The 60948-nt window shown below is 33.2% G+C and overlaps 3 protein-coding genes and 4 pseudogenes across 6 annotated transcripts; 1 reads left to right on the top strand and 6 right to left on the bottom strand.

Annotated features, from left to right (window-relative positions):
• Positions 1-2159: 2159 nt before the first annotated feature.
• On the bottom strand, positions 2160-3797 carry LOC145564079 (UDP-glucosyl transferase 79T1 pseudogene; annotated as a pseudogene).
• A 2754-nt stretch (positions 3798-6551) lies between these two features.
• Positions 6552-7952, bottom strand: LOC145565377 (UDP-glucosyl transferase 79T1 pseudogene; annotated as a pseudogene).
• Positions 7953-19647: 11695 nt separating this feature from the next.
• LOC145564078 (uncharacterized) lies at positions 19648-20768 on the bottom strand. The gene is made up of 2 exons (XM_081624428.1): positions 20235-20768; positions 19648-20105 (listed from the first exon to the last, which is right to left on the bottom strand). The coding sequence occupies exons 1-2, from the start codon at positions 20380-20382 to the stop codon at positions 19744-19746; spliced, it is 510 nt and encodes a 169-aa protein (XP_081480554.1). The 5' UTR covers positions 20383-20768; the 3' UTR covers positions 19648-19743.
• Positions 20769-27079: 6311 nt separating this feature from the next.
• Positions 27080-28485, bottom strand: LOC145564077 (UDP-glucosyl transferase 79T1 pseudogene; annotated as a pseudogene).
• Positions 28486-30644: 2159 nt separating this feature from the next.
• On the bottom strand, positions 30645-31546 carry LOC145564076 (germin-like protein subfamily 1 member 1 pseudogene; annotated as a pseudogene).
• A 7110-nt stretch (positions 31547-38656) lies between these two features.
• LOC145562519 (uncharacterized) lies at positions 38657-44949 on the top strand. 4 transcript variants are annotated; one of them, XM_081622821.1, is made up of 10 exons: positions 38657-38870; positions 39455-39527; positions 39832-40905; positions 41002-41550; positions 41695-41759; positions 41925-41999; positions 42697-42790; positions 42910-42981; positions 43349-43459; positions 44496-44949. In XM_081622821.1, exons 2-10 carry the CDS (start codon positions 39486-39488, stop codon positions 44511-44513), a joined length of 2100 nt encoding a protein of 699 aa, XP_081478947.1. In that variant the 5' UTR covers positions 38657-38870; positions 39455-39485; the 3' UTR covers positions 44514-44949. The 4 variants fall into 4 exon arrangements, with proteins under 4 accessions (XP_081478947.1, XP_081478948.1, XP_081478945.1 ...); XM_081622822.1 differs by having other exon boundaries at positions 38658-38870; positions 41005-41550; XM_081622819.1 differs by having other exon boundaries at positions 38658-38870; positions 40987-41550.
• Positions 44950-46478: 1529 nt separating this feature from the next.
• Positions 46479-50621, bottom strand: LOC145564075 (uncharacterized protein At4g14342). The gene is made up of 4 exons (XM_081624426.1): positions 50602-50621; positions 47974-48059; positions 47237-47360; positions 46479-46788 (listed from the first exon to the last, which is right to left on the bottom strand). The coding sequence occupies exons 1-4, from the start codon at positions 50605-50607 to the stop codon at positions 46741-46743; spliced, it is 264 nt and encodes an 87-aa protein (XP_081480552.1). The 5' UTR covers positions 50608-50621; the 3' UTR covers positions 46479-46740.
• Positions 50622-60948: the final 10327 nt, after the last annotated feature.

The following is a 60948-nucleotide window of genomic DNA, read 5'->3' as shown; positions in this document are numbered from 1 at the left end:
TTTACATGCGGCCCAATGATCTAGGGGAGGGCCCAATGTTAATTATTATTCCTAAAGTTATTAGAATTAATTATAGTTTTCTAGAATTCTCTAGAAGGTTCTCTTTAATCCTAATAAGATTAGAATTAATAATTAGATTTTGATATGTTTTATTTGGAATAAAATATTATTTTATGAAAAATACGATTTCGATTTCCATACGGACTTTATGAATCAATTTTGATTCATAAGTGGACTCCGTGTTTGAAAGCGCGTAGGAATCCAGGCTGTCGCCAAACGACAGGCCTGTCGCCACGTGACAAGCCTTGTCGCCACGCGACAGAACTTGTTGCCAAACGACAGGATTGTCGCCACGCGACAGAGCTTGTCGCCAAGCGACAAGGTTGGTTTTGCAGCGACAGAGCGGAGTTTTATTACTTATCAAATTCTACCTATTTTCGGACTGTTTTCTTATAAATTGGGTCCTAAACCTCCGTTTTTATTCATCGACAATCAATCAATTCTCATCATCTACAATCAACAATCATCAATTCACAATCTCTTTTTCTCTCTAAATCTAGAAGCTTTCTCTCTCTATTCTTTTTCTAAACCTTCCCTCTTACAAAATTCCACATTCACGAGATCTAGAAACACCTAACCAAGTTCGAAGTTGCCTTCGCCCTAGACGTGAAAGGTTATAATTTCTGAGGGTTTGGTCTCTAATCTCTCTTTCAATTATTTGATTTGATTGTTTGATTTTATATTTTCCTTGAAGTTACTAACGCGTGTATTTTGTTACTAGAAAGAGATACGAGGCATCAAAGTATGTAATCTTATTGCTCTATTCTTGCAGAAAGCATGTTTAAATTTGTTTAATTCCTAGTATCATGTTAGGATGTTATTATTGCTTTCTAGTTTAGGGAAAAGGTTATAATATCAAATATGCTTATTATGATTCCTGCTATGCTTCCTATTCTCTTTTCTAATGGCATGTTAGTATCATGTTAGGGCTAAAGCTTTGATTTTTATTGCTTAGTGACATGCTATGGCTTGTTATTAATCTTGTTAGTATCATGCCTAGGATCTTGCTATTAATATTATGCTTTAACATGATTATGATAATTATGATGATTGTTATCATGTTGCTTGATACTTATTTATTGTTATTGCTTGATCACGCCCTCTCTTGCAGGTTTAAAGGGAATTTGTACTTGTAATCACGCTTAATAAGATAATTAGTAATCTTGTTTAGGGATAATATGATTATAATTCAAGTGATCGCCAATAATAGTTTTATTTGTGCATTAAATTCAACCAACATAGATAAACAGGTTTAGGGTTAACCTATTGTTTGCATGTTAGTCAGAAAGCGTACATGAATGCGAGAAGAATAAAGTAGAGGCCTATTTAGGGCAGGTTCAATCTCTTTTAGGTTAGATTTGTACCTTCATCCCCGAACCCTATTTGGTTCAAGACCTTTTGGAGTTGACGATCTCCTGGATCGTTAAGGGGTGTAATCTTCACCTTATGAACGATTCACAAGTTCCTAAAACTTGTTGGCGATTCTTTTGCTCTAGCTTCCTTCCCTTTGGACGCCACCATGCTTAAGTGTATGATCACAGTGGGGTTCAAGTTTGGGGTAATGCTTGAAATATTCCCTACACTTGTTATAACAGGTCGTTGACTTGGTGTTGACCGGTTGGGACTATTAGAGGCAAACACATAGCATAGTTGGGATTATTAGATAATAAATCTTAGTTGGGATTATTAGAAGTAAATCGCCCATATTTGAGATTATTAAAGTATATTTTTCCTAAAGTTAAAGTGATTTTCTTTCTAAAAAAAAGTAAAAAAAGAAAATTAGAGTGATTAGAACGAAATCAGTGTAGCAGGCAGAATGGAGGTGGTAGCTGGTAGTAGGGTTTTTTTTTTTTTGTTTTCCCTTTTTTGTTTTGTTTTGTGTGTTAACTATAATTGTAATTATTATTTTTAACACTATGCCTAATGATTTCATGGGGTTCATATGTCTGAAAATATCGTGGAGGACATTGTCTAGCCTTTTCTGAAAGGATTTTTGGATGAACATAACATAGCTGGGAAAATTGAATCCATTTTAACCATTTTAATAGCAAAAACAAGCATGGAATATGAATATACATTAAACATATAAGACTGCCTAATAGTCTAAATAACCTTAACTCTTTGATAAAAAGGAAACATAACAATGTCGTCCAGTACACATAATTAATTACGTACATATCAACGAATTCAACCGGAAGACAAAAAAACAAATGGCAAAGGAGACACTAAACAAGATTAGACAACATTATTACTAACGAGTGCTTGCAAATCCTTGACAAATTTGTCAAAGTAACCACTCATTAATCCAGGTTGAGCTAATTTTTGTCTCCAAATATCATGGTTTTTCTTAACCAAACCACTAATCTCACTATTTTCATCCATCACAGATTTAATTGCTTTACACAAACTCTCCCTTGACACCCAATGTCCATCCTCTCCTCGGTCTACTTCAACAGCCACTTTCAACTCTGTCGTAAATATTTTTGAGAATATTACTTGATCTTGTAATTGTGGTATCAAAACTATTTGATTTTTACTCAACATTGCCTCCCATATACTCCCTGATCCACAATGGCTCACAAAGCATCCGACCGATGTGTGTGCTAGTATTTGTTGCTGCTGTACCCACTCTCCCGTTACCACTCCTCGATCACCGATCCTATCTAAAAACCCCTCGGGGAATGCTTCCTCCACGGTTGTGCAACCCATGGGGGGCTTGAACGCGACTAAGAAGGGTAATTTTGTCATTTCAAACCCGAGTAGGAGCTCTTTAAATTGTGCCACGTCGAGTACAACTTGACTTCCAAAGACACAAAAAACCACTGATCCGGGTTTGAATTGGCTTAGCCAATTTTCCCAACGTGTTTCTAGCTCTGCCTCTTGAGGTTCGGGAAGGTCTAGTCCCGAGAGGAGGATAGGTTTGTTATCGTATTGCTTAGACAAGTAGTCACAATACTTACCTTCTATCTCTCGACATGTCTTGATGGCAATGACATGACTACTCTTGAGCGAGGCGGTGATCCGCTCGTAGAAGGTCACCCCCTCGCCGAATGGCATGTACAAGCCAAGCATCCTTTTTGGCTCTAAGATGACTGTTGACGAAGGGTAGCCTGGTGGAGCACAAGCGACACACACATCCTCCTCTACCACGGCCCTGTCTTTTGGAGGGTCCCGAGATGGGACCATCCTAAAGGCCATGGTCGCGGTAGAGACTATATTGTAAGCCACGCACTTGGCTTGGGACCCAGAGGCAAGCACTGCCTCGGGGACCCAATAGGTGAAGTCGTAAAAGACAAGGTCGGGTTGAAATCTAACAAAAATAGACTCAAACTCAACGCGAGTGAGGTCTAGCGCGGTGGCGAGGTGGGTTTGGAGGTGGAAGGGAATATCCGAGCAGGTTTCCGTACCCGGAGGGACTGGATGAACTTGAGGGATGGTGATTGTATGTAATGTTATAAAGGATGGATGAAAGTTTTTAGATTGTAACAATTGTTTGGCCTTGTTTGGTAGCAAAAGAGTGACGATGTGACCTTTTTCGGCAAGTTTGTTAGCAAGGTGAAGATATGGAATTATATGACCCATGGCTAACCATGGATACATCAATACCTTCAATTGATTTCCTCCCATTTTATTTTATTTTCTTTTCTTTTCTTTTAATTGGGTAGATGGTTATTTTGTGTTGTGGTATGGCTCTTTAGGTAACTCTATCGTAAGGGCATTTTTTTGTTTCTGATGAATAAATTACTCCGTACTCATTACAGGCTAGCGTTTTATCAACCTTTCATTCTTATATTGGGAAAAGTGATAATGTAGGGCCCTCCATAGTTATCATAATTAGGATTTATTCTAATTTACTGAAAATAACTGAATTAAACTGAATTGAACTAAATAGAGTTTAAATAAATCGTTTATAAGATAAAAAAAAATTAGAAACTGAATTAATTAGAGCTGAACTGAACTAGTTGGAGTTGAACTGAACTGAACAGAACAGAACCTTACTCGAATTATGTGCACTAAAAATGTGTTTGATTTGGAAGCTTACTGAAGCAATTAATCCCCTTCATTTTTTTTCCCAATCGTTACAATTTAATTGGACACTTTTTTTTATTTTTTTGCTAAATGTAAAAAATATACTCATTGATATCTTTACATTTTATTTAATTATAAATCATATGATATTGTAACAAATTCAAACAATCATCAATAACATAATACTAAAACACACTCCAAGAATGACACGTGTTATTTCTTTGTGTTGTCATTTTTCCTCCAAAACCATCTTTCATCTTCTCTTGCCAAAAATGCTTTAGAGAATATTTATATAATATGATAATATGATTTGTTATTGGTTCTCTTATATCTTCTATGTATACACAATTAACTAAAATTTTATTCTAAATAACATAATACTAAGGGTCTATTCATATTTACTGAATTGAGCTGAACTGAACTGAACTGATTGGAGCTGAACTGAACTAAACTAAACTGAACTGATTGGAACTGAACTGAATTGAGCTGAAATGAATATTTTATGTGAGAGGGAAATTAAGAGCTGAACTGAACTGAACTGATTGGAACTGAACTGAACTGATTGGAACTGAACTGAACTGAAATTAAGTAAATGTGAACCGGCCCTAAAACACACACCAAGAATGACACGTGTCATTTCTTGGTGCTGTCATTTTCCCTTCAAAACCATCTTTCATCTTCTCTTGCCAAAAATGCTTTAGAGAATATTTATATAATATGATAATATGATTTGTTATCGATTTTCTTATATCTTCTATGTATACACAATTAACTAAAATTTTATTCTAAATATTATAATTCGTATATTTTCTTGCCAAAATCTTTTAAAATAATATTTGTATAATATAATCGATTTCCTATTTGGTTATTTTTTTGGGAAATCATACTTTTTTATATAATGAGATGCATTTTATATTGTGTCGGGAAAAATAAACTAATGTGACTATTTTCTTTTCTCCAAAAAATTGCAAGATTACTTTGACTCTCAGCTAAACTCCATTTCCTCTATTTAATCCCATTTTACCATATCACATCCCTATTTTGTTTGTTTTTCTTTTTCACTTCAAACATTATTATTACTATTTCAATAATATACAACTTTAATTTATGCAAAATTAAATTTTTTTGGTTAAATCCGTGCATCACACGGGCACTAATCTAGTATATTGCAATACCATGACAAAAAAATTTGTATTAGTTAAAGATACAAGTCAAAGTCATCAAATTAACATATAGTAAGAAAACTCAAATTGTTACCCAAAAAATCAAAAAAGCAAAGGGAGTATTGCGTATTTTTGTTCAAGTGATTGACCAGGCTTCAATTCGTTTCAATTACTAGGACTAATTGATACTCTATTATAATCTTTTAACAACATATATAAGTATTCTACATAGCTATAATTTAAATAAAAGAGTTAAACACTTTATAAAGTTTTAGGGACTATTTCACTCGTCACATAAATTTTGAGATTAAACATTTTTGGTCTTGTGAGCTGAGGTGGACTCTTACGTACTTTTGTTGACGTGTGGCGTAAACCCATATACTCGATTCATTGTATTTAGTGGAGGTGAATAAAATTGAAATTTGAAAGAAAAAAAAAAGTTATAACTAACGTAAATTAGAGATTCCTTAAAACGCAGAGTGCTTGACATATAAATTGGAGTGATTAGAAATCAGTGTAGGCAGATTTAGGTGGTTGTAGTTTTTTTTTTTGGTTAACTATAATTGTAATTATTATTTTTAACATATGCCTAATGATTACATGGGGTGCATATGTTGGAAAATATCGTGAGGATATTTGTCTAGCCTTTTAAGAAAGGTTTTTTTGGGGGGGTTTGAGAGAGCAACAAGGCGGATGTTGAAAACCGATCTCAAATTCTTTTACAATTGAAAAGAATGTTCTAACCAGTTAAGTTATCACTCACTCTAGTTCTTTTATGAAATGATCTTTGGATGAACATAACATTGATCTTGGGCAAATATCTTGCAAAGACATTGTTTAGCATTTTCAGGGCAATTACTTGTATCATTTGTAGGAATTGAACATATTACTCCGCAGTCCGCAATAATAATTGTCTGGACTCTTGGCAGCATAAGAATTTAGCAATTTATAAACTTCAAATTCTTCCCATAATATATACTCCCGCCGCTCTAAATTAATATACTATATGACGTATGAAACATATTTTTACATTTTAATTTATTAAAAACATTGATACACTAATTTTCTTGCTAAAAAAAAGTGACTTGGTTGTTTCTTGCTCCTTCCAGGCATCCATTAATTATAAATTGCCCCATCTTTATTTTTCATTGTCAAAATAAAAATTAGCTACAGAGCTTGAAGACTAGAAAATAAATAAATAAATAAATAAATAACGTACTAAACAACGAATTCAACTTGAAGACACTAACCCAATGACAAAGGAGACAAATCTATGAGGAACAACTACCAACTTTCATATCAGACTACATTATTACTAACGAGTGCTTGCAAATCCTTAACAAATTTGTCTAAGTAACCCCTCATTGATCCAGGTTGAGCTAATTTTTGCCTCCAAATTTCATGATTTTTCTTGACCAAACCACTAATCTCACTATTTTCGTCCATCACAGATTTAATAGCTTTACACAAACTCTCCCTTGACACCCACATTCCATCCTCTCCTCGGTCTACTTCCACAGCCACTTTCAACTCCGTCGTAAATATTTTTGTAAATAAGAATTGTTCGTGTAATTGCGGCATTAACACTATCTGATTTTTACTCATCATACATTCCCATATACTCCCTGATCCACAATGGCTCACAAAGCATCCGACCGATGGGTGTGCTAGTATTTGTGGCTGTTGCACCCACTCGCCCGTCACCACCCCTCGATCACCTACCCTCTTTGCAAACCCCTCGGGGAATGCCTCCTCAACGGTTGCATAACCCGTGGGGGGCTTGAACACAACTAAAAAGGGTAAATTTGTCATTTCAAACCCGAGTAGGAGCTCTTGAAACTGGGCCACGTCGAGTGTAACTTGACTACCAAAAACACAAAAGACTACTGATCTTGGTGAGAATTGGCTTAGCCAATCTGCCCAATGGGCCTCTAGAAATGTTTCATTGGGCCCATTGGGCTTAGGAAGGTCTAGGCCCGAGAGGAGGATTGGCTTATTGAACTGCTTAGATAAGTAGTCACAATACTTGCCTTCTATCTCTCGGCATGTTTTGATAGCGATTGCGTCGCTACACCTAAGCGAGGTGGTGATCCGCTCGTAGAAAGTCACCCCCTTGCCAAATGGTACATGCAATGAACGAATCATCGTCTTTGGGTCTATGATGACTGTGGACGAAGGGTAGCCTGGTGGTGCATTTGCAACACAGGCATCCTCCTCGACCACGGCCTTGTCCTTTGGTGGGTCCCTAGATGGGACCATAGTAAAGGCCATGGCCACAGCAGAAACTATAGAGTAGGCCACACACTTGGCTTGGGACCCAGAGGCAGCTACTGCCTCTGGGACCCAATGGGAAAAGTCGTAAACGACAAGGTTAGGTCGAAAACTAACAAGTATAGACTCAAACTCAACTCGAATGAGGTCTAAAGCGGTGGCGAGGTGGGTTTGGAGGTGGAAGGGAATATCCGAGGCGGTTTCCGTGCCCGGAGGGAGTGGATGAACTTGGGAAATGGTGATTGTATGTAAGGTTATAAAGGATGGATGTAAATTTTTAGATTGTAACAAATTTTTGGCCTTGTTTGGGAGTAATAGAGTGACAATGTGGCCTATCTCGGCAAATTTGTTAGCAAGATGAAGATATGGAATAAAATGACCCATGGCTAACCATGGATGCATCAATACTTTCAATTGTTTTTCCTTCATATTTTTTTTTTTTAATTTGGTTTATACTCTGATGATGAATGCATAGCTTATATAGTTGTCGATGATGACAAAGTTATGATTCTTAAATTATGAAAAATATTACAGTAATATCTTAACACACGTAACAAGTTTTTCATGCAAATTCTTACAAGTGGTGCGTCACATCATTGACTGCATATGTTGAATTAATTATTGATGATGTGATAGTTTCAAATATGGTTTTTGACAATAATGCATACATATATTATATACGTAGTATATTCTTTCGACTTTTTGTTTTCTTATTTCCTTTTTGTCTTCTCATTAACTGAATTCAGCTGAACTGAACTTAACTGAACTGAACTGAACTGAAATGAACTGAACTTATTAATTCGTGATTTTTAACTACGAATTAGTGATCTTTGATTATTTATTATTATACATATGTGTATATACAAATATACATATTAAAATATTTTTAAAAAAATATACTATATAATTAAAATATTTATGAAAAATATATTAAAAACATGAAACCCCAAAACATTTTAAAAACATATACTATTTAATTAAAAAATAAAATATTATTATGACAAAAGAACACAAAACACTTTGTAAAACATTATCACAATTAAAAAAAAAAAAAAAAAAAAAAAAAACTGAAACGAAATTAAACAGAGCCAACCCCCCCCCCCCCAACTGTATACCACTCTCTTTATTATTCTAATTAATACAATGTTATTATTAATTATTATTATTAATTTATTATTATTGTTATTATTATTATTATTATTATTATTATTGTCGTTGTTGTAATAACAACTTAAAAGAATGAAATCTGGCTTTATATCATTAGCAATATCATTAGACATAAACTGAACTGAACTGATTAGAGCTGAACTGAACTGTAAATAAACGTATGAGAACAGGCCCTTAAACCATGTCATACAAGTATAAATTATAAAAAGTTGATTTTTGAAAGGTGTACATTAGTTAAGATGGTTTTAACGATTATATATCTAAATGACAATATATGTTTAATTTAATATATAAAGGACTAACATTGATCAAAATAGTGCATTAAATTTAAAAATAAAAATCATTAAAAAAATAAAAATAAAATAAAATAAAATACAACCCTTGTAAGAAAATAGAACTAGGAAGTCATTAAATTCGGTGCCTTTATCATCTGTCCACTGCAGACTACACATGTACATAGTCTTCTATAGTGCATGCATGGTATATGAACTATAGCTATGCAACAACAAAATGTTTTTTTTTTTTTATTTATTTTTTTTTTTTTAACAAATGACATGTTAAAAACTTTATAATTGTAGCTAGCCAGACATTTATTCAGATTTCTTTAAAATTTAGGGCTTATTCTGATTTACTGAACTGAATTAAACTGATTGAATTAAACTTAACTTAACTTAACTTAACTGAATACTTTATGAAAGAAGGAAATTAGGAACCGAATTGAACTGAAAATAAGATGAGGAGAATAGGCCCTTACTCTATTTGGAACAAAATATATACAATTAAATTATGACATTCTACCATGAGATAAGCAGATATGTCTATATCAGTGTATAAAGGGTACTAATCAGGCGAGTTGAGCCCGAACAATGGTCAGCTCGGTTCGTGTTTGTTTAAGTTTGTTCGAATTCGAGTTAAGCTTGAAACTTTATGAGACCAACTTTGGCCGAGCCGATCCGATCTTTGACCAAGTGTCGATCAAGTTGAAATCGAAGTGTTTACTAACTAGCTTGACTTACTATTATCTTTAGTTTACTTGTCTTTTTTTTTCATTGTTACATTTTTTTTTATTTTGCAATAAGTTTATTTTTGTATAATGAAAATACATACTAACTTATTATTGTGTAATATCTAGGATAAATATACAAAATTTATTTTCTATATAGGAAATTATCGAGCTTATTCACGTACAAACTTTTCGAGCCAAGCTTGACATTATTCAACTTGGCTCCACTCGTCAAGTCTCAAGCCAAACTCAAATCCAATCCATGCCACCACAAACCGAGCTTTAACTAAACTTTAGCTAAACCGAGCTCGAACAGTTCACGAAAAGACTTATTATCAACCCTTAGTGTATGATATGATGTGGAGTTGTGGCACAAAAAACATGCAATCAATATTGTTGTACGGTTGTACGTATTATTTCAAGGCAATTATTTTTGGTAGGAACATGTTTTTTTTTTTTAATGCAAGCAGGGATATTAATTTAGATTGCTAAAATAATAGTACAGACAGAGTATTTACTATTTAGGGAAGTTTATCCTCCAAAAGTACATCAAATAATTAGTAAGGAGATTCATGAAATGGATCCCAGATTTCCCTTAAAACACAATAATGAGTCCGGAATGATATTCCTCCTTGCTAGAGTCACCTTATGTGGTAGGAGGACAAGCCAAATGAAAAATCTGATTTTCGGCAGAGTTTTGATTTTCCAAATCCATGGTAAATCATAGTTATAACTAGAGTTTCCTCTAATTGCAACTAAAACTTTTTTGAAATTCAATCAAACTTTTTATTACAAGTAAAACTAGAAAAGATGAAATCATCACACCCCTAGTCACTGGAATATGAATAGGAACACTAAGGCCTGTTCTGATTGATTGAAATGAGCTTAAATGAATATTTTATGAGAGAAGGAAATTAAGAACTGAACTGAACTGAAAATAATCTAAAGAAAATAAGCCCTAAGACAAATACTTGAGTTATGAGTAAATATACAGTGATTTACCGAAAGATCCTCCTCCCCTCTATTCCACAAGCTTTTGAGACTTGAGCTACAAAGCTACTCCCTCTATTTTTTTTTTTTTATTTGCATCACTTTGGATTGTACAAAGTTTTAGGATAGTAATATAATATTGTGAGTGGGTGAATAAAGTATTATAGTAAAAGTAAGATGAGGAACATGAAAGAGAAAGTATGTGAGAGAGGATAGATATTTTATCATTTTAATGGGGACCATGGAAGAGAGAGAAATGATAAAATAAATTGAGTGAGGTTTAAAGTAAGAGAGAGATGATAAAATATACTCCCTTTGTTTTTAAATACTTGCTCCACTTTTCTTTTTCGACCGTTTTTAAATACTTGCTCCATTTCCTTATTTATAAAGTTTTTACAATATTTAATTAGTTTCTCTCACCTAGTGGACCCACCATGATCAGATTTTATTAATTTCATATTCTCTCTCCTCTAATTCTCTCTACTACTTTTGCTTTTTACCTTTTTTTTAAAACAATTTCCACCTACCCTACTACCTCCCTATTTTATTACTTTCTCCAATTTCTCCTAAAACTCCGCGCACAGAGACATTGAGCAAGTATTTAAAAACGGAGGTAGAGGTATTAAGTTACCAAATATAAAAGTGATGCATTTTAAAAAAAAAAAACACCCAAAAAGAAAAGTGATGTAAAAAAAAAAAAAAAAAAAAAAAGTATTTGTCTTGTCAAAGAATAACATTAAAAAGGTGTTAAAAGATAATATTGAGACAATAGTATCAAGTAATACTCGTGTAGCTTAGCGTATGTTAGTTAATGAGTTAGATTTAAAGCTCGCTATCTAGAAAAGTAACAACATTAGTGTATTGATATTTTAGATAAATTATTAATATTTAAAAATATGTCTCATAAGTCATAAATGGTCACATATTATAGAGTGGAGGGAGTAGGTTTCACAATGAAGATTATCTTTGAAAAATACAAAGATATTATCTCGATCTGATGACGGATGCTATCAAGACAATTATTGATGAAAAATTATTGATGTGAAATATATGGATGTTTCTACTATGGTCTCCTTTATTTGGACCATCATTATACTGAAATATCATTGGTCGATTTTTTTTTTTTTTACCTTGGTCAAACCTTAATTTTAGTATTTTCCTTTTTTAATCCTTTTTTTAGTTTCCAAAATTTAATTACTGATTTTCCAAAAATCATTTTATAATTTTCGAAAATCATTTATTAAAATTAGTATTTACTTAAATAAAAAAAAAATTAAATTAAAAAAATCAAAATCAAAAAATCGTTCATCATTGTTCTTCAAGTTTGTTAATTCATGGATGAGATTAACACCATTATGGTAATCTTTGTCCCGTATTTACACTCGCACGTCAACGAAAATTGAAAATATGCATCGATTTACATATTATATGTGAAGAGTTCATTCGAAATTTGGATTCATATTTGTATGAATCTGGGATTGTTTTTAATCCTAAAACAATATATGTTAATTGGATAATCGCAAACAAGGGATGCAAAATCAGTCATTATGTATGCGAAAATAAAAAAATTAACAATTTTTTGAAATCTGGGTTTGTGAGGCAAATTGGAGAAGACAACGATTTTTGTCTTGGAATACTTGTTTGATCCGAAAAAAAAAAAAGATATAGTTTTCAATTCTGTTTGCATATAAGGCATTAACCCAAATGCTAATAGGACATTACCTATAAAACGCAATATTATTGTTTATTTGGTCTACGACCATACTTTATTTTGGACATTGCTTAATTATTAGTTCATACTGTGCATGCATTAATATCCTAATATTTTTCTTAATTGATAGCAAATAGGATCGTGGTCCTCAATCCTCATTCACTAGCCAAGTCACAATATACATATACCGAGTTTGATATCAATTATCACTTATATATTAGCTATTGTGGTTTGATTTCTGTATGCATATTTCTCAAAATTAAATTAACTCTCAATCATACCACCTTTAGAGCTATTCTAATGGCAACCTAATTGTCAAATTAGATGATTATCTTCTTATCTATCGTGTGACCCAATGGTTGGATTACTTGGATACTAGTTTGTTATTAATTAAAATAATGAACCGTCTTTGGTTATTATTATAATTTTACAATAATTAAGGAGATTGAGACCAATTTTAAATATATGAGTAATGTCATATTCTAATATTGGACGAATCCCATATAATAACCAAATGAAAAAAAAATGTGGAGGTGAGCAATTACATGGCAAACTTTTTTTTTTTTTTTTTTTTGAAAGAATACAATGACAAATTGTTAAATATAGTAAATATATTTTTGTATTTATAAATTAGGAAAGCCAATATTCAACCCCTTATATTTAGGCTAAATGAATGCTACTATTGCTAGTTGTATTCCTTATAATTAGGACATATCATGCTTCTGTTTTGTATATACACGTATTCTAGTTATATTAATGAGAATTGAACATATACTTTTTCCTATTTGTCAAAAAAGCGTTACATGTTAAATGTAATTTTTTGTATCTAGTTTTTTACCTAATGGTTAGTACTACGACTCTACGAGTATTTTTTTGATTAGTTTAGTTTCATTTTTAATTTATAGTCTATATTTTATGTGTCATAAAATATAACTGATTAGAACACTATTATATATCATTGATTTATTTCCTAAATAGTACGTTAGATATTATATAATAGAATATTTGAAAAAGATTTGGACGACAATTTATATGGGATAACTTATGTATCATTTAGTAACAATATTTCCTAAAAATAAGCAATCAACAACCATCATATAGACAATATTCTTCAAATAGATCTTAAATCTAACACAATCCATTGTTAATCTAAATTTCCATTTTGATTGGTTGCTTTAAATACATGATTTTTTTTACCTTATAGAAAGATGGTTTGAATTTCAAATTACGCAAACCAAAAAACAAAATTTATTGTCCAAACCTATATAATGAGCAAATCGATCAAAGAAAAAAGACGCAATTTCAGGATACAAAGATATGTAATGAGCAAATCGATTAGAGGAAGAAGACGCAATTTTTTTTTTAATTTTCTTCTCATAAACCTTGTTTGATACGTAGAACACAAGTGTGAATTTTGTGATCTGTTTATAGCTCAGGAATTAACTTATGTGTACTTTGGTTATTACCTAAAAAAGAAAGTTTATTGAGTTTGACGAATGACCATATGTATTTTGGATATTGTAAAAATTCCAATTTTATGATTTTTTCGACGTGGAGTCGAGGGAAACAACATTTTGATTTTATTTTACAGTAAGCATGTCAAAAAAAAAAAATTTGAACGAATCTGATCTTATTTTATAAAAGAAAGACTTAAAGTATTTCCTTAAAAAAAATAAGATGGATTTAAAATCATAAACCTGTAGGGAATATTTCAAGCATTACGATAACCCCAAACTTGAACCCCACTGTGATCATACACTAAAGTACGGTGGCGTTCCAAAGGGAAAGACAAAGAGCAAAAAGAGTCGCCAACAAGTTTTAGGAACTTGTAAACCCAAAAGACAATCCAAAGGACCATCAACTACTCCATAAGGTCTTGAACCAAATAGGGTCCGGGGATGAAGGTATGAATCCAATCTACAAAAGAAAGGACCCGCCCTATAAAATAGGCCTCTACTTTGTTCTGCTCGTATTCATGTGCGCTTTCCGAATAACATACAAACATTATATTGAACCTACCCTGTTTAATCTACGTTGGTTGAAATTAATGCACAAATAATACTATTATTGGCGATCACTTGAATTAAAATCACATTAGCCTAAACCAAATTAATAATTATCTTATTAAGCGTGATTTCAAGTACAAATTCCCTTTAACAATCATAAAAGGTGTAATCAAGCAATAACAATAAATATCAAGCAACATAATAATAAAGAATAATATATAACAACGATGATAATAGCATGATAAGGCATAATAAAGCTTAAAAATAATAGCAAGATCCTAGGCATGATACTAACAAGATTAATAACAAACCCTAGCATGTCACTAAACAATAAAGATCAAAGCTTTAAACCTAACATGGTACTGACATGATATTAGAAAGAGTAAAGGCATCCTAACATGATATTAGAAAGCAATAAATAACACCCTAACATGATACTAGGAAGCATAAAACAATAATAAACAAATCTAAACATGCTTTCTACATTGAAAGAGAGTAATAAGATTACATACTTTGAAGCCTCGTACCTCTTTCTAATAACAAAATACACAAGTTAGTAAACTTCAATGAAAATAATAAAGAATTATTAAAGAATTAAAGAATATCAAATAAAATAAAGTTTTGACTAGTTTTGGACCAAACCCTCAGAAATTATCAACCTTGCACGTCTAGGGCGAAGGCAACTTCGAACTTGGCTAAGAGACTCTAAGTCTTGTGAATGCGGAATATTGTATGTAAAAAGCTAGTTTAGAAAGAGAGAGGGAAAGAAAGAATTGAGAAAATTAAAGAATAATTGAATGTGAATTGATCGTTTGTGAATTGAGAAAATTGAAGAATAATTGAATGTAAATTGATTGTTTTTGAATTGATGATTCTGAAAACAGGGAGTCGGACGCTATTTATAATGAAAATAGTCCGGAAAAATCATAGAATTTGATAAGGAATAAAACTCCACGCTGTCGCCAGGAATTAACTCTGTCGCGATGCGACAATGTCTGTCGCGAGGCGACAGGGTCTGTCGCGCAGCGACAGACTTGTCGTTTGGCGACAACCTGTATTAACGCGTTTTTCTTCACGCGAAATCCGATCTTTAATCAACTTGATCTACGGAATCCGTACAGAAGATAAAATATATATTTTTAAGATAACAAAATAATATTTTATTCCAAATAAAAATCTATTAAAGATAATTAATTATTAAATCTAATAATATTATAATTAAAAGGAACCTTCTAGAAACTTCTAGAAAACTATAATTAATCCTAATAATTTTAGGAATAATAATTAACATTGGGCCCTCCTCTAGATCATTGGGCCGTATTTAAAACAATTAACCAGACCCAGTTTAGTATTTTGGCCATAACTTCCTCAATATTCATCGGAATCGGGCTTATAATATATCGCTGGAAAGATCTCTTCGAGCCCCATCCATCTACACTATTATTGGACCTTAATTATGGACCAAACTAAACTGGTTCGGCTATTTTCCAATAAATAAAGTCATTTTCAAAAACAGAGAGAAAAGAATTTAATTAAAACTAAACCGCAACACTCGACTTCCAAACCACTTTCACCTAACTCGATAATAACACAACGTGAAAGGCATTCATCACTGGGTTTGGTTTTGGGGAGACACAATTTGGTGTCTACAAAACCTTAATTAAATTATGGTATTTTTCTAATTTTATCTTTTTTTGCGGGAAAATACGTAAGTTATTATCCTAAGATTTTTTTAATATTCAATTAACCAAATTGCGTGAAAAAATAACAAAATCTCAGGAAAATTTAAAATTTGAGGGAAAGTAAATCAGCTATTATCCTAAGATTTATTAATATTCTATTTACCAAATTTTATCCTCTTTTTAAATTCATTTTACACGATTGTTTATCAAACATTCCATGTTTATTGCATTATTAAAGATACATATTACCATAATTCTAGGCGTGATAAAAATCAATCATTTTCAAAATCATAGGATATGTCGACAAAACCAATAATATTGTTAAGACCATTATTCCACTTAAAATATTTTTTACAAATTTACAGATTTTAAAAGTGTGAATAATAACAGTTTTGAGACTACATAAACTACTACATAACCATTTGGTCACAAGATAGATACAAACTATTTAGACAACAAAGATAACAAGATATTAACAAATTATAATCTAAAAATTGGTAATGTCCACAACATTTTATGACCATATCCAACAATTAATTAATTTGTTTACGCAGGTATATCCCTTTTGGATGTTTGGTAAATTCCTTGTTCATAAATAAGGTTTAAATTTCAATCTAAGTTTTTTGGGATCAAACAATATAAAAAAAAAAAAAAATTTAGTTTCTCTAAAGTATTTAATCTAATAGTGAAGTATATGCATACATAAAGCAAGCCACAATAGTAATTATATATTAGTTACCATTTATACCAAACCCGGTTAACATGAACTGTGGTTGTCCAGTGAAGACCACATTCATATTTACTACCAATTGAGAAGATAACAAGATATTACTGAATTATAAATTAGTAATTGGTAATGTCCAAAAGAACTTAGTGTCATATGTTTTTAATCAACGAGTGAATTTAATAGGTAATGTCCTATTAGCATTTGGGTTAATACCTTATAGGCAAACAGAATTGAAAACTATATCTTTTTTTTTCCGGATCAAACAAGTATTCCAAGACAAAAATCGTTGTCTTCTCCAATTTGCCTCACAAACCCAGATTTCGAAAAATTGTTAATTTTTTTATTTTCGCATACATATAATGACTGATTTTGCATCCCTTGTTTGCGATTATCCAATTAACATATATTGTTTTAGGATTAAAAACAATCCCAAATTCATACAAATATATATGAATCCAAATTTCGAATGAACTCTTCACATATAATATGTAAATCGATGCATATTTTCAATTTTCGTTGATGTGCGAGTGTAAATACGGGACAAAGATTACCATAATGGTGGTTAATTTCATCCATGGATTAACAAACTTGAAACAACAATGATGAACATGAAGAACATTGATGAACGATTTTTTGATTTTTTTTAATTTAATCTTTTTTTTTTATTTAAGTAAACACTAATTTTAATAAATGATTTTCGAAAATTATAAAATGATTTTTGGAAAATCAGTAATTAAATTTTGGAAAATAAAAAAAGGATTAAAAAAGGAAATTACTAAAATTAAGGTTTGACCAAGGTAAAAAAATATAAAAAAATCAGCCAATGATATTTTAGTATAGTGATGGTCCAAATAAAGGGGACCATAGTAGAATTTTCGTGAAATATATACAATCTAATCTTTTTTTTTTTAAAACGGGATAAATATCATTAAATAATAGTCATAAGGCATTTACAATAATAAAGATATGTAAACCACTGATTCAGAGAAAACATCATAACTTTAACAATCAAAATCATAACTAATTTGCATATTTGGCATAACTCATACTCCATCGCTTCAAGCTTGACCCAAGCAATGATTTTCGATATCTTTGCATCTTTCCAAGTTGAGACCTTGCAATTTGCGCTAATATTTTGATCGACCGGTTGATGACAAATCCTAGACCCATAGGAATCCAAATCACCTTCCCAATTATTATAAGAACCCTAAAAATAAAATTCCTATTCATGGATGAGAATCAAAATTCCAAAAAATTGGGACTGACTCTCACAAATGGAGAGAACAAAACCAAACAAACAAGCCAAAAAAAAAAAAAAAAATAAAAAAAAAAAAAAAAAAAAACTACATTGAATTAAAGAAAAAGGGTCGGAAATAGTCTAATTTCCGAAGAAATAAACTATTTTAGACCTAAACGGCCAAGAAAACTAAAACTTTAGAAGAGAGAGGAGAGAGAAGAGAGAAAAAGAATCTAATCTAATATCAATCATATTATATCATATCACTAATATATAAAGCCGGTCTCGCAGTCAGACCACGAGACGACGAAACTTGACATTCCAGTTTTTCGTCAAGTGTCGCGCCACGTAGGCGACAAATAGATATTATTGTAATTAGATTAGATGCCACATTGGATTAGATTGGATAAATTTCATAAGATAAAAATATTGTATAGAGTTTTATTATCAATATACTTCTAATATTTGATTCATACAAAATTAATTATAACTTTTAAATAATATTCTATAACTCGATTCTATTTTCATCATAAAATTCGTTTTAAAAAGTTCAAAAAGAATAGAGAATCAGTAAAAAAAAATTAAAAAAAAAATAATCAATAAAAATAATTTTAGTTTGATAAAAAAAATATATTTGTTCACTTAAAAAAAAAATTAAGTTCAATAAAAATAATTTCAAGTCAATAATAACATAGATATCTTTACAAATAAACGAGGCTACAAAAAGTACACTGTTATATAAATAATTAAATAAGCGATATGACTGTATTTAATATTCAAGCCAAAAAAATTATCATAAAACTTTATCAACTAACTGGGCATCGCCCCGGCACAAAATCAGTAAAATAATTTTAATTAGTAAAACTAATTTTAGTTTGGTAAAAATTATTTCAGTTTAGTAAAAATAATTTAAGTTTAATAAAAATAATTTCATGTCAATAATAACATAGATATTTATTTACAAATAAACTATGCAAAGTACACTCCATATGATACGTATGAACGAATTATTTGACCGTGTTTAACATTTAAGTTAAAATGTCATCTTAAAATTTTATCAATCATCTTGGCAGCCCTGGCACAAAACTAGTCACTAATATATCAAGCTGGTCTCGCAGTCAGATCACAAGACATAGACACTTGGAATACCAGTTATTCACCAAATATCATGTCACTTAAGCGACAAATATGTATTATTGTGACAAATATAAGGCTAAGTAAGCAGTTTTTGAATAGATTTTTTAAGATAAAAATGTTGTATAAATTTTTATTATCACTATACTTCTTATACTCCCCCTATCCTTTTATTAGAGTCTCATTTCTAACATTTATTACTCACATAATAAAGATAAATGAGACTCTATTATAAGGGCGGAGGGAGAATTACAAATACTTCCTCCGTTCTTTTTTTATTGCACCATAAGGGATTTCATGCTTGCCAATGCATTACTTTAGCTAACAATATCTTCAATTATACCTTTTTTAAAAATTATAAATATTTGATATTTAAAAAGTAGAGTTCAATGCAAATCTATCTAGATCCCACATGACTATATTTTTCCTAATGTATAAATCACAAATGATGGTCAAAGAAAATTAAGTGAATAGTGTAAAAAGCCTAATGATGCAATAAAATAAAAACGGAAAAAGTATACAAAATTAATCATAACTTTTAATAATTATCCTATTACTCGGTTTTATTTCCATCCTAAAATTCGTTTCAAAAAATTCTTTAAATAAGATCCACTAGACCCCGAACCAGACCCTGACCCATGTTCATTACCCAACTCAGCACCCACCATCTCATCTTTGGGACCCACAGCCGGTAGGATTGCCTGAGTAACAACTGCAGAAGGGCCAACCGTGGCAGTAACAGCAGCAGCAGCCGATGCCGCCGCCTCCCCCTTCTTTGCCCTCTTTCCTGAACCACTGCCACCTGCTGATTGCGGTTTCCTGTCCTTTAACCTCCTATGACAGAACCACATCTGTAATTGCCGATCAGTTAACCCTAATTGAACAGCAAGCTCTGCCCTCAATGCTTCTGATGGGTATGTTGCAACTGCAGCAACAAATCAAAAAAAAAAATTAGAAAAAAATCAATCAAACAATGAATATTATCAGAAACACTTAAATATTTTTTTACATGATATATAAATAAAAACAAAATTGCAAGCAACAAAGAACAAACCTTGATAGGTTTTCTCAAGAACTTCAAGTTGAGAAGTCGTCTTCATCTTCCTCTTAGTTTTAGGCTCACCTCCACCACTACCTCCGCCGCCGCCACCACCAATTTCAGGCGGTTTCTTCTCTCCATTAGAACAACTCCCACCTTCCATTACCAAATTCCCCCAATTTCAACACCAGAACCCTAGAAATCGACGAAAACCGATCTAAAATTACCAAATAACAAAATCAACAACGACCCAGATGAGCAGATACTCCAAATCGATTTGGGTATTTGCGAATCAACGCAAAGAACAAAACTTGAATGAAAACAGAAGTTAGGTGTTTTGACAACGAATAAAAAAAGAGGTAGAAAGATAGAAAGAAAAAAAGAGAGGTATAAATTGCATTAATAATTTTCCAAAAAAAATCAGAAATAAGTGAGACCACACTTTCTCTCTCTGGAGTAATTAATAATTAATAATTTTTTTTCTGGAGTACGAGGAGTATTTTTTTTTTTTTTCACACAGTTCTACGCTTCCACCCATATTCTGTTTTGAGGATTTTTTTTTTTTTTTTTTTTTTTTTTTTGGGTTAAGGAAGATTTTTTTTTTTCAATCCTCTTCTATCATTTATTATTATTATTATTATTATTATCTCAAAAACAAAAGCCATACAACCTACAATAAATTAGTGGGAAGCCGAGATACAATCTGGGCCCCCACTCCTCTAGCTATTGCAAATCCTACCCTAGTGAAGATATGAGCTGCAACACGAGCCCCAATGTCTCCGCTTCAGTAACGCAACAGCCTCTTTCTCTAATTCCCCAAGAGAAGAAAAGGAGAAGGGAATGAAACCATATCCAATCGCCTGACATCGAGCTTCATACTTAACCCGCTTCCGATGAGCTGCATCAGCCACAACCCGCCCAGGAATGAAGTCAGATAGCCCTGACTGAGTCAAAGGAGAAGACCATGTCAAATCAACACAGACATCGCGACCACGATCCCATGAATAAAGTAACACATCCGCGGGTCTGAGGGCCTCGTCGTTCCCTCCGACCAACCCAATGTCAACCTCTTTTCTCGCTGAAATCCCAGAACGAAAGCAAACATCAACAAGGGTATCCCGAACAACATTATGCCGATGTTTAATACCCACAATACCAGCACAAGACACTGCGTGATCACCGAAAATATCTCCAGCAAAAACCCTCGAACAAGCAGAGCACAACGTCGAGATAGAGAACAATGGTACACCCAACCGATAGGACAACACACAGCGATAAGTCTTGGCGTTCATCGTCTGACCCAACCCTGAAATAGGAACCGCTCGAAGCCAATCAGAGGCGTGATCACCTTGCTGTGATTTCCATAATGCTGATTGTCGAGGAGTTAAAGAATAAGCAGATTCTGCAGAAGCGGTAACCTTTGTGAAATATATATCTGCCAATTTCTTCATGAGTTTAGGGGCAGCGACCTCACTAGGATTACTCAAAATGTCAGACTCCACTGTTCCATTAAACAGACTCAACGCATCCTCAAAGGCTCGTCCAAGACCAACAATGCCAGCATGCCGAAGAAGTTGTGTCTGCAACCCAGCAGACTGTAACCGAGAAGCAAGAAAAGCATAGTGACGAACATCACCTGCAGAATAAACACCAAGCCCTCCAAACGCAAATGGTAAGGTGGCAAGTCGCCACTGCCAATCACCAAACCCCGGCCCCGAAGCAGTAACAATACGCTCCATGGAAGATCGAAGAGCTGCATCAAAAGTGCGCTGAGCCACCTCAAAAGTACTAGGAGGACAAGTACGCAATGCAAAGTAGAGTTTTGAAACTCCAGTACATGCCCTAAGTAACAACAGCTCACACTGAGGATCATCGAGCATAGCGACCTTATCCATAAGGGCAATGGTCTTGGTCACCCTCTGCATCACAAGCTCACCACTAAAACCAGAATCGGAACTAGCAGGGCCTCCAAGCAACCTAACACCACGCAAAGGTCGAGCAATATTAGGTGGAAAGACACCCACCAGCCTGCTTCGAGGGTCTTCTGTAGGCCAGAAAACTTCAGTTTTTTCCACATTAAGACATAACCCAGAACGAGGTCCTTCCTCCATAATCAACTGCAGAACTTGCCCCACCACCAGAGTGTTATTATTATTATTATTATTATTATTAGATGTAAGCCCGTGCATGCACGGTTCTAGTAAATCATTTTATTTAATTTGAATTTTTGTAAATTTATGAAGATTATTCATTAAATATATGGATAAAATTCATAATATCATAAGATAATTTTTTAATTTTAACCCTAAAAGTTATCTTTTGTTGTTTTATTTATTTTATGTGATGCTTGAATTTAAAATCTCAAACCTTATTCACTAATTTTGCTTATGTGACAATTTAAACTTTTAATTCAAAAAAGAAATGATAAATCTCGTTTTTTTATTGATCAAAATAAGTCTTTTGCCTTTGCGTTTATTTAATATACTCGTTCTGTTTAAAATGTTAGTCTCTTTTATAATCATTTAACTATTAAAATTATGGGGAATTAGTCATATGAGATATAGTTTTATTCATCTCGATGAATACATTATTAAAATCAAACTTTTTTAATATTTGTTAGGGAGAGATTAAAGATATTTGCGATCAAAAATTTGCATCTATATATGTAAAAAAGATAATTATTACTTTTTTTTTAGAAGATAATTATTGGTTTTTAAAAATAATTTAAATTTTAATTATTCTCTATTTGTTGTTTTCACCTATATGTCAAAATTCTTAAATCGTATTCGTCACTTTTGCTTAGGTGGCGAGTAAATTTTTTAATTCTAAAATAAATTATTAATCTACTTTTTCATTGGACAAAATAATACATTTTCTTAAGTGGCGCGCCAAATGCTCCCGAAAAATGCCTACTTTATTTATATATATTAGATTTATAATATATTTAATTTAGTTTAAAAAATAATAGAAAATCATTAAAAAGAAGTGTTATTTAGTAAAAATAATTTTGGTTTAGTAAAAATACTTTAAGTTCAGTAAATATAATTTAAGTTCAATAACAATAATTTCAAGTCAATAATAACATATATATTTATTTACAAACAAAATTACAAAAAGTACATTATTCTATAAAAAGTGATAAGATATCGCATGTGTTGGATTTCGGAAAAACTCCTCAATCTAGAGTGTGTATCATTGATCAATATATATAGAGTTTTACAATTATCGTAAACCTAGTACAATAAGAATACAAAATATATACAAATATTATCTTAATGTACGACAAATATTATCATGACTATAATATTATCAGTATGTCTAATATTCTGCATTATTAAAAGGGATTACATGACTGTATTAATGAACATTCAAGCTAAAATGTTTATTCTAAAATTTTATCAACAATTCTTGCATCGCCTGGGCACAAAACTAGTATATATAAAAGGGAGTTTTCTCCCGAGTATTTAGGGAGTCACGTAAAATTTAATTTTCTTAACGCGCCATATGGGATTATAAATTTTAGTTATAATTAAATAAGAGATTTGAAAATTATATTCCTTTAAACTTTACTCGTACAATGAATAAAATATAGTATTCTCTAAGCAAAGAAATTCTTCTGGCATTATTCTGGGGGTAATAAGAGCCATGCCCTCTAGAGCCTCTAGCTACTCCTCTTGGTTATGTAATAAAATATGTTTCCAAGTTGGGAAAATTATCAATTTCATTCATAAGGCTTGCAAATTTAACAAGCATGGGAAAATGATGAACATTTAAAAAAAATAAAAAATTAAAAAAAAATTAAAAAAAAAAATTCCATTTGTCCTTAGAAAATTCATTTTCACGCTCATGAATTGCATGACATCTGCGGACAATTAAAAAACGACAAAGTGATTGGTAGCTGATTGAGAGGTGCGATTCCGTTGGTGAATTTTCCAGCATATGGTCTAGGTCGCAAACATGGTGTTAGAATCCAACCTACTTTCAACGTTATAAATGCTTTCCTACACTTAAAAGATGTTATTACTCTTATTGTAGATACCTGATTGTGTCTCCTCAAAAATCAAACCCAGTGATAAGTATCTTTCACGTCATTGATATCGAGTAAGGTGAAATGTTGAAAAGTCTCGTGAATTCTTCTGTTTTCTAAAATGTTTTAATAAAAATAATTCATTTTTGTTTTCGAAAATCATTCATTTTGTATCCTATTTATGAAAAACGTCCAATCTAGTATAATTTGGTCCATAATATGTGTCCAATAATTGTGTAGTTGAATGGGGCTTCAAAAGACCTTTCCAACAATATATTTTAAGCCTAATTCCGAGTTATAACGAGGAAGTTATGGCCAAAATACTAAACTGGGCCTAAAACGAGTTTTATGTGCGACCCAATGATCATGTGGAGGGTCCACTAATCTTAGTTATATTCCTAAACCAATTAGGATTAATTAAAAGCTTCTTAATTATCCTAATTATCCTTTTTGAAAAAATAAGATTAAAGAATTTGAAATTGAATAAAACTCCCCTTTTTTAGAGTCATAATTCTATTCGAAATGAAAGATGTTCAAAGAAAGTCAGATATTACCTTCGTGCCTCATAATTTTTATCCAAATCTTAAATGGTTGGATAGCCCTTGAAATTATATATTATAATATTAATTCCGAGCTATAACGAAAAAGATATGAAAGAAATACGAAACTCTATTCAAAACTGACACCATTCCACTATTTCGGCCATATCTTTTATTCTATAAAATATTTTAATCTGATTCCGATTGGGTTGGAAAGTAGACTTCAAGTGCTTTCCAACCACATATTATATGACTTATTCCGACTTTTGGATCAAAAGTTATAATAAAAACAAAATCCGCAAAACACTGTCTTATCGCGCCGCGATAGAGCTATCGCGACGCGATAAATCTATCGTCGTGCGATAAAAAGAATTTTAATCCGATTCGAATTCTGACTTTTTTCTATTGTTTATGGACGATTTTTCTCTATAAATAGGGTCTATATTTCCCCGTTTTCAATCACCAACAATTAACAATCATTTATTCTCTTTCGCTCTCTAAAAGCTAGAAGTTTATTCTTTCTCTCTCTTTTTCTAAGCCTTTCTACACCCTTTTCAAAATACACCATACGTCCATCATGAGACTTAGACACACCTAGCCAAACTCGAAGTTGCCTTCGCCCTAGACGTGAAAGGTTGATAATTTCTGAGGGTTTGGTCCCAAGTCCCTATTTTAGTTATTTAAATTAATTGTTTGGTTTAATATTTTTCTTAAAGTTACTAACGTGTATATTGTTTTGATAGAAAGAGGTACGAGACAACAAAGTAAGTAGTTTTATTGCTCTATATATTTATAAAGCATGCTTAGATTATTTTAATTCCTAGTATCATGTTAGGATGTTATCTATTACTTTCTAGTATCATGTTTAGGCTGCTTTCTATTTTCTTATATCATGTTAGTATCATGTTAAGAATAAAGTTTTAATTTTTATTGTTTAGTGATATGTTAGGATTTGTTATTAATCATGTTAGTATCATGCCTAGGATCTTGTTAATATTATGCTTTGATGAGATTGAAATTATGATGATGATGGTTGTTGTTATTATTATGTTGCTTGATATTATTGTTATTGCTTGATCACGTCCTCTCTTGCAAGTTTAAAGGCAATTTGTACTTGAAATCATGCTATGATTAATAATTTTATTTAGCCTAATATGATTTTAATTCAAGTGATTGCCAATAATAGATTTATTTGTGCATTAATAATCAACCAACATAGATTAAACAGGTTTAGGATTAATATACTGATTGTATGTTCGAAAAGCACACATGAATATGAGAAGGATAAAGTAGAGGCCTATTTTTAGGGCAGGTTCAATCTCTTTTAGGTTGGATTTGTACCTTCATCCCCGAATATCTAGCCATGGTTCATGACCACTATGGAGTTAGCGATCTCATGGATCGTGAAGGGGTGTAACCTTCACCCTGTGAACAGTTTACAAGTTCCTAAAACTTGTTGGAGACTCTTTTGCTCTATTTTCCTTCCCTTTGAACGCCACCATGCTTAAGTGTATGATTACAGTATGGCTCAAATTTGGGATGTTTGAGATATTTCCTACAAGTATTATGTTACTGTCAGCCTAGATTAATGACATCCAAAAGCCTTCCACCCTTTACTTTTAAGGAAATTATACCATGTTACCTTGTATTTTATGTGATTTTCTTATGTAATCTATATTTTATTAACGTTTATACAACAAATAAAATAACAAATTCATCACATAAATACAAAAAATATTTATTTTAAAATAATACAAACAAATTGTGCATCGCACAGGCTTAATCTACTATAAATAATTATTTTTTAGTCGCAACATCGAGCTTGAATGCGATGCCTTAGAAGTTGTCAAGGCTATTAGCTTACCTGAATTTGTTAGCTATTGTATGTATATTTCTTAGCAATTTCCCTGACTCGTATATTATATAAAGCTAAGCTATTTTTTTCTTTTTTTTTTTTTGAAACAATAAAGCTAAGCTATTCTATTAATCAATTACAACATTGTTTAGCTTCACAAAAGCACATAGTACTTGTACTTATTTATAACACGAATTGAAGTATTATATTCATTTGGGTGTAACATAAGAACATTAATGATTTAAAATAAGCAAAAACATGTTTTTTTTTTTCTTTTTTCTTTTTTTTTTTTTTTTTTTTTTACAAATAAGACAACACAAGAATTATAAGCAGGAATAGGAATTTGAACCTTAAATCTAAGAGATGTAAAAACACAGCTTATTGATTCATAATAATCATAAAACATGTAATTAACTGTAAAAGAACAAGCAACTAAAGGTCAACCAACAAGACCTTGCAATTCCTTGATGAATTTGTCAATGTAACCACTCATGAACTTTGGATCACCTAATTTTTGCCTCCATAACATACGATTTCTCTTGATTAACCCACCAATTTCACTACCATCATCCATCACACATTTAATTGCGTTACAAAAACTCTTTTTTGAAACCCATGATCCATCCTCTCCTTGATCAACTTCCACAGCCACTTTCAATTCCTCAACCATTATCTTAGTGTTTAAGACTTGGTCTTCAAGTTGTGGTATTAATACTATCTGACTTTCACTCATCAAGGACTCCCACATACTCCCGAACCCACAATGACTCACAAAGCACGTGATTTAGTATTATTCTTTGTTGCACCCATTCTCCCGTGACCACCCCTCGTTCCTTAGTCCTCGCGACGAATCCCTCAGGGAACGCTTCCTCCACGGAACCCGTGGGGGGCTTGACGGCTACTAAAAAGGGTAAATTTGTCATTTCCAACCCGAGGAGGAGTTCTTGGAATTGTACCACCTCGAGGACAAATTGACTTCCAAAGGAGCAGTATACCAATGAGTTGGGGCGAAATTGGTTGAGCCATTTTGCCCAATGACCCTCCAACTCTCCCTCCATCTCGAGGTCCGGGAGGACCGGACCCGAGAAGAGGACAGGCTTGTTATCATACTGGCTAGATAAGTAATCACAATACTTCCGTTCAGTCTCTTGGCAAGTACGGATAGCAATGACATGACTACGTTTTAACGCGGTGGTGACTCGATCATACAAAGTGAGCCCTTCACCCAAAGGCAAGTACAAGCCTAGCATCCTCGGCTCCAAGACAACCTTACTTGAAGGGTAACCATGAGGTACATTGACAACACAATTGTCTTCCACAACTGCAGCCCTGTACAGCTGTACTTGGGTGGGTCCCCAGACGGGGACCATACCAAAGGCCAAGGCCGCAGAGGGAACCACAACATAGACCACATACTTGGTCCTGGGGGATACAACCTCCGGGACCCAATGTGCAAAGTCATAAAAGACAAGGTCGGGTTGTAGGGTCGAGACAGTTGACTCAGGACGAGTGAGGTCAAAAGCGGTAGCGAGGTGGGTGTGGAGGTGGAAGGGGACATCGGAGGCGGTTTCAGACCCCGAAGGAAGGGGATCAACATGAGGAATGGTGATTGTGTGGAAGGTTAAAAGGGATGAATAATTGTAGTTTAATGATTGTAGTTGAAGTTTAGCCTTGTTAGGGAGCAAGAGAGTGACTTTGTGGCCTCTTTTAGTAAGTTTGATTGCTAAGTGAAAATATGGAGTTATATGTCCCATGGCTATCCATGGATACATCAATATATTTAGCTGTTTTTTCTCCATCTAATTAATTTTTTTTTTCCTTTGGCGTTTGCAAACTATGGGGTATATCTTTAATATGAAGACAGTGTAGTATATATGTACGAAAATATTACTTAACATATACTCTTAACATATACACTTTTCATTTCTTACTGTTTTTAAATACATGTCCAATTTCCTTACAATCTTTAGAATTGCATTATCATATTTGCTTGTTCATTTTTCTAGAAGTGGCAGTTGCATTAAATCATTAATTAAAGTAATAGCTTGTACAGTTTTTTAAAAGTAGCAGTTGCAATATCATATTTGAAGGCCCATCTAGCATGTGGTGTTTGGTAAAACAAAATATTTGAACAGTACAGAGTATAATTCAGTTTTTTAATTGTAAGAAATCTATATGTAACAATGCCTTAGCAATGTTCATAATCTTCATATGTAGGAGTTACTGTCTTTTGGGGTTTGATTAGTTTCTGATTTTCTATGATTCTATCATGACATACGTGATTTTTGTTTATAAATTTCCGTTGCCATTCTGCAAACGTGGACACCTTTATATTGTTTATAATGTGTAATGAATCTCCTTAAACTAGGAACAATCACAAGGATCTTGCAATGAATGGTAAGAATCATGGTATAGTAGCTAATACTTAGTTGTCAATTTAATTCCTTAGCTGTTAATTTGTTACCTTTTACCAATAGCTCAGATTGAGGGTGGACATTTGGACATATATTACTATCTCCATTTTATATTTTTTGCAACTTTGGGGTATTTTATATCTCACAAATAATACCCCAAAATTGAAAAAAATATGAAACAAAAGTAGTACATTATAGACCTGGCAAACGGGTTGTTCGGGTCGGGTTCGGGTCCGGTCAATTCCGGTTGGGTCAATTCGGGTTTCGGGTCAATGGTAATTCAGGTCGGGTTGGGTTGGGTATCGGGTCAACACTTCGGGTTGAGTTCGGGTCAATCTTCGGGTTCAATTATCGGGTCGGGTCAAATTCGGGTCGGGTTGAGTTCGGATCAGGTCAATTCAGGTCAGGTCAATCTTCGTCTATGTCAATGTAGAAATTTGACCAATAATATGTTATAATTATCAATCTTATATATAAAGTGAAAGGGGTTTTGGGTGATAAATTTCACTTTCTCAAAATATCTCTCTTATTTTTGTCTTTCTTTTTTTAAAAAAAGATAAAAATTAAACTACCATCTTAAAAAAACTAACATCTTGAAAAAAAAAAAAAAAAAAACTTCCATTTGATAAAAAACAGAGAACTAAACTTGATATATTCACACCCACGAATATTCGTGCGTCTCTTAGCTTGTATATATAAAGTGAAAGGGGGTTTTGGGTGAAAATTTTCACTTTCCCAAAATACCCCTCTTAATTTTATTTTTTACTTTTTTTTGAAAAAAAAGCTACAATTCTTTAAATAAAAAAAAATTAAAAATTAAAAAAAAAAACTACCATCTAAACAAAAAAGACTACCATGTAAAAAAAAAACTACCATCTTGAAAAAAAAAAAAAAAAAAACCTTCCATCTATAAAGAAAAAACAGAGAATCGAGCCTGATATATCCACACACACGAATTTTCGTGTGTCGCTTAGCTTGTAAGTATAAAGTATAACAATTGAATATTAATAATGTGTTCATTAGACAATTCCAACAGTGCTATATACACAAGGCTGTATTATTTCATATGTATGATCACTATCATTGAATTGTCAAAATTCAAATTAGATAAAGTGAATAGTGGAAAAAAAAATCAACATAACTCTTAAAAGAAGAAGCTAAAAGTAATAGTAATAATAACAATAACAATAATTAGTGTTCTTAATCAAATGGAACTCTTTATGAAGTACGACTTTTACGAGCATTAAATTACACGCACATTTCAATAGTATTATACACACAATACTATACATATTGTTTAATTTAGGTTAATTTCGATAAGTGTTTATTTGGGTAAAGTAATTAAGCCCTAAATCAGTTAGGTCATTTTAAGTATTTGTTAATTTTGGATCGGGTCATTTCGGGTATAATTTGGGTCAAAATCAGGTTGGGTCACTTCAGGTATCGGGTTAATTTTGGGTCGGGTCAATTCAGGTATCGAGTCAACTTTAGGTCGGGTTAATTCGGGTCGGGTTGACCCGATACCCGAATTGACCCGACCAATTGATACTTTAAGATTACATACAATTTTATTGCTTTTTTTTTTTTTTTTTTGAGAAAAAATATTTCCCCTATGTTTATTGAAACAATGCTTTTTGTCTCATGTACAATTTTTTCTTGAATTTTAGAAAAAAAAAAAAAAAAAAAATCAAACCCTTCAAAATGATTAATTGAGTAATTCCATGATATTATCATAAAATTGATATACATATTTACATGGACTTGATCAACCTTGGAGGTGATTTCTGATTCTAGTCACTTCTTGTCCATCAATCATAAAAGCCTTTTCCAACACTCTATCTGGCATAGGTGGCTTTGAAGTAAATGTAGCAATTGGAACTACTTGGGTTCCTGGGTTTTCACTACTAAGCCCAGAAATTGCCAATGCTGGGCTTTTTGAGTCCACATTATAAAGGAAATGGATCAACCCCTTTGGAAAAACAAATGACTCACCGGGCCTCAATCGTTGTGTATACATGGTATTAGATGTATCGACAAAGCCCACTAAGATATCGCCTTTTAGGCAAGTGGTAACCTCCGAGGCCCGTGGGTGAGCATGGGGTGGTACAAGCCCGTCAGGGGCGATATCGACTCGAGCCATGGATAGGCCTTGAGTCCGGTGACCCGGAAGGTTCTGGTTGGTGGTGAGGATGACACTAAACCCAAAGGCGTTCTTGCTCGTGTTACCGGGTTTTGATAGGGCCGAGGTTGCAAAATGTGTTGGGCTAGCGAGTTCCGGATTCAAGCACGGTTGGCCATTCATGAAGGAACAAGGTTGGGCCGTTGTGTCTGCAATGCAGTAATCTTGAAGTGGTTGTGGGTCAGCTTGGGTCAGGCCCAATAACAAAGAAAATATAAAAAAGAGTTTAAGCTTGATATTGGAATTCATGGTTATTAAATAAAATTAATAAAATTTGAAAAAGGGTGTTATTTTGTTGAAGGTTCATAGAACATCATACTACGGGGTACTATTTATAAGAAACCTAAATTGAGGAGAGAGAAAGTAATGTGATGTTTTAACAAAAAATAAATGGATAATTGAGTAGCTTAAGAGGCAATGATAAAGAGAAGGAACTTGGAAGGCAAAACATAGATGAAAGGGAAGTTTTTTTTGTATTCAAGTCATAATCATGGGACAAGTATATATACATAGTACTCGTAGAATAGTGCTATGTGTTGTTATGTTGTAGTCTAGGAGTTATTATATGATACCTACAAGGCTATAATAATAATAATAATATTCTTGGGATAGAGGCCTTGATGTGTGTTGACTTGACGGGGTCTTCTCCTTTGACACAATCAGGATTGTCTGACTTTGTTCCTAGTCGTGTTGTGTCGGTTGTTGCTCAGCGAAAACGGGACAAATATGGGGCGCATTGCAGGGCTATTGATTATGGTTTTCTCCCCTTCTCCTTTTCTTCTTTAGGGAAATTAGAAAATAATGTTGTTGTGTTGCTGAAGCGGATTCAGGCGTTACCAAGGACTCGGGATATAGGTGCTTGTGCAACTGCTCACATCTTCAACAGGATCAGGTTCGCTATAGCTAGAGGAGTGGGGGGCCCAGATTGTACGTATCTCGACTCCCCACTAATTTCTTGTAAATTGATTGACTTTGTAGGCATTTTTTTGGAGCATTTGGCGCGCCACATAAGAAAATGTATTATTTTGTCCAATGAAAAATTAGATTAATAATTTATTTTAGAATTAAAAAATTTACTTGCCACCTTAGCAAAAGTGACGAATAAGATTTAAGAATTTTGACACATAGGTAAAAACAACGAATAGAGAATAATTAAAATTTAAATTATTTTTAAAAACCAATAATTATCTTCTCAAAAAAAAAAAGTAATAATTATCTTTTTTTACATATTTGGATGCAAATTTTTGATCGCAAATATCTTTAATCTCTCCCTAACAAATATTATAAAAGTTTGATTTTAATAATGGACTCATCGAGATGAATAAAACTATATCTCATATGACTAATTCCCCATAAATTTTAATAGTTAAACGATTATAAATGAGACTAACATTTTAAACAGAACGAGTATATTAAATAAACGCATAGGCAAAAGACTTATTTTGATCAATAAAAAAACGAGATTTGTCATTTCTTTTTTGAATTAAAAATTTAAATTGTCACATAAGCAAAATTAGTGAATAAGGTTTGGGATTTTAAATTCAAGCTTCACATAAAATAAATAAAACAACAAAAGATAACTTTAGGGTTAAAATTAAAAAATTATCTTATGATATTAGGAATTTTATCCATATATTTAATGAATGATCTTCATAAATTTACAAAATTTTAAATTAAATAAAATGATTTACTAGAACCGTGCATCGCACAGGCTTACATCATCTTTTTCAAAAAAATCATGTTTAAATATAGGATTTATACATCTAAGATAATCTTGATAGTGTTTATGATAAGAAATAAAAATTATTCCTTAATAATAATTAAATTAAAATTTTTGATGTCTACCACTATAAATTGACACATCGTACACACCAATAAAAGTTTGTATCAATACAAACTAAATCAAGAATGGTAAAACCAAATCAGTGAAATTTATGTTAGTAATTTTGTGTCAGTTTTAAGTCATCAATGGATGCATAATGCTTAGTTTAATTTTTAAAATCCATGTTTAAATGTACATTTGTGATTATTGCTTACATTGTGTTTATTTGGAATGCTTAATGATTATATGTTTATGTTTTGTTTACTGAATTTTGTTTTTACATGTAGATCTAATTTAATCTGAGAATTAAATTCGAGCAAGAATGATTGGAAAATCAAAGCACGAAGAGGTATTATATCTTTATAAATCGTTTACATTTTATTAAATTTTTTTATAAACCTTTTTAGTTTTTTATTAATAATTTTATGATTAAAACAATTTTTTTGTGATTTAAGTAGCTTAATCAAGTCATCAAATTAACTGAATTTTTATTTTTAATTACAGGGTGATTACGTTCATACCTCAATTAAAGCCAACTTTGTTCAATTTCATCCAAAATTAATTGAAAGAAAAGTTTACTCCATTAAATACTTTTTGATCGTTACAAATAAGAAGTAATATCTCACGCATTGTCAGTGACAACAAAATAATGATTTTATTTTCCAAAATACTATTGTACAAAATAATGATTTAATTTCCAAAATAATGATGTAAGCCCGTGATGTACGGTTCTTATAACATAACAAAAAATATTTGATAAAAATGACAACAAAAAATTCCAATACATAGATTTGATTTTGTACAATTACAATTTTTTTAATCAATTTCACAACAATTTTTCACTTCATGGTAATATATTAATTTATTTTATAAGACTATAAAAATTAATTTTGTATAAAATTTATTTTTGCTAACATGTTTTATTTGTCCATTTTGATTAGATGGAAGAGATATGGGTGTGAACGAAGTTGGTGATTTTATCAAAATAGAACATAAATAGTATACATTTTTTTTATTATTTTTTTAATATTTCTATTTTTTTTAAAAGTCAATGAATAATGATTTAGGATTTAAATATGTAAAAAATATATATCTTTTCACATTAAATATTTTATCCTAATATGTAACAGATAAAATATCATATTTACAATTTTTTATTTTTTTGAAAGATATCATATTTACAATTTATTCAAAGTTTTAAATTCAATTATCATATAACAAACCACCACAAATAAAATACAAAACAACAATAAATAAAGTCGCATTAAAAATTACATTAAAAAATATAGTTTAATAGGAAATAACACTTTAATTAAATTATTATTATTATTTTTGTCTGAAATTATTAAATAGTAAAATAAATCAAATACGAAAATATCATTTCTTGAGATTTATATATGAAAAATCGTGCATCGCACGGGCTTTCATCTAGTATATATAAATAAATTAGGCATTTTTTTAGAGCATTCGGAGCGTCACATAAGAAATATAATTATTTCGACCGATAAGAAAAAAGATTTGTATTTTATTTTTGAATTAAAAAAAATTATAACGCCACCTAGATAAAATTAACGAATTAGATTTGATATATCTAAAATTTTAATTCCACGTAAATTATAATCCACGAATTAAATTATTTTAATGGAAAAAAAAGATAAAGTAAAAATATAGGAAGAGATAAATTTATTAAATCAATATTATGATTAAAGAAATCCAAAAAAATATAGGAAAATATAAATCTCCAAAAAGATATTAAAATAAAAAATATTCAAATGATAAATGATTATAATAAATTTTGTTGCCTACCATTAATAAATTTTGATAGTATTCATGATAAGAAATAAAAATTATTCATTAATTATAATTAAGTCAAAATTTGTGATACCTACCATCATAAATTGACACATCATACAACACAAAAAAAATTCGTATCAATACAAAACCCCATCAAGCGAATTTTGTATTAGCAATTTTGTGTTAATTTTTAGCTATTTTTAAAATCTTATGTTTAAATTTGTATTTGCAATTGTTACATATTTAGAATACTTAACGATTATATATGTTTGTGTTTTATTTACTAAATTTTGTTTTTACATGCAGATGACATGTCTATTATATATAGTGTTTTACCCCCGTCCCTTGGTCATGATTGGTAGTGTTTTTGGCTCTTTAAAGCCACTTTTATTACTAATTGGTGTTTTATAATGTTTTCGTAGTTTTGGTTGAGTTTTGTAGGGAATTGCACAATTAGAGCATTTCTCGGGATTTTATGAAGCAACTACGAGCATTGGAGGAGCACGACCACTTTTCGTAGCCCAAGGCCGGTTAGAGTCATCGAATCGGTGATTAAAGGCTCGACGCATGGGATACCGAGGCATTTGGACCGAGTATTAAAGCCCCAAAGAGGAAATCCGAATTGGGCCAAAGAATCGAAACCCAATCGAAATCCAATCCCACGCCCAAGAGCCTCGCTCGATCAGGCCGCCCTCGCCCCTGAGGCGCGCCCAACCGGGAGAGGCGGAAGAAGAAAAGAACCATTCGCCCGATCTCGCGCCCGGCCAGGCGCGAGAGATGTTTTACAAAAGAAAAAGGCGCGCCCGATCGGGCGCGTGTTTCTGGAAGAAGATTAGGCGTCGTTTTAGTTCGTTTAAATTTAGGATTTTCTAGTTTAATATAAATACGTTTTTGTTAAGCAAGTTTAGGACCTTTTCTCTTAGCTTTTCTCTCTCTACTTAGTTTTTAGATTAGAATTCTCTCATTGTTTTTTCTCTCTCTACAACTCTACAACTTTGTTCTTAATTCAGTCCATTATTTCCGTTAACTTTGGTAACGATATCTTCTCTATTATTTTCAGTAATTTAATTTCTTTATTTCATCATGTCTTGTTTAATTGCTTTGGTTAGTTTAGATTTAATTATGTGTGAGTAGCTTTCTTTCTAGGGTTTATGGGGATCCATAAATAATATGAAGGGGTAATTTATTGTTGTTGATTGTCAATGCTCGATTAATTTCCTATTGATTGATTTAATGCTATGCAATTAGATTAGGCCTGGTTTAATTGTATGAGTTATGTAATATGGATTCGAGATTTGAGAGATGAGAATTATGTTTAGGCTTAGTTTCAATAGGCAGACTAATTTATAAATGGTTAAGTCAAGATTCGAGAGATGAGATTTAATACCGGTAAATTAACTCTGTGATTGTAATACGTAGTGAAAGCCCTTTATGATCTGATTAATTGATGCATTGATGATTGATTATTATGTTTTACCCTGGAATATTATTTATTAGTGAACCTATACCCTAGGCTTTTATTCATTGATTTCTCCCTACTTTTATCTCCCTTAGTTTACTTCATCATATCTATAATTTAGTTATTCTATAATTTAGATTATATTAATTAATTAGGAATAGGAAGACTTGTTTCCCTGTGGATCGACCCTTCTTCCCTATCCGCATAGTTAGAGGAACTTAGGAATTATTTTTGATTAGGTGATACGACTTTATCCTGTCAGCAGATCTAATGCATCATACGACACCAACAAAATTTCGTATCGATCAACATAAAACCCCATCAAGCGAATTTTGTGTTAGTTTTAGGTCATCAATGTCCGGGTAATTTTTAAATCCAATGTTTAAATTTACATTTGTAATTATTACTTACATTGTATTTATTTGGGATACTTAACGATTTAGATAATTAAATTCGAGCAAAAAATATACAATTACAATTTTTTATCAATTTTGCAACAATTTTTCATATATTGATAAATGGATTGATTTATTTTATGTATGTATAGATTTAATTTATATCAATTTTATTTTTGCTAACATTTCACTGTTCAATTTATCCACTTTAATTAGATACAGTAGGTATGGTTGTCAATGAAGTTGGTGAATCTATTAAAATAAAAAATATGATATACAAAAAACGACGAATAATGATTTAGGATTTAAATTATTTAAAAAATTAAAAATTAATCTTTTCACATGAAAGATTTTATGTAACGGATGAAATATCATACGGAGTACTTACAATTTATTTATATTTAATAAATTCAATTATAATGAATAAAAAATTAAAATTAAACTTTTGTAATTTTGCCTGAAATTATTAAACACAATAAATCAAATAATTAAAACCTTAAATGAAAAAATCGTGCATCGCACGGGCTTTCAACTAGTAATAATAATAATAATAATAGTAATAATTATTATAATTATAATGATGATAATAATAGTAGTTGTATGTATTATTTTATGATGTTCAAAAATATTGTAATATTTCCTACAATAATATTGTTTTGAGATCATCTATTATTATTAAGATGAGTTCATCTATTATTAAACTTTATTTATTTTTTGTAATGTAGTTCTAGCACATTCAAATGTGACAATGTCTTGATGAAAAGTGCTTAAAATAAATAAATGATCCTCTTTTTTAGTGTGTTTACTAAGTTCACTTATTATGACGTTTAAAAAAATACTGCGTAAGTTTGTATTTGGTTATCAAATGTTATTTTAATGAATTTTTAATAATAGTGAAAGGTGTAAAATAAAATATATTAACCATCTCCCATTTAAGAAATAGACATACTTGTGTATGACATCCATAACTTAATTTACCATTTGACGAGGAAAGAAAGAAAATCAATTTTAATTTTTCATCAAATATTACTAGCAATGTCTAAGGGTTTTTTTTTTCCTCTGTTTTTCCTTTTCCCTCAAGATGTGTGTTATAAGTTTATGGTCGATTATTAGCTGTCTCGCTCTATACACACTCTATCTTTAATCTCTTTAAAAACTAATTAATTACCTTTTTTTTTTGAGTTAAAGACAACACTTTAAATAATTGTTATATATTTTCTCATTATATCACGTCAATTATTCTCTGTTTTGATTTTTTTTTTTCCCTTTCATTTATCTCTACCGCGCTTAAATTTCTAATAAAAATCTTTTAATTTTTGTAACATTTACTTTTTGTAAGGGAAAAATTCATGCCAAATTGACTTGTGAAGGAAATCAAACTTTATCTCTTCAATATCCTCCTCTACTTTCTCACAGTTCAAACCATGGTTTCATAAAATATCTCCTTTCATAATGGGGTGATTATCTTTTTTTTTTTCATTCCCAATCCATCAAATTTCATTTTATTCATATTAGGTTTACTCCACATTTAACTGTGATACTATTTAATATTGCTTCTAGCTCCATAATGTAAATCAATCTCTTCTTTTGTAAAGTTTTTTTGTCTTTTGAAACATCCAAAAAAAAAGAAATAACCATGTTATTTTTTCTACATTACCATTCAAGTTGTATAACATAGATTCATGGCCAATAATAAGGTAAACGATGGTCAAAATCGTACCACAAAATAAGATGACCCAACCAAAAGCATATCCATAAACCATCTTCCTTCTCTCATCCTAATCCTAATTATAATCCTAAGTACTTTATGAGCAAACTTTATAATCAATAATTATTATAGCAAGTCCTCCATAATTACTTAAGAAGTAAATGCAAAAAATTCAAAAAAAAAAAAAAAAAAAAAGTCGAGACCTATCACGTGCAAACCGTTCTTATGCATCTTTCCCACCACCCTCATCATTCACACAGTATCCCACTCTCTCTCCTCTTTCTCTCTCTTCTCCCTTATTCTTCGAAAGTGGGCCTTATTCTTAATCTTGAGCTAAAAAATGCTTCATTTCTCTCGTTGTCAATAACTTCATTTACCAGAATTACTTAGTTGTCTTCTTTCTCATGGTTTTCTCCTAATTTCTTCCAAGATGTCTGTCATTTTTATTTGCCAACTTTGGTGGGTTCCAACTTCCCACAAATTACTCTTTCGTTTTGTTTTTTTGTTTTTTCTAATTTTAATTTTTAATTTTAACTGTTTTATTCATGTTAATGGAGTATATTACACCCTTTACATTGTATACTAATATGTTTATCAATTCTTGCTTAATTTTTGTAATTTGGTTGATGGGATTTGTTTTTGTTGAATTTGATCTGGGTTTCTTCCCATGTGATGATTACATGTGGGGTTTGGTTTACAGCTTAGTAACTTCTGGAAGTAGTGAACTGCCAAAAAGAGCAGAATTATTATAATTTACAGTACTTACTGAAAAATAAATAGAAAAATAGAAAATATAAGTTTTATTTTTCAGAAAGGTTTAAATCATTACACAAGAAAGAAACATTATCACATGGGGTATGGCCTTAGATTTGATCTTCATCTTATTATAAATTATTTTACTGTTTTTTTTTTCTTCTTATATACAATTATTTTTGTCTTCATATGAGTGATCTTGTTGATTCACAATAATAATTGGAGTGTTAGTCATACTTCTAGTCTAGCAATATTGGTTGCTTAATCTTTCCAATTGGGGTTTTTTGTAGGTCATAATTTGATAAGATCTTGCAGAAATCTATGGGTGAATCATTATTTGAGGCTCCAAAAGTTGATACCAAGGTAACCCCATTAATTCCTTTCCTCTTTTTATGGTAACCCCTTTTTGTGTTTTTATGTAACTTTTATGATTTCTTTTTTCTTTGATATTATTTGGATTTTGTATCTTTTAGGATTCTGAATTAATATATGGTTTTGGTATCTATGTTGATTGCTTATGATAATTACAATTATTTTTAAATATGTTGGTTTGCTGAATTGGGAAGTGGTAAGTTATTAGCATTTTGTTTGTTGTTGTTAATGATTTTGTTTATTAGTGGTTTCTAAGGAAAGAGAAGTTTTGTTGTTTGTGTGTATATTAATACAGATGGGTGAGTCTTTTGCACTCCCATGTCTTCAAGGATCAGTGTCATTTGGTAGATTTGAGCATGATTCTCTTTGTTGGGAGAGATGGTCTACTTTCCCAACTAACAAGTACTTGGAGGAAGTTGAGAAGTGTTCTACACCTGGATCGGTTGCGCAAAAGAAGGCGTATTTCGAGGCTCATTATAAGAGGATTGCTGCTCGGAAAGCTGAGTTATTGGATCTGGAAAGGAAGAGGGAGGAAGAGGAATATGCGAATTTGGGGGATCAGTTTCCAGTGGGTTCGATGTGTAACACCAGTGAGGAAGAGTTTGATGTTGAGAAATCGAGCACTCAGAATTCTGTTGACGGAACTGAGGTGCCAGGTGAAGTTAGTGGGTTCACTGATGAAGTGAGTGTGAAGCATATTGATATTATAGGCTATGATGCTGATATCATAATAGAAGAAGATGGAGTTGCGGATCTCACTAGTGAGGTGAGTGAGTATAGTGATGAACTGAGTGATCGTGTTGATGTAGATGAATCAAATGAAGAGGCAGATATCATGGTTGAACAGAGGGAACATATTGATGATCTGATTGACCATTTTGATTTCACTGATGAAGTGGCGGATATCATGGTTGATCGGAGTGAGCATATTGATGAACTCAATGACGAGGCTGGTGTGGCCGAAGAAAAGAAGGATATACAGCCTGAGCATTTTGAGGAGGAGGTTAATGGTGCTGATATGATCAAAGAAAATAAGGATATACAGACCCAGCTGGTGGATGTGAATGAAGAAAAGAGGGATTTATTGCCAGAGCTTATTATTGACTCTAATAGTGGCACTAATTTGATCAAAGAAAACAAAGATATACAGACCCAGCTGGTGGATGTGAATGAAGATTCATGTCTTAAAGTGGAGATCCCTCGTATAGAGAAACCAGATGAACCTGTTTTGGTGAAAGAAGATACCGCTTCAGCACGAGTGTGGCATGATAAGGAGGTATTGCCTCTAGAAAAGGTTGTAGAACGAAAAATTGCAGAGAAAGGAGCTAAAAACCCAGTAAAATTGGTTGATCCAATGAAAACGAAGAAGGTATTGTTCTTATCCTAGTCTATTTTGTCTTCTTTTTGTGATTGTTACATAGCTTTTCATGTTCCTTGAATTTTATGTTAGACAACTTTGGTGAAGAAGACAACTGATACCACAAATTCTAAGAAAAAACTAGCATCACCAATCCCTGCAACTTTAGTGAAGAAGACAACTGATAAAACAAGTTCTAAGAAAAAACCAGCATCGCCAATCCCCGCAACTTTGGTGAAGAAGACAATTGATACAACAAATTCTAAGAAAACACCTGCATCTCCAATCCCGAAAAAACCTGCTGCATCGATGCCAAAGTCACCAATGATGTCTACTCCTAAGTCATTGAAGCCTGAGTTGACAAAAACTGCTAAGCCTACCACACGGCCATCAGTTCAGAAGGAAAATAGTTGCACTCCACTGTCGAGCAAGAAAGCAACTAGACCTGAAAGCAAGAGAGTACTGCCTACATCCTTGCACATGTCTTTCAGTTTAGGACCAGCTCATTCTGATTCAGCATCACTTACACCAATGAGAAATTCATTGATCATGGAGAGGATGGGTGATAAAGATATTGTAAAACGAGCATTCAGGGCCTTTCGGAATGTCAATCAACTTTCACCGCCTAGTTCAGTGAAACCGACTACACCAAATCAGGTGATTTTTTTTTCTTTAATGATTACTTTTTAAAAGTAATATGAATTTTTACATGAGTTTAGTCATGATGTCTATGGGTGGTGGGAGGTTACTGCACATTATATTTTACCACTGAGCTTACATTGTAAAGTTGAATCTTTGCAGTCTGCAACCAAAAAGATTGAAGTGAAGGTTACTACGCCTGACAATGTTCAAAAGAAAAAGGAAGGGTAATGTCTTTATGTTTTATGCCCACCATATGACATTCTTTTATGCTTTTAAATGTTGCTAGCTATGTACTTGCCCAGTAAGTGCTGGATTGTTCAGCTTCAAGGGTCTTTAATCAGAAAAAATGACTTTTTTTTTAAACAAAAATTATTTCTCACGAATGCCAGGATCTCCAGGACAGGGAAGGCAACAGATCCAATTACTGTACCACAAGGAACAAAAAAGACATCACAATTGCCTGGGTAAGCTTGACTTAATGGCTCTTTGTTTGCATGCTTAGTCTTGCTAATTTGAATATATAATGCTTATATGAAGTGATTAAGAACTTGAAACGAAAAGGGCATGCTGAAGTTAAACTTTAAGATATGATTTGATGAGAAAGTTTTGGAAATAATTGGTTGATTGCTGGATAACAGATAATTGCTTTTCATGAAAAAAATAATATATTATGATCTTGAAGAAACTTTTATTATTAAATAATTAAGGTCTGTCAAGACGACTCTATAGGAGGGGAATATTTCGTGTATTGACAATCCAACTAGATCATGAATACTTTTTTTGGGACAGAAATAGTAATTAGGAACTTATATTAAATAACCTAAGCTTATCAAAAAAAAGTCAGCGGTCCGTATTCCTACATTGTTTTTCCAACTGAGTGAAAATTGTCTGTGAACATGGTATCTGGGCTGCCTCAGCTCACATAGACTTTCAGCTGTGACACCCTTTTCTTTTCTTCCTTTCCCAATCTATCTTTACTCTGCTTGCCACCCCAGGGAGGGGCAAGCATTGCGTTGGAGAAAGATTACTGTGCTCTGATTAGTTGTTTTGCCTTTATTTACTATCTATTCTGAGAAACAGGTTCCTATACTAATTTCTTATTTGACCTTTGAATTCCAAGAAATCTGAATATTCATTATGTTTCCAAACTTTCCATAATAGGATAAAGAAAAACATTGCTATGGATCAAAGAAATGGTAAAGCTGTACCTGCTTTTGGCTCAAAAAGTCTAAATCAGGGAAGACAACAGAGAGAGGTATGTTCTCTGGAAAACCCATTTATACCTTACTGAAACTGAAAGTTCTTATGTTTGGAATTCTTAGCTTGTTTTATTACCTTGATAGCTCACATGTTTAATTGCAATTTCTTATCCAGGTTCCGAAGAAGCTAGAACCAAAAACCAACATAAAAGATTCTGGAAACACCGATCTTCTGTCCAAATTGAAGGTGTGCATCCTTAGAGCTTGTTAAATATATGTTTCATCATCCATAATCTTAAATATCATAAAATTTGTATTTATGCTGAATATATAATACAGTGGTTAATTGTGGACCAGCTGACATCTTTTTGGCTGTAATTTTCTCTTGCTGTTCTTGTAAAAAATATGTGTGAAACTTTTAGCTATGTGCGTGCATTTCTTATGTATCGTAATTAGTCATTGAGAAGGCTAAACAAGCAATTGAGTTATACTTGTATCTGATATTGCTTTTAGCTATCTCTCTGTAATTTTATTGTAAAACTCTTTTTTTTCATATTGGATTGACATTGTAACTGATATTATAGAACAGTACTTAAGTTTCATACTTGGTACAGGCAGAGAAAGCAACAGATGTTAGGAAATCAACTCCCAGCATTGATTCTAAGCCCAAGCTATCATCAAGCTACAATCAAGGACATGGATTCTTGAGAGGTTCTGCTCGTAAGGTAAGCTCATAAACTCTCTCTCATTAAAGATGATTGGATTTTATAATAATGGATGTTTTACATGCAATCTAGTCAATCACACACCACACGAGACAACTTTCTTGTCTATTAGCCTGAGTTGCTCGTGTCTGATGTGGGATGTATAGTAAAAATGATTTACTTTAGTTCTTTACAATGGTTTTTCATCAAGCAAACAAATAATTGTTTTTTTCGTGTGACCTTGTGTAATACTGTCCGTCATTCAAAAAGTGTAATACATATTATAAATCATTTTTGGGAAGGTAAAGGGGGATTTAAAGAGTGCATTGGTCAAGAAATATGTCATGCAACCTCTAAACTCTACTTTTTGTAAAGAAATAATAATTAAAAGGACTTCGTGGATATACTATGGACATGACATTCCCAAAAGTTTGGGTTGATCATAAACAAAATTTGTCCCCACCCCCACCACCCCAACCCCCTCCTTTTCCAATGGAAAAATGAAGCCAAAAGGTGAAAAATAAAGAAGACTAGAGGATTAGAGACAAATTTGAGCTAATTTTAGCTTCCTACAGAAGAGAAAGTTGGGAGAAAAATAGCCTGCTCTACTTTTGACGGCTGTTCGTACAAGGGTGTTTTGTCATTATATAACGAGTTGTTTTCATATTAGTGATCGAGATCAGATTGAACAAAGTAATGGGTCATAAAGGATTAGGTCCAAGTTTTTAAATTATGGGCGGTGGGGGTGTGTGGCCAACGCAATCCATAATCCACGACCAATTAAGAAGGTATCTACACTAGAAGAGCATATTAGGCTGTCTTATGAGAGACGGATCTGCTGAGGTCCATATCATTGGGAACCCCTTATACAGGTTGGAAGGACCCAACAGCCTCTAGTGGGGAATTGAATGGTTGAACCTGTGACCTTATAATATGATATCAAACTTATGACATTGAATGACAGAATTAGCAGATACTTGAGCTTAACAAATATTAATGTTCTGCTTATTGGTTGATATTTCATCATAAAGTAATGTTTCCTTCCTAATTCATCCAGGTAGATGCCAGGGTATAAGCTTTCGGTTAATCGAGATGAGTAGGTTATCACCGGACAAGCACAGTGAACCTGTCAGCACGTGACAAAGTGACCATAATTAAGCAGATTGTTTTTGTAATCGCAGTTCAGCCGTTCAGGACAAGTCTCAAAGGATTAATAGTCAAAGTGGCGTATCACGCAGAAGTTAATCATCATTTTGGTGCAGAGTAAATAGGTCTATCATTGAGAAAGCTAGATGTATAAAGGAGCAGTTACATAGTTATAACTAATAAGTTAAAGTTTTATGTGGCCTGAAAAACACAAGGGCAAAAAATGTACATCTGAATTATTTCAATTTCAAGATATAAATATAGGATTGTCCTTATATTCCAAATATTATGGGTCCATCAATAATGTTTTATTGTATCCTTGAATCTATAATTAAATTTGTTGTATCCACCACCCTTGTTTGGTATGATGTTGGCCTATAATATGCATTTTTATTAAGTTGTTTGTCTGTCTGTCACATCTTTGGAAGGAAATGCATTGGATTTTCTCATCTTATCTTTAATCCACAAATTCTTGAAATTTTGAGTGGATAATGATCAGCAATATCTTAGTTGTTAGACTGTATACAACGTAGTATTATTATATAGTTGATGGAGTGTGTTGTGGCACGTCTATGATTTGAAATAGATCTTGAGCATTATCTAATGATTATTTTTAAATAAAAGTATGTCACAAGTAATGATAGTAATGAAAATCTTTATAAGTACACTTTTTGTTGGTTACATTTAAACCCTCTATCTTTAAGAAACTTTAACGATGTAGTATTAAATAGTTATTAATTTATTATATATGAGAAAAATAATATTGATGTAAAGCTTTTTTTTAAAAAAATGGTAAATTATGGAAAGGGCCCATCCTATCACAAAAACGGAGGCTATGAGCTCCATCTCATGATTCCACATGTAAAGTTTTATTAGATTCACTTGATGTGTGCCTTTAAAAATATATTTTATACAGTAATTTTTTGAATATGCAGTTGAAGATAGTGCAATATGGCATTATATAACTAACTAAGACGAGAGTATATATCAAGTGATTTTTGTGAAGGATATCATTCACGAATCAAGATTATGCCCAGGGATTGGAACATTCGAGGTCAATCGAATACAAACTATAAGTCTATAAGCACATATTCAAAGTAAAAAGAAATTCATATTTGTCATTGTTTTGGGGCAAATGACTTGTTTCATTATCGGTTACAAATTTACAATTGATTAGACAAAGGTATATAGAAATCGAACAAATTTATCTTAGATTTTTTTTTTTTTTGAAAGAACAAATTTAGAGAAATCATTAAATATAAATAGCCAAATATAGAGAAAATAGAGTATCTGAAAATCCTAAAATAAAAAGTGTTTCAACTAATAATATGAAAGGAGTAATAAAAAAAAAAAAAGAAAGCGTTAGAATAGGTTTGAGTGTTAACTTGATAAGTATTTAATCCAAAATGAATTAGTTATCGATCAAAAAGTCTTGGTTGAGTGTAGCGACTAGCACACTTGATGTTCCTTGAAACCCGTAAAAGTACAATTCATTTCATATCTTGGATCTGATCATCTGACTACCATAATATGACGATACGTGTAAACAAGTTCAACCACATTAACCTTTGTACCTCATAATATCATATTTCGTATTATAATCGTAGTATAATTACTAAGCATACGATAACTAAACTTCAATAACAAAGACAAATCCTTTATCAAAGCATAGATTTTCAAGTTAAAGATTTCAATAAGTGATTCCGTTTTTCTCACCGCATAATAATGGTTTCACAGTGTAAAACTTTAAGCTTATCCATGAAGAAGGAACCAAATTGATTCTAATTATGCGAAGTTAATGGCCCTCAAAAGATATCAAGCTAAGCAATAAGCCATTAACCACAGTCTCGAGGTTTCACGTAGAACCTGTATGTAAATGGGCAGAAGTATCAAATCAAATACTGCAAACAAAAGTCTTGATCTTTCAATGGTAATTGATATTCCAGTTTGATATTTAGGGGGAATACAACAATTAAAATTAATCACCTTGCTTCCAAGCCTAAAAAGTGTTCCATTCAACTATAGTATAAACCAAACGTCCACTCTGACAAGCGAAATCATCAAGTTGCTATGGAGCACGTCTTAATTTTCAGACAAACATGAAAGAGAAGCTAGATTTAAAGGCCACATATAACTATTCTATCTGCCAGAAACTCTCAATCATCTTCTCTTTCAGGAGGAAGGCCACAAGGCAACAGCATTTTCTGCAAGAAAACATACAACATTTTCGTGAGAGAAAAGAGAGAGCAATATGTAAAGCAAAAGAGGATGCAATAGAAGGGTTAGTAGAATATCCAAGGTTTTGGTTCCATTAACAAAATTTTCACAAATAGACCATCAGCAGACCGCAGTGACATTACAATCAAGGGAAACTCAAGTTAAATTGTTTGGTACTTTTTGGGAAGTTTTACGTCCTATGAAGGATATAGAAGAATTAAAAAATAAAAATAAAAATAAAATTGGCCAAGACCTTGGTGGCTTGGTGTAAAGGCCAATCGAATTTACTTCACAAATAGACTATCAACAGACTGCAACGACATTAGTGACTGTAGGATAATCTCAAGTCAAATTTTTGGTTACTTTATAAGAAGTAGAGATAAAGCTTACATAACTAACACAAGAGAACAAAAATAGATGACTGCACACACAAACCTGCATGAAGTTGTAGCGCTCTCTTCCAATAGATTCATTTTCTGCGACAGCAAAGTAGGCAAGCATAGGATAATGCCCAACATAGGAAGCATAGCTATCACGTTGGATGTTAACAGCCCATTCACTGTTCAGTTCAATAGGAAAAGAGATTAGAAACAAGTAACCAACAGGCATCATGCTACAAAGGTGTCAAGGATCCAAAGATCAAGCAGAAGTAAAGCTTACAATTAGATGGAAATGGATCAGGTTCGGGGCAGGTGGATCATCACCCGCCTCCATCCACCCCACCCACTAAAACATCCACCCGAATCCATCCATCCATCACCCACGGGTAAAACGGATGGTTCGGGTGATAATCGGGTGTACAATATGAATATTTAAATTAAAAATTATATTAGTGTGTCCTAAGCGTCAACGTCTCATCGAAATATCAACTTATTGAATTATCGGATGATTTTTGAACTCATAATTCATAAACATCCAAATTCTAATAAAACTCAAAGCCTTCAAATCCAAGCTTAAATTAACAATAACACATGGAATGTTGTATTTTTTGAAATATTCGGGTGATGGGTCGGGTGATGGGTGAAAATTGTCCACCCGAATCCAATCCGTCACCCGCATTCGTTAATCCGTCACCCGCCTATCATCCGTTTAAACCGGGTTTTTCACCCGTCCAATAAGGCGGGTGGAGCGGGTGGGCGGGTGGTCCACTGGATATTTCCATCTCTACTTACAATCTGTTCAGATCTGCATGTCCAGTCCCAACATATTTTGCTTGAAGATGCTCAAGTTGGGAATTGATGTTGAATCTATCACTGGCCTACAAGACAAAAGAATTATATCAACACTTTGAACCAAATACAGCAGAGTAGGAATTCAACTTTTAATATATTATACACCTAAAGCTCATCAATATACATATGTTTGGAGCATCACCCCTAAACAAAGAGTTTATAATTAATTTATTTTTCTACCTTTTTGCCATCACTTCAAAAAAATATCAGAAAAATAGGCCAGTCACTTATATGTGCAGAAATGAATCTATTCTGGTAAACTGCAGTTGAGTTTATCAGACTATAAGAGGATAGTACGCATTAGTATCCCCTAAATTCTCATTATGGGCTAAGTTTCCTCACACAACGATTCTCATTGAGAAAGCAAGGGATAGAGATCACTGAGGAGGAAAAATTACCAACTTAGCCTTCCACTTGCACAAATTCAGTAGCTTAACAATGACGCAAACCAAATAGCCAACTGGCTTCACAAGTTCCTACTAAAGCTTCACATCAGCACACAAATGCTGAGCTTTGTGCAGTGTCAATAAAATAAATGCTCGATTTTGTAAATTCCTATCTTACTGCAGTACTAAATTCTCAAATTCCACCTTCTTCGTTACCAAACTCAAGATCCATGAATGCCATCAAGCTCAAAGGGCATTATCTTGATAAGCTATCACCAGATCAACTACATTACCATGGTGCTCCATCCTAGGGGCAACACCATATTCTAGGGCGAAAAATCTAAAAAATTCAATTTCAAATCACAGAAACATAAGTCGCCTAGTTTGGCCAAAATATCTCCTGCATTATCCTTTCAATAAACATTTAGAGTTATCTGCTCCTCAACATTCAAAACTAACGAGAAACTAAAACACACGTGATGCATGACTGCATTCCTTCTTGGTAGAACACTCCTATAGAACTAGCCAAACAATCTAACTTATTTTGAGATCAGTGTAGTCTCAATGATAACAGACAACACAATTTCATTCTTAATAAGAAACCCTTTCAATTGCTGCTTCCCTAGACACAAAGCTCTTCCTGTACCTAAAGACGCCAATGTGTATAAAAACAGGTCTAGGCATACTAAAGCGAGAGGGGTTCTGCAGCGCCTAAGAAGCGCCACAGTGCACCTCTTTGAAGTGAGGTGCACTATATGAACAATTAAAAAATTTTGGCTGAAGTTTGCTTCATGTGCTCCTCATGCGCTTTGGGTGCACCTCATGTGCTTTTGGTGCACCTCATGCGCCTAACCACAAAAGCCTCGCCCAGACCAAGTTAAGCATTTACCCCCTATAGCGCCTTGAGCCTCATAGCCTAGGCGGTTCAAGGCGTGCCTTAGGTGCGCTTTTTCAAACAGGCCTAAATCTGTTGATAAAGCTATTCGAAGAGAAACATCAGGATTTGGCATTAGTTCAAATAGCCATATTGTGGAACCATGTTCATTACAAGCAATAAGATTGACCATTGCCTTAGGAATTGGGAAAGACGTATAAATGTTAACAAATGAGGTACGCGCAGTGGGCCTTGAACCCAACACAATGTTTGATAACATACGAGTGAAGGTACTTTCTCAAACAGGCAGCCCTGGATGATGGGTAAGAGATGCAAGAATTGAAAGTGAAGGTGTTTGGCAATGAGCAAGCAAGAATAGTAGCACATGGTCAGACCAATATTGAGATAGCAGTTTATCAAAGCATTGAAGTTAAAGTGAACTAATCCATTTGAGTTCAGAAGTGAAGGCAGTGAAGCAGTAATCGTGGTGAAAGTAGTAACAAGGTACTCATTTGGCCATTAGTGACACAGGAACTCGATTAGTTTAGTCGATGCTTAACAAACTAACAACAACAAAGCCTTAGTCCGAAAATGACAAACTAACAGAGAAGTTAATACTTCGTATAAGATACTCCAAGGCGTGTGGCAATACCACCACTTCCGTAAAACTAAACCATTTATCAACCAACGATCCACCCTCCACGTATGATACCACATAGAATGCACACATAATGTGGCATAGTCCAACACAACTAACACATGTTTCATTTGATATAATTAAGACGGAAGGTAGCCTATAAATTATAAACTGTCCACTTTTCGGCTTTATATTCAAACACCGAGTCACCTTCGCCACGAGTACTAATTTAACTCAAACGTCGTCCTCTAACCCCTGAAACTCATCATCGTTGTGTTATAGTAACTAATTCCCCGCCAAACAGTTATACTATACAATATCCTTACAGCATACATTAATACCAACTCGCCTTCCTAACAAAGCACACAAAATTCCATTGATGAAAATACATTAAATTGGTATAAACAAAAGTAATGGAACAAAAATTCGAGCATAATTATGGTTCAACAAAGAGCATAAACCACAAAAAAGCATTTCACAACAACAAAAAAGGGGGGGGGGGGGTAATTACTCAGAATTAGGGTTTTGTAAAATGAAAGTTGCCGTCGATTATGTGATAAATTAGATCGATTAATTTTGACAATCAAACGCAGGAAAAAGATAATTTCGAAACTCAGTTAACTAAGATAATCAACAGGTTTGAAGAAGGAGAATAGAGAATGAATACATACCTGCATCTTGAGGAATTTCCAGAAAAGTGTCCCACACGGTGTATTCACAACCGAGTCCTTTTTATGTACGGAATACGTATTTTCCCAGAAAAGTTGCTAGCGGTGACTACAAATGGGTTGGGCCGAAGCCCATATTGGAGTACAGGACAGACTTGTGGGCCGAGCTTTAAAGCGACCCTTGAAATTTTGCCAAATTAGCCAGCCCAAAATTATTGCAATTTTTAAAATTTTTTTTTTATAATCAACTTAGAACTTAGGTCTTCTTCATTTCACCTTAAATAAAATCAAAGGGGTACCTTCCACCGGGGCCATTTGAGGCCTGGCCCCTGGTAAATTATTGTAATTAATTAGTTAATAAACTTAAATAACCTCATTTTACTTATAAAATAGTGACTAGTTTAGAGTGAGAGGCAAAAGATTCAAATCCCGGCCCCTTCTAATATTTTCGGTTAAGATTCGCCAATGAATAAAATAATATACAGTAAAAATAATTTCAATTCAATAAAATTAATTTCAGTTCAGTAAAAATAATTTCAGTTCAATAAAAATCAGTAACTTTAAAGAAAAAAAAATATAATAGCAGTTTAGTAAAAATAATTTCAGTTTAGTAAAAATAAGGTGAAGTGAATGGGGTCTTGAATGGTAAGAATTGGATTGGATTCAATGAAATATTGATAAATCTTTTGATTGGGGTTGTGATAGAATTGATTGCGAATAATATCAAAGTTATAATAATACCCCTACTATTTTTTTCTTTTATCCTTTTTCCTTTCATTAATCTCTTCCTCTTTATTCTCGATTCTCATCTATATAATTTACTTTCCTCCATCCCCATAAATAGATGGGATGATGAGAATAAACCTATCTATAATATTATTAAATCTCATAGGGACAATAGGTTGACGACATATGTCAATCCATGTCATAATGAGATTTTTTGCATGGCACTAAATAGATGATGACATGACATGACATATAAATAATTAAACCATATGTAATCCCTCATAAGTCATAACGCTTGGAATTTTCAATTTTTATGACCATTATTTTTATATCAAGTAGATAACTACATTGATTCCCGGTAATTTTATTCCACAATTAATGACACTCTAATACTTAAATAATATTTTTGAGTTGTAACTTTTCATTAAGTTGAATTTCAAAAGTTTTTAAACATATTATGAATTCCCTACTTAGGCCCCGTTCTTAAAGCTGCTCTGTTCTGCTCTGCTATGCTTTGCCCTACTCTACTTAAAAATAATAATTAATATTGAATTATTATAATAATAATTAATATTTAATAATAATAATAATAAATAATTAATATTAATAATTATAATAATAATAATTAATATTTAATAATAATAATAATAGCAATGATAATAATAATAATAATAATTAATAATAATTATAAGTAATAAATATTTAACAATAATAAATAATTAATATTAAATAATAATAATAATAATAAATACTTATTATTTAATAATAATTATAATAATAATAATTAATATTTAATAATAATATTTAATGATTATAATAATAAGCAATAATAATAACAATAATAGTGATAAAATAGTAGTAGTAGTAGTAGTAGTAGTAGTAGTAGTAGTAGTAATAATAATAATAATAATAATAATAATAATGTAATAATAATAATAACAATAAAATAATAATAATGATAATAAAATCTGCTCTGCTCTGCTGCAATATGCTCTGCTGCAATTTGCTCTACTCTGCTGACTCCTGCTCTACTCTGCCCAGAAACTCAAAAGAACAGGGCCTTAATTGTAAAACATAAACTACTATCTCTTTCTATTCCCATTTTTTTTTCTACTTTTTATTTTATAATTTAAGATAATGTTTTCAAGATATTATTAAAACTTAAGGTAATTTTTTGATTTTTATTTAAACAAATTTCGGGGCATCGCCTAGACCTTGAACTAGTTTATATTCCAAATCACACAAAAATAAGCAGCGTTTTATAAGCTCCCACCTCATTTCCCATTTCCAAAGCCCAGGCCAATTTCTACCCACCAAACACCCTTTAATTGTTATGGAATTTTATGTATGCCTAAAATATCTTTTGAATTTGCATGTAGTTTTAGGAGAACAAGTGAATAGCAAATGATATTTTTAAGTGAATGTGGGATTTTACGACCAAAATTCACCAAAATAGAAAAATAACATGGAATCAAAGTTTTTTTTTTTAAATGAAAAAATTATTATTATTTTATTCTTGGGTGTGGAGTGATAAAGGACATAATGACTATATATAATACATAGGTCTTGTTTGGTTGACATAGAAATTAAATTTTCATAAGAAATTGCATTTCATGGGAAGTTATTTCCCTTATGAAATTCCTAAAGATGGGCATCGTGTCGTGCCGAGCCGTCGTGGGCCACGCCCGGGCAGGGCTCGTGCCGTGCCGTGCTAAGTTTTGGCACACCCCAGCCCACGGCACGACCCACGTGCCTGGCGGGCCGTGACGGGCTGCGGGCCAACCTGAATTTTTTTTTTATATAAATATATATGTATATTAAAAAAAAATCAATTTTTTTGTTCACGGCACGGCCCACAAGTGGGCTGCCGTGCTGTGTCAGAATCGTGCCGGGCCCGTGCCGCCCACGTGCCGGCACGGCCCACGCCCATCTTTAGAAATTCCTAAATTTGTTTGGTTGGCAATGTGCAAATTTAAAAATCCCATGAATTTTGATTGATCAAGGGGGCTAGGTAATTTACCTCTCTTGTTTTGTGGGTAGGGATGGCAATCCAGTCCGGATCCGACCCTACTCCACCCCTATTTGAGGTAAAAAAATCCGCTCCGAGTCCGAGAAAAAAGTAATCCGAGTTCGATTCGTGGAAAATAATCCGACTCCGAGTCGGCAGAGGGTCGGAGTCGAATCCTACAAAAAAATCCGAGAAAAAAATCCGACTCCGACAAATGTCCGACTCTGACGGATTATCCGACTCCGACTCCAATAGATAGTGGATTTTTGTGTGGGTCATGGTGGCATTGGGTGTGGGTTGTAAAGGCCCAAATAGCCCAATTTCTCAAAGTATATTGAATAAAGAAAAAAATTCGGAGTCGAGTCGGATCGGAGTTGGAGTCGGAGGTCGGATAATGAAGTCGGAGTTGGAGTCGGAGTCTCAGAGTCGGAGTCGGAGTTGGATTTAGCCTCCGACTTCCTGTTGGGTCGGAGTCGGATTTAGCATAATCCACTCCGAGTCCGACTCGTTGCCATCCCTATTTGTGGGAAGTTGAATTCGCATGAATTTCCACTTTCCCCACTTTTGCCTTTTGTGTTAACCAAACAACATTTTAATTTATCAAATCCTATGAATTTTCACTTTCCCATTTTATGTTGTCAACCAAACAAGATCACAGTATAATTTTTCCTGTACTTTTTTATTTTTTATTTTTTGAAGTTTGTCAATGCATTTTTCGATTGCATTTATTTTTTATCTATAAGTAAAAAGTTGTAGATTGTAAAAGCATAACCCAAAATGAATCTAACAAAATCTCAAACTTAACCTAAACCCAAGGTCTTTAGTTAGCAAGGTTTTTTTTCTTAACTATAAATCATTAAAATCGCCCAAAGTGAAGTTTATAAATATTGTAAAGTTAAAATTGTTTCAAATAGAAAGAAATGGAGGAAGTGTAAAGTGTAATACTCTGTACTCCCACCATGTTTTTTTTTAAAGTGTTAGGCCCTGTTCACTTCACCTAAAAAAAAATAATATTCAGTAAAAATCATTTCAGTTCAGTAAAATTAATTTCAGTTCAGTAAAATAAGTTTAGTTCAGCAAAAATAATTTCAATTCAATAAAAAATAATTTCAATTCAGTAAAAATCAGTAAACTTGAAGAAAAAAATATAATAGAAAATCAGTAAAAATAATTTCACTTCAGCAAAAATAATTTCAGTTCTGTAAAATTAATTTAAGTTCAGTAAAAATAATTTAAGTTCAGCAAAAATAATTTCACTTCAATAAAAATAAGATGAAGTGAACGGGGCCTTACACTTACCAATGCGGTCGTGTTTTTTTACTGTGTTATACTTAGTTTTTGTCAAGACAATTCAAAATGATTGTTTTGATCCAGACATATCCTGGGGTGAGAATCAATTCCAAAATCTGATGTAATCGGGAATAAAACTCTAACCACTTGAATTATCTCTTATTCCGTAATAAATAAAGCAAATAATAAAAAAAAGGAAAATTTGTTAATTACTACCTCAGAAAGAGGCCACTTGTTAATTACTACCCGCAAAAAAAAAGTTTCTAATTACTACCCCACATTCAACATAATTGCACCGATTACTACCCAAGTGCTATTTCCGGTGACTTAACTCAACATATGATGTCATAACCCAGGTGTAACCACATATTAACCCAACTAAAGTTAAATAAACCTAACCCACCCAAATTATAACCATTTACCCCCTAATTAACCTTAATTAACACAAAGTAACTTAGAAATTTACCCCAACAACTCAATTGATATAAAATCAGATGAGAGAAGCCAACTGAACTTCTCAACTGATCTTTCACCCAAATCCTTTCATCATTTCCTCTGTAAATCACATAAGTGTTCATCCTCCTGGTGATTCGCGCATTTCTGCTTGCAAAAGCAAGACTTTTGAAAAGGTAAATGATTTGTTTCCCTTAATGTTGTGATAATTGAACAAATTATTTAGGGTTTTGTGTGTAAATTTGGGTTTTTTACACAATTGAACAATTGAGCAGAAGTTAACCTTCAATATCAATTGGTTTAGGTTGAAGATGAGTATGCAACTTGCTCGACCAAGTACAAGGCTTTGTAGGTGCGGATTACACACTTCATTGATGACCTCTTGGACAAAAGAGAATCCAGGAAGACGATTTGTTGCTTGCCCAGATTTCGATGCAGAAACAAACAGTAGGGGATGTAATTATTTTTACTGGCATGATGAAGAAATGACTCAATGGCAAAGGGACATCATACTAAGGCTTGTGGAAGAGAGGCAGGAACTGAGAGCAGAGAATGAGATTATGAAGAAGCATTTGGCATCATTGAATCAGGAATCAAGGAAATTTAAGACTAAGTATGTGATGTTGAAGATGAAGCACAACTGTGGAGATGTGAAATTAAGCAATTGGGGTCTGTACATCATTGTAGTTGTTGTTGTTGGTTTGTTTTGGTTTAGGGGGGTTTAATGCATTGTATGAATAGGTTGGATCTTGGTATTGAAATTGTAAGGTTGTAGTAAGTTGTAGTAATGGGTTGTTTTGTGTAAGGAATCGTACGACTAATGTAACTTGAAAGTGGTTTAAAATGATCAATAAGATGGTTTGAACTTGCAATTTTTGTTGTTGTTTCCATTAAACCAAATTAATCAAGCTACTAAAACTGAAGAAGCAAAGTAACCATGCATGCCATAATCAAATGCTACAAAGTCAGCAGTTAGATTTAAAAAACATTGGCCATAAATGGTAAGAGTTGTCAGTAACAACCAAAATACATGAAAAGTTTGCAAAGTAGGCATGCAAGCCATAATTGTTCTACAAAATAGGACTTAAAATGCCTAATTGTTCAAATGTTACAGGAACCAAACAACATCACTACTCTCTCATTTCATCAACTGGGCTGGTAGGAACTTGGGACTGCCCTGCTGCTGTGATGGTTGATGCTTGGGAAGAGCTCTCTCCCACCTTATCCTGCACACAGCACACAACATTGGTATGAAAAAAAAACAGAAGCAAGTTAGGCCACATAATACACCAACAAACCAAAATACAAGATTGGCTGACCTTGTTTTTGGACCTCTTTCCCTTTCCTGCTTCTCTCATTGCTCTGCTATGAACCACCCAAGGGTCATCAGAAAATGGTTTCCCACCCTTGTTCTTGGGTTCAGCTGAGGTGTCTAAGGTTGGGTTTTTGCATCTCTTTTTGTTGTGGCCATATTGCTTGCAATTGGAACACTTGTATGGCTTCCCACCCATTCTTGCAGCCTTCTCAGCAAGGTCTGCAGTCCTCTCAGCATCCTCACCAACTTCCTTCTTCCTTTTCTTCTTTGATGGCCTACCTGGCATCACCTTGAATGGGGGTGGGAGTGGCTCAGGGAAAGGGGTCTTGTCCCATTGCTTTGGCCCTGGCATAGGAATCAGTACAGGGGAATAGGCAGCCAGGTATGTGTCCCTTGAGTAGGCTGCATCCACATAATCCTCTGGATCACCTCTCATGTACAAAATGCAAGCATATGCATGATGGCATGGTATCCCAGTCAACTCCCAAGAATAACAGCTGCATTTCCTTGCATTTAAATCAACTAGATGCCTATCCCCATTGTTCTCAACCTCAAACAACTCCTCAGTACTCCTACTGAGTATGTTATACTTCCTAATTCTCTCAGCCCAATCAAACTGTATCTTAACATAAGGCATGAACCTCCCCTGCATTTTTTGAGCACCCTCCCTTTTCTGACAGTTTCTTTGCATTACATATCTTCTCATCCATTCCATGTGTGTAAGAATTGGTTTGTCTCTTGCTTGTTTCAGCACATTGTTAAAGCTCTCACACATGTTATTTAACAACATTTTTGACTTGGGAGTGGAATCAAAAGCATGCCTACTCCAGCAATGGGAGGGGATAGCAGCCATATAATCATATGCTTTCTCATTCATGGCTTTCAATGTTTGCATATGCTCATTGAATTCCAACTGCATAATAAAAAATGAAACAAACATCTAAATCTAACCTTATAACCATAGAAAAAAAAACTTGTATGTAGGTGAAATATTGGCTTACCACAGTTGTAGCCTTAGCTGCTGCCCATAACAAGTCCTTATAAGCTAGGCCATTCCACTTCAGCTTGAAGTTTGACCATATGTGCCTCCAACAGAATCTGATTCCAGCCTTGGGTACAACATTTTGAAAGGCTTCTAACAGTCCCTGCAAACAAATGAAACAGTAAGTTAAAAGTGTCATTGCAGCTAATCAAAGTGAAGAACTACAGAGATCACACTTACTTTCTATCTATCTGATATGAAAGTGTAGCCATGACCATCAACTGTCCCTAGAGCTGAAGCTAACAAGTCCAAAAACCATGTCCAAGTATCTGTCTTCTCAATTTCAACCACACCCCAAGCTAGGGGATAAATGTTGTTGTTCCCATCACTTGTCACAGCCACAAGACAGATCCCTGGGTATGCACCAGTTAAATGGCACCCATCTAAGCCAATAAGAGGCCTACATCCTGCCTTGAACCCATCCATCACTGGCTTCAGTGATATGAACATCCTCTGGAAAATGGGAGGGGGTCTCTCTATGTTCTCACACATGCAAAATGCACTGCTGCCTTCATTGTACTTCTTCAAAGCATAAGCATAATCCCACACCCTTTTGTATTGCTCTGAACCATCACCATAGAGCATCATCTTTGCTCTTGCCCTTGCCAACCACAACTTGTAATAACCACAATAAACACCTAAATCTCTCAATACCCTTTGACCAAAACCCTTGGTCAAGTGCCAATCTGGATCAGCCCTCCAATCTTCCAGATACTTCTCTGCCAGAAATTCTGAAGTAACCTTCCTGTTCCTTTCTACTACCCTACAAGTATGCTTCAACTTCAGATGCCTAATGCAGAAAGTGTCCTCAAGCTTCATTTTTCTTGCAATTATCTTGAACTGGCACAGAACCTTCTCACAAGTACAGTTCCTCTTAGACCTTTTTGGGTCCCAAGGACAACCACACCTGTCTGTGCAATAGGCAGTCACCTTCTTACTCCCATTGTGAAGCATAAAGTAGTCATACTTGTTCTCTATTGGATGTTGTCTCAGTGCCTTTCTAAACACCTTCACTGTTGGAAACCTTAACCTAGTTGTGAGATTGATTGGCTTCTCAAAATCAACATCTGGGTTAAATGCTTGAGTCCTCTCTCCCTCCTCATCTGACCCATCTATGCTGCCTGGATCTTCAGAATCATACTCTTTCTCATCACCTAAGTTTGACTCTTCTGCCAAGTCAACTTGAAGCCTAGCTTGAGATCTGGTTTCTGTACCAGGGACTTCCTTCCCTTCTCTACAAGCCTCAGTAACCCCTCCTAAGCTACTCACTACACTGTCTAGAATGTTGTCTCCTAAATTATCAGCAAACAAGTCTTCTTCCTCATTGTCATCAAATTCCAAATCATCTAAGTATGGAAGGACATCAAGTTCAAAATTAAACTCATTTTTCTCCTCCAAATGTTCACTCCAATCATCCTCCTCCTCCTCTACTTCTTCCCCATCCTTGGCCACTTGTATGTCTTTCTTACCACCCAGCCAAAGTCTCTTCCCTGATGACCTAGGTGTGGGAACAGATGCAACAACCTCCTTCCCCTCCCTAGATAATGGAACTGATGCAACAACCCCCTTCCTTGATGACCTAGATCCTGGAGCAGATGCAACAACTTCCTTCCCCTTCCTAGTCAACGTCTTCTCTACAGCCACACTATCCTTCTGCTTACTCCCTTTGCTCTCTTCCTTCAACTTCCCTACATGCCTTTTAAACTCACTCTCACTAATCACCTGAGCTTCTTGGCTAGATCTAAGGTCATATAATTTGATAGGAGATGCAGTTTGACTTGTTTGGGATAATTTTCTTTTGACAGGAAGCTTAGGAAGTTTGAACTGATGAGATGGAGAAGCTGTGTACTTTACAGAAGGCTGTGGTGTGGGGTTTGAAGAAGTGGTACCCCTTTCTATTTTAGCTGTTAGTAGTGGAGGCTGTTTTGGGGAAGGGTTTTTCTTAGGGGAGGGTATCTTTTGAGCTGGTTTTTCAATGCCAGCATCATCCTTTTGAGCACCACCAACCTTTATTGAATTACTTTCCATGGGGCCCACATTCATCTTTGCCCAGTCATCACACTCAAACACAACATACAAAGTAATTACATCTGTTTGACCAACACCTTTCAACAGATTGTCAATGTCCCACTGTTTAACCAACACCTTTCTACCAGTGTTCAAAATCTTGCCAAATTTTCTGTACCAGATTTTGTACTCCCCAAATTTAACCTTGAACCTATCTACTACAATCTTATTTAAAGACCCAACAGTCATGGTCCTTGTAGACACCTCACCCTCCAACAAAATTTCACCCCCACTCCAAAACACCACATTCCTACTTGTCTTAAAATTCCCCCCATAAAACATGCGAATTGTTACCCAATCTGGAATTTTTTTTTCAACTACCCTGTACAATTTGACAATAGCAAACAGCACACACATCAACAAATTACACTACTACTCTACTCTATTGCACAAAAAGCGTAATTTCACAAAACCACCACAAGCAAGAACTTTCTAAATTAAGCACTTCAATTTCAGTTCAAAATTAGGGCTAAGCATTACAATTACATACCAATTTCATACATGCAATACGATTTTCATACTGGTAATCACATAAAGACTGTAATTTTACTTACTTGGACCCAACGATTGCAGGCGCCGTCCTGTTTACTCCGCCAATGGTGACTCCTTTGTTCTTCGCATTTTTTGCACAATTCAATTGGAACCCAAGTTCACAACCAGATTACTTTGTTAGTTAGGGCAAATATTGTGAGCTTTCACTGGTTTTGCTTCGCAAACGATCTGTAATTCTAGGTTTTAATGGAGTTTTGCTAAGGAAGAAGATGAAGAAGAAAAGAAGAATTAACCTTTTCTTTTTTTTTTTCGCCAGTTAGGTGAGGTAATAATTGGTGGGTAATTATTTGGGGGGTAATTTTTTAAAAATTTTGGGTGGGTTAGGTTTATTTAACTTTAGTTGGGTTAATATGTGGTTACACTTGGGTTATGACATCATATGTTGAGTTAAGTCACCGGAAATAGCACTTGGGTAGTAATCGGTGCAATTATGTTGAATGTGGGGTAGTAATTAGAAACTTTTTTTTTTGCGGGTAGTAATTAACAAGTGGCCTCTTTCTGAGGTAGTAATTAACAAATTTTCCTAAAAAAAATTGAGGACTTGAGGTACATCCTTAAGGAAAAAAATTGTCAAATGGTAAACAATTTTAAAAAATGGAGGCAGTACTTGGTAAAACCTTTATGATACGGCAAACAAACGTAATGAGAAAGTTTGGAAAATAAAATTCTTGGCCCTTTCTTCTTCGTACGGAGGTCAAAATACACATTATTCAATCCCAAATGACACCCATTTGAATAATTGAACCCAATTAAACTTTCAATAAACATAATCATACCATTTGAAAGGTTTTTACAGTGACCCAGAAGAGAAAATTCATCATCTGGAATAATAGCCAACACAATTTGATTTAATCAAATCAGTGGGAAGATAAACTACTACTGCTACTGTCATCATAT

Source organism: Chenopodium album, chromosome 10 (assembly GCF_948465745.1).
Source record: "Chenopodium album chromosome 10, dcCheAlbu1.1, whole genome shotgun sequence".
Taxonomy (NCBI): domain Eukaryota; kingdom Viridiplantae; phylum Streptophyta; class Magnoliopsida; order Caryophyllales; family Amaranthaceae; genus Chenopodium; species Chenopodium album.
This window is presented reverse-complemented; position numbering and strand designations above follow the sequence as displayed.

Excerpts from the sequence above, each read along its gene's own strand:
- LOC145564078 (XM_081624428.1), bottom strand. The coding sequence starts at position 20,382 with ATGGAAGGTGGGAGTTGTTCTAATGGAGAGAAGAAACCGCCTGAAATT. Across the intron at positions 20,106-20,234 it reads TCTTGAGAAAACCTATCAAG|TTGCAACATACCCATCAGAA; the intron begins GTTTGTTCTTTG and ends TTGTTGCTGCAG.
- LOC145564075 (XM_081624426.1), bottom strand. Across the intron at positions 47,361-47,973 it reads CATGCAGATCTGAACAGATT|TGAATGGGCTGTTAACATCC; the intron begins GTAAGTAGAGAT and ends TGAACTGAACAG. Across the intron at positions 46,789-47,236 it reads AGCGCTACAACTTCATGCAG|AAAATGCTGTTGCCTTGTGG; the intron begins GTTTGTGTGTGC and ends GTTTTCTTGCAG.
- LOC145562519 (XM_081622819.1), top strand. The coding sequence starts at position 39,486 with ATGGGTGAATCATTATTTGAGGCTCCAAAAGTTGATACCAAG. Across the intron at positions 40,906-40,986 it reads ATCCAATGAAAACGAAGAAG|ACAACTTTGGTGAAGAAGAC; the intron begins GTATTGTTCTTA and ends ATTTTATGTTAG. Across the intron at positions 42,982-43,348 it reads ATCTTCTGTCCAAATTGAAG|GCAGAGAAAGCAACAGATGT; the intron begins GTGTGCATCCTT and ends TACTTGGTACAG.